Below are 72,089 nucleotides of genomic sequence, written 5' to 3'. Positions count from 1 at the left end.
CTGGAATATGAAATGACCTGCTTCTTTTTCGAGTTGAGGGAACAACTAATTCTGCAAGATTTCCGGGAGGTTTGCGCAATTACAGTTGCAGCTTCGAAGAAAAAAAGACCAAACACTTTATTACCTGAAATGGCACAGGAAACGTTCACCTTAGGTGAATCACGTTCATACTGAATTGTTTCCCGCGGAGTCTCAGTGCCCCATATATGGGCATTGTACCGATTGACTTTCCCTGTCGTGTGAAATGTTGCTTCATGGCTAAACACTAGCTTAGAAGTGAACCGGTCATCTGTTTCCATTTGCTCAAGGACATAATCGCAGAACTCGATTCTTTTCACCTTATCAGCTTCGGAAAGGGCTTGAACGAACTGTAGACGATAAGGTTTCATTACTAACCTTTTCCTTAGGATTCTCCAAACGGTCGGTTGCAGAATTTCCACCTCTCAGCTAGGCCGACGGGTAGATTTTCCTGGACTGCGAGCAAATGCTTCCTGAATGCGGCCAACATTTTCTTCAGGTGTGCCGCAGGGGAGTGTCGTAGGACCGTTGCTATTCACAATATACATAAATGACATTTTGGACGACATCGGAAGTTCACTGAGGCTTTTTGCGGATGATGCTGTGGTATATTGAGAGGTTGTAACAATGGAAAATTGTATTCGAATGCAGGAGGATCTGCAACGAATTGACGCATGGTGCAGAGAATGGCAATTGAATCTCGATCTAGACAAGTGTAATGTGCTGCGAATGCATAGAAAGATAGATGCCTTATCATTTAGCTACAATATAGCAGGTCAGCAACTGGAAGCAGTTAATTCCATAAATTACCTGGGAGTACGCATTAGGAGCGATTTAAAATGGAATGACCATATAAAATTAATCGTTGATAGAAGAGATAGAGAAGATCCAACGGAGAGCAGCGCGCTTCGTTGCAGGATCATTTAGTAATCGCGAAAGCGTTACGGAGATGATAAACTCCAGTGGAAGACTCTGCAGGAGAGACGCTCGGTACGGGCTTTTGTTGAAGTTTCGAGAACATACCTTCACCGAAGAGTCAAGCAGTATATTGCTCCCTCCTACGTATATCTCGCGAAGGGACCATGAGGATAAAATCGAAGAGATTAGAGCCCACACAGAAGCATACCGACAATCCTTCTTTCCACGAACAATACGAGACTGGAATAGAAGGGAGAACCGATAGAGGTACTCAAGGTATCCTCCGCCGCACATCGTCAGGTGGCTTGCGGAGTATGGATGTAGATGTAGATGTAGACTCTTGGCCAACCATCCGGAACTTTTCCCTTTGCACAAACACCCTTTCTTTGTGAACTGTTTATATCCGCGAACGATACTGCACCTATCAGGGGCTTGAACAGCATACTTGGTTCGAAGTGCACTTCTACCGTACTCGATAACACAAAAAGCATTTTGTTGGGCAGTCGCCATCTATACACTGACAACAGAAATGAAGGTTACGTGGCCAACAGCGCTCTTAGCGATCAAATGAGCAGCCGAGTGAAACTTGAGGGCTTCCTTCAATCAAAGACAGAAAGAGCGTAGCTCTCCTTTTATTCTTTGCTAAGTCCTCGGTTTTTAAAGTTGTGGCATTCTTTTTGAATCACCCTGTATATGTCATCTAAATAATAATTTTGTGCACAATATTGTTCCGTTTTGTTTTATTCCTGACAGTCAGTTGTCACAAACAATAGCAAACTCGTATTTATGGCATATCCACTTATAAGTAGAATAATATTATGGAGTCTTATTTTCCAATAACAATAAACAAGGCTCAAGGACAGAGAGAGGGGGAAGAGAGAGAGAGAGAGAGAGAGAGAGAGAGAGAGAGAAGAGAGAGAGAGAGAGAGAGAGGTAGGGAGGAGGAGATTAGGACATATATCCAGTTCTCATACATATTTAGCAATTTCAAAGCATTGTCGGATTCGGTAGTTGTTTATATTTATGGTACATGAAAGACAAAAGTCAAAGATACCTCTCCCAAAGCAAAATTATGGAGAAAATGGACTTCTAAGCTTTCCCACCATGGTTAATATGCTAAAATTTTTAAACAACGGTGCATGTTCTATGGGCATTTATGTCAAGCGTAAAATACAAAAAGAGTTACATGAGAAAAAATTTAATTAGTTGTTTTTAACTATACAATCTTGATTAACAATCTTTTATAAAAGTCAGTAATTAAAAATTTCTGTTTGCAATGAAAAATGGATTGTTGTCTGCCATTATTGTTAGAAATAAGAAGACATGTATTTTTCAAATGGTTCAAATGGCTCTGAGCACTATGGGACTTAACTTCTGAGGTCATCAGTCTCCTAGAACTTAGAACTACTTAAACCTAACTAACCTAAGGACATCACACACATCCATGCCCGAGGCAGGATTCGAACCTGCGACCGTAGCGGTCGCGCGATTCCAGACTGTAGGGCCTAGAACCGCTCGGTCACTTCGGCCGGCTGTATTTTTCATAAAAATGACAATTAAATGTGTTAATTATCATATATTTGACGAATGTTATATTTAAATGAGGTAGGTACTTGACTTGGATGTAAAAAAACGAAAAAAGATAAAGTCACTGTACATTTCCTCTTTTATACTGTAGGTATCACTTCTTTTATGAGCCGCGCGGGGTAGCCGTGCGGTCTGGGGCGTCTTGTCACGGTTCGCGCGGCTCCCCCCGTCGGAGGGTCGAGTCCTCCCTCGGGCATGGGTGTGTGTGTTGTCCTCCGTGTAAGTAAGATTAAGTAGTGCGTAAGCCTAGGAACCGACGACCTCAGCAGTTTGGTCCCACAGTCCTTACCACAAATTTCCATATTTCCTACTTCTTTTATTTTCAACATCTGATGCATTCGCACGACCAATTCGAGAAGTATATCCTTCTCGTACTTCGAAAAATTTGGTGTGCTTCTTTTGTTTTCCATTTCGCCTAACGTAATTCAACGGACCATAGTCCGCGACAGTGTTTGTGGCTTCCGGGTCGAGAATGTGCAGCATACAGCTACGCAACTAGCCAATCAGCGCTCAATCTGAGTTCCGTACTGTGTAAACTTTCATCATTTTTGAGCGTTCTATTGTGTTTTACATGCGCAAAACTACGATTGACAGATTTCTGTGGTATTTTGTGTGTTTTCTCATAATGGCTGGAACACCTAGAAGGCACCAAATGTGTCACAAACAGGCAACGTACGTTATTTTAAAGTGTACTCGTTCTTCAAACGTGATCATCGTTTAGGCGAGACGGTCTGCGAGTTGCTAAGGTGCAGGAACAGTTGCTGTCTATGCATTTTGAGCAGAGTTGGTAATGTACTATTTCTTGTGAACTGCATGTTCAAAATGTTTTCAAATAACTTCCGGGAATTCAGCCAGGCAAATTTGCCTTGAAAATGGCGGGGTGTTCTCCCGCCGAAATTTCGGCGGTCGCTGAAAGTGTTACCTGGCTGAATTCCCGGAAGTTATTTGAAAGTTGTATACGCCAGGAGAAACTCAGGTCTCACATGTTCAAAATGGTTCAAATGGCTCTGAGCACTATGGGACTCAACTTCTGAGGTCATTAGTCCCCTAGAACTTAGAACTAGTTAAACCTAACTAACCTAAGGACATCACAAACATCCATGCCCGAGGCAGGATTCGAACCTGCGACCGTAGCGGTCTTGCGGTTCCAGACTGCAGCGCCTTTAACCGCACGGCCACTTCGGCCGGCGAACTGCATGTCCAGACGCCATTAACGCTGCCGCCGACTATAGTAGCGAGGTACAGGATGACAATTATAGAATTATATGAAATAAAATCGTCATAAATTCTGAACGGTGTGCGTTAGGACGTTCAAACTACACGGTTGGCCGCGAGGCATGATGGGAATTAGGATAACCTCTGCATGGTTTGGTTTAGCGACGAAGCCCACTTTCATTTGGATGGGTTCGTCAGTATGCAAAACTGGCGCATTTGGGGGCTGAGAATCCACATTTCGCGATCGAGAAGTCTGTTCACCCTCAACAGGTGACTGTGTTGTGTGCAATGTCCAGTCACGGAATAATCGTTGCGATATTCCTTGATGGCACGGTGACAGGGCATTTTTCCAGATAGACTGAAATATGCTATTGTTAACACATTGCATAAAAAGGGGATAGATCTGATGCTAACAACTACCGCCTAATCTCACTTCTGACAGCTTTATCCAAAATTCTTGAAAAAGTAATGTATTCAAGAGTAACATCACATATCTGTAAAAAATGAAGTACCAACAAAATGTCAGTTTAGTTTTAAGAAAGGCTTTTCAACGTAAAATGCTATATATGCTTTCACCGATCAAATATTAAATGTATTGAATATCTGAACATCACCCATTGGGATATTTTGTGTTCTCTCAAAGACTTTTGACTGTCTGAATCATGAAATTCTTCTAGGTACGCTTAAGTATTGTGGTATGAGAGGGACAGTGCACAAATGGTTTAATTCATACTTCACTGGAAGAATGCAGAAGGTTGAAATTAACAGTACAGATAGCCTGCAAATTCCAGCAGAGTCCTCTAACTGGGTAGGTATCAAGAATGGTGTCCCACAGGGTTCAGTCTTGGTTCCCTTATTGTTCTTAATATATATTAACGACTTGCCACTCTATATTCATGAAGATGCAAAGCTACTTCTTTTTGCTGATAGTACAAGTATAGTAATCACACCCAAGAAGCAAGAATCAACTGAGGAAATTGGAAATAATGTCTTTCAAACAATTGTTAAGTGTGAGACCTGAGTTTCTCCTGGCGTATACAACTTTCAAATAACTTCCGGGAATTCAGCCAGGCAACACTTTCAGCGACCGCCGATATTTCGGCGGGAGAACACCCCGCCATTTTCAAGGCAAACTGCAACGGACAGGCGACGTACATGCAAATTTAATACCTCGGTTCTCGGACCCAAGCAGGAAAGATAACACACACACACTGAACACTAGTGCCACCAAAGATGGCCAAAGTCAGAGCTATCGATAGTGAGACTATGAATTCGCAGGTGAGGTAGCATTGAGTCTGTCCCTCTGTTTCTTGACAAGGGAGAGAGCCGGATTCCAAACAGAGTTTAAACAGAAACCTCCATCCCTGTTAACAAGGTTGCTCGCTAATTTAATCTCAACTGCCTCCCGAATCACACTGTCCCAATAGCTGGACGTGCACGCCAATATCTCGGTGTTATTATATAACATGGAGTGACCAGTATCCAAGCAATGTTCGGCAATAGCAGATCTATTTGGCTGCTGTAATCGTGTGTGCCGTTTATGCTCAACACATCTGTCCTCCACGGTCCTGATAGTTTGACCAATATATGCCATGCCGCAGCTACAAGGGATACGATATACACCCGCCTTACGCAGTCCAAGATCATCCTTAACGGAACTCAAAAGTGCTCTAATTTTAGATGGTGGTCGGAAAACACATTTCACATCGTATTTCCGTAAAATACGACCGATCTTATTGGACGTGTTTCCTACGTAAGGCAAGAAGGCAGTAGACTTAGGTGTTGACTCAGAACTATCATCAATCACCTGATGTACAGTTGGGCGATAGCGCAACGCACGTTCAATCTGTCTATCACTGTAACCATTTTGACGAAATGTAACTTCAAGATGGGACAGCTCAGCTGGCAAAGTCTCAGCGTCAGAAACGATATGTGCCCTGTGTACCAAGGTACGAAGTACCCCTTCACGCTGAGCCGAATGGTGACAACTATTAGCTTGTAAGTACAAGTCGGTGTGAGTACGTTTCCTGTAGACTGCATGTCCCAATGATCCATCATCCTTCCTCCTAACCAACACGTCGAGAAAGGGAAGGCAACCATCCTTTTCCACCTCCATCGTAAAACGAATGTTCGGGTGGATCGAGTTCAGATGTTCTAGAAAGACATTCAAATTCTCCCTACCGTGAGGCCAAACAACGAAGGTATCGTCAACGTATCTATAGAAACAGGCGGGTTTTAAAGGCGCCGACTCCAATGCACTTTCCTCGAAGTCTTCCATAAACAAATTTGCGATCACAGGAGACAACGGACTACCCATCGCAACTCCATCTGTCTGCTCGTAATACTGGTCATTAAATAAAAAGTAAGTGGATGTCAACACATGCCTAAAGAGATTAGTTAAATCAGCACCAAACCTGGCTTCAATTAACCGCAACGAATCAGACAGAGGAACACGAGTGAAGAGAGAGACCACATCGAAACTCACTAAAATATCAGAGTCATTCAGCCTCAGTCCCTCCAAACGCAGGACACAATCAAGAGGCTTAACACCTATAGTGCGGTTCCCCCTAGGTTATATGGCCTTCCAAAGGTTCATAAGGTAGGGGTTCCTTTCCGGCCTATAGTGAGTAACATCGGCGCCCCGACATATCGTGTATCCAAGCATCTTGCATCTCTGTTGAGTCCACAAGTAGGACGGTGTGAACATCATATCAGGAACTCAGCTGATTTTTTTACGTCGTTTGGAGGGACTGAGGCTGAATGACTCTGATATTTTAGTGAGTTTCGATGTGGTCTCTCTCTTCACTCGTGTTCCTCTGTCCGATTCGTTGCGGTTAATTGAAGCCAGGTTTGGTGCTGATTTAACTAATCTCTTTAGGCATGTGTTGACATCCACTTACTTTTTATTTAATGACCAGTATTACGAGCAGACAGATGGAGTTGCGATGGGTAGTCCGTTGTCTCCTGTGATCGCAAATTTGTTTATGGAAGACTTCGAGGAACGTGCATTGGAGTCGGCGCCTTTAAAACCCGCCTGTTTCTATAGATACGTTGACGATACCTTCGTTGTTTGGCCTCACGGTAGGGAGAATTTGAATGTCTTTCTAGAACATCTGAACTCGATCCACCCGAACATTCGTTTTACGATGGAGGTGGAAAAGGATGGTTGCCTTCCCTTTCTCGACGTGTTGGTTAGGAGGAAGGATGATGGATCATTGGGACATGCAGTCTACAGGAAACGTACTCACACCGACTTGTACTTACAAGCTAATAGTTGTCACCATTCGGCTCAGCGTGAAGGGGTACTTCGTACCTTGGTACACAGGGCACATATCGTTTCTGACGCTGAGACTTTGCCAGCTGAGCTGTCCCATCTTGAAGTTACATTTCGTCAAAATGGTTACAGTGATAGACAGATTGAACGTGCGTTGCGCTATCGCCCAACTGTACATCAGGTGATTGATGATAGTTCTGAGTCAACACCTAAGTCTACTGCCTTCTTGCCTTACGTAGGAAACACGTCCAATAAGATCGGTCGTATTTTACGGAAATACGATGTGAAATGTGTTTTCCGACCACCATCTAAAATTAGAGCACTTTTGAGTTCCGTTAAGGATGATCTTGGACTGCGTAATGCGGGTGTATATCGTATCCCTTGTAGCTGCGGCATGGCATATATTGGTCAAACTATCAGGACCGTGGAGGACAGATGTGTTGAGCATAAACGGCACACACGATTACAGCAGCCAAATAGATCTGCTATTGCCGAACATTGCTTGGATACTGGTCACTCCATGTTATATAGTAACACCGAGATATTGGCGTGCACGTCCAGCTATTGGGACAGTGTGATTCGGGAGGCAGTTGAGATTAAATTAGCGAGCAACCTTGTTAACAGGGATGGAGGTTTCTGTTTAAACTCTGTTTGGAATCCGGCTCTCTCCCTTGTCAAGAAACAGAGGGACAGACTCAATGCTACCTCACCTGCGAATTCATAGTCTCACTATCGATAGCTCTGACTTTGGCCATCTTTGGTGGCAATAGTGTTCAGTGTGTGTGTGTTATCTTTCCTGCTTGGGTCCGAGAACCGAGGTATTAAATTTGCATGTACGTCGCCTGTCCGTTGCAGTTTGCCTTGAAAATGGCGGGGTGTTCTCCCGCCGAAATATCGGCGGTCGCTGAAAGTGTTACCTGGCTGAATTCCCGGAAGTTATTTGAAAATTGTTAAGTGGTTCTCTGCAAATGGACTCTCACTAAATCTTGAGAAAACGCAGTTTATTCAATTCTGTACAGTAAATGGCATAACACCATTGATAAACATAGACTATGAACGGAAGTCTGTTGCTAAGGCAGAATACTCAAAATTTCTAGGTGTGTGCATTGATGAGAAATTGAATTGGAAGAAACACATCGATGATCTGCTGAAACGGTTAGGTTCAGCTACTTATGCTATTAGGATTATTACAAATTTTGGTGATAAACATATCAGTAAATTAGCCTACTATGCCTATTTTCATTCACTGCTTTAATATGGCATCACATTTTGGAGCAATTCGTCATTAAGAGAGAAAGTATTCATTGCACAAAAGTGTGTAATCAGAATAATAGCTGGAGCCCACCCAAGATCACCTTGCAGACATTTATTTAAAGAACTCGGGATACTCACAGAACCTGTACATATATTCACTTATGAAATTTGTCATTAATAACCCATCCCAGTTCAAAAATAACAGCTAACTGCATAGCTACAACACTAGGAGAAAGTATGACATTCTTTATTCTGGATTAAATCTCACTTTGGCACAGAAAGGGGTGAATTATGCTGCCACAAAAATCTTTGGTCATTTGCCAAGTAGTGTTAAAAGTCTGACAGGTAGCAAACCAACATTTAAAAGCAAATTAAAAGAACTTTTGAATGACAACTCCTTCCACTCAATAGATGAATTCTTAGATATGAAGTAGTAACTGTAAAAAAAAATTAATTAACTGTGTAAAGAAAACGTACGCTAAAGTAACACGTTCCACATCATTGTCGTATTCATAATCTATGGAACGAGAAGTCCGCCCGCGGTAGCTGAGTGGTCAGCGCGACAGGATGTCAATCTTACGGGCCCTGTTTCGATTCCCGGGCTAGGTCGAGCAAGTCGCCGAAGTGGCGTCAAATCGAAAGACTTGCACCCGGCGAACGGTCCACCCGACGGGAGACCCTAGTCACACGGCATTTATTTATGGAACAAGAATAAATGTATGTATGTATGTACTACCGAACGATACGTGAATGTTTTGGAAGACGACTTCATCCCTGTTGTGCAAAGTGACCCTGATTTCGACAAGATGTGGTTAATACAAGACGGAGCTCTATCCCATCGAAGCAGGAAAGTGTTTGATGTCCTGGAGGAGCACTTTGGGGACCGCATTATGGCTCTGTGGTGCCCAGAGGTCACTGGCACGGGCCTCGATTGGCCGCAATATTCTCCGGATCTGAACACATGAGACTCCTTTTTGTGAGGCTATATTAAAGAGAAGGTGTACAGCAATAACCCCAAAACCTTTGCTGAGCTGAAAACGGTCAAAAATGGTTCAAATGGATCTGAGCACTATGCGACTTAACTTCTGAGGTCATCAGTCGCCTAGAACTTGGAATTAATTAAACCTAACTAACCTAAGGACATCACACAAATCCATGCCCGAGGCAGGATTCGAACCTGCGACCGTAGCGCTCGCTCGGTTCCAGACTGTAGCGCCTAGAACCACACGGCCACTCCGGCCGGCTGAAAACAGTCATTCAGGAGATCGTCGACAGCGTCAGTGTTCCGACACTTCAGCGGGTCATGCAGAATTTCGCTATTCGTCTGCGCCACATCATCGCCAATGATGGCAGCCATATCTAACATGTCATAACCTAAATCCGAATATCTGTTGTGGCGTTTACATGTTGAATAAAGTGTGTGCACACCGTAGTTTGTAACTAATTTACATTTTCTTCATATAGTTCAATAATTGCCACGCTGTATTTTTCTGCTTGTTGCCAAAAGTGAGAGTTTGCCGCGCGGAGTAGCCGCTCGGTTTGAGGCGCCATTTCACGGATTGCGCGGCCCCTCCCACCGGAGGTTCGAGTCCTCTCTCGGGCATGGGTGTGTGTGTGTTCTTAGCATAAGGTAGTTTAAGTTAGTTTAAGTAGCGTGTAAGTCTAGCGACCGATGACCTCAGTAGTTTGGTCCCTTAGGAATTCACACACAGTTGAACATTTTTGAGAGCTTGTGAAAATGACGCCATTCACCAGCGATTGTCTAGAAACCTTATGTATAGAGGCAGCCATGTGTAAATTCATGTCTCTATTATCACCTTTGCATCACAAGGGCGCTTTCCATTGCAATAGACTGAGGTGACCGTGGTAAAATGCACGGTTGGTTGACGACTGTTTGCTGGCCGGCGATTAAGGCTGGTGCATCACAGAGACATTTCAAACGCGGTTTATGTTTAATTGTGATCACGGGAGCTTGTTTATCTTGCTTTTTGACCGCGCTAAGTGCACTCAGTCATAAGTGTAGTTTTCGTGGGTTTTGGCAAATGCTCCACTTTCCGCCTCAGAAAATACGAAGCACGGACAGCTAAAACACGATCACATACAGAATAAGTCCACATAATTGTCCGACAGATGGCGCACAGGGCTTCCTTTCGTTAAGCCGTCGGCACACAGGACGAGGCAGCTAACTTGACATGTACGCTGACGGGATGTCCAGCGTCACGAGACGCAGAGCAGTCGGCACACCACGGGTCGAACTGATTAAAGTGATTTTGCGCTCTCGGCGCTCTGCAGCGGAGCTGTCGGTTTTATCGGGCTCGCAAACAATACAGGTTGTTCACGAAAATGGACGCGCGTAGAATTCCTACGTTAGCTCTAATACAACGCAAATTTCCTCCCTCGTTCATATGCTAGACGTGTTAATCTGTCTGTGATATACATAAATAAAAACTTCAATATCCGTGAACATGTAAAAGGACAAAGAGGAAAGATACATGTCCCGGTCAGTAAGGACATAAGCTTATGAAACTTCAACAAATCGAACAAAATCTCTCCTGACAGAGAACGCTTTTATATTTACATAACATTAAAATTTACAGAAATTATTTATATTAATGTCGTAAGGAAGTCCCACAACCTTTTGAAAACGCGAAGGTGATGAAAAAAAAAAACAAGTACAACAGGATTCTTTTTTTTCGGAGGGGGGGGGGGGCGGGGAGAGCAGAGTGATCAGGGGTCGTAATACGAGGCCTGGTCACAGTGCCCCCTCGCCTGTCAAGGAAGCAAGGAATCAGGGACGGTAAGGGGAAATCTTTTGTGGGAATTTTTATTTATTTATTTATTTATTTTTATTTACTTTTTTTAATATATTCTTAATTTGGTTTTACTTTATACCACAACAAAAATAAATGTATCTAGCACCGCATCGTGCTCTGAGTAAAGAAAGCAATATCTCGGTACGTTCCTGCACCGAGGTAATGTATATGGGGGAAACGAAAAAAGAGTGCTGCGTACATGATGCAGAAGGGTGTGTCGCTACTCTCCTTACGCTTCATCATCAGGTCCGTCTTAACGTATCTTGTATGTTATTCCACCGAGATTCGAACTTAGTCTTGTCAGCTCACTCAGTGGGTGTCTTCTCCTACCTGTTGATGATCCAGCTGCGTGGAGGGTCGCGTAGGGCACTCCCTAAGTAATTAGAAAAATACTGTCTGTATTTTGGGTTCCGTACGATCTTGCAATGACGTTCTTGTAGGTAGTTCCAAAAGTCGAATACATCTTTAGGTCCATTGTGAAATAAGTAGTGTACCGCATGCGCACGGATCCACGTGACAGCGTTGGTCTTGGTGCGCGGGAAATACTGTCGATCCGGAAATATTAGAAACCGAGGTGTAATGTGTTCCGGACTCACTCGTAGAAAATACGACAAAATTTGTCGCACAAGGCGCCATACGTCTTCTGCCGCGCCACATGTGAGACGGTGTTCGTCCGTGTCTGGCATCCTGCAGTCTACACATATAGGCGATTCCGGATTCGAACCCTATAACGACCTAATCATGGATTTCTTCACTGTAGCATGTGACCTCTACACACTACGCTAGACTGTAGCTTCCTTATAATACACTTTAGATTTTATCTTCTGGTCTTCTGTAGGCTTTTATCGCAGATGTGTTATTATTTTGCATTTAATTATAACAAATCCTAAAAAGAGCGCGACACTTACCCTAATAACACGTGAGTTATAACGCGGTAATAACTAAATATGAAAATCGTTTAACCATCAATATTACATTTCCCGTAGTTTTATTACAACAAATCGAACCAATAACGATTCGTTCTCGACATATTCAATGTGCTGGTACTTACAAATAGCATAAATTTATGGGGTGTAGAATAATAACATAAACTCACATAATACAGGCTTCAGACAAGTACAATATAACGTCTTGCTTTCTGCGGGTTTCAGGTTTTCTGCTTGTGACGTAGGGAGTTTTCTTGCTTCGTATTGGTTCTACTTTACGTGACAAGTCGCCAAAATATCTGAGAACTTATTTTGTGTTTCAAGTGACGAAATGGCTATCCAACGTGAACTAGCAGGAAGTATCCTCACAAAATTCGTAGAGCGCCCCTTCAACGTTAGCTAACTCGTCCCGTGTGCCGGAGGCTGTAGGAAACTGACGACTACAATTACAGGAAGGACATACGGCCGCAAAGTTAAACAAAATAAATTTCCCAAATCCTGAGTATATCGAAGCCAGTACAAGACGGTGTGAGAGCTAAGGAAAAGAAGCAAAGAGGAAGAAGAAGAAGAAGAAGAAGAAGAAGTAGAAACTTCAACTCTACCCGCACAGTTTGTATACCATTCTATACATTAAATTTTCTCCTGCTGCATCTGCAGAGCGTTTCCGAAAGATCCTAGTGCTTATTGTATAGCCACATTGGGATTCTCGGTGCGCAGCCCTATACCTCAGTATGTAACAGACACATCTACATCTATACTCCGTAAGTCACCCTGCAATGTGTGTCTGGGGGTAGTATGTGCACCAGTGTCTCTTAACCTCTTTCCTATGCAGCTGCGAATGGTTCGCGGTAAGAACGATTGCTGGTTAGCCTCTGTGTGGGATCGAATCTCTAATTTTATCTCCATGATCTTTTCGTGAGATATACGTAAGAGAAAGCGAGGTATTTGTTGACTCCTCTAGGAACGTTCGCTCTCGCATCTTTAACAGTAAACCACACCGTTATGCAAAACTCCTCTCTGGTAACGTGTTACCATTAGAGTTGGTTGATCCGTGCTTACTAAATGAACCTGTAACAAAAGGCGCTGCTCTTCTTTGGATTTCCTCTGTTTTCTCCAGCAATCTCATCTGGTACGGATGCCATACTGACGAGCGATATTCAAATATTGGTCGAACGACAGTTTTGTAATATATCTTCCTATTTGACGGACTACGGCTCCTCAGGATTCCTTTGAGGAATCTCTGTCCAGCAGCTGCTTTCCTGCGATTAGTTTTATGTGGTCGTTCCACTTTAAATCGCTCCGTACCCATACTCCTAGATATTTCATCGAATTAATTGCTTCCAGTGATTGCTCTGCAATCGTGCGATCATACAATAACGTGCTTTCCGTCTATGTATGCGCAATACGGTTCAAAATGGCTCTGAGCACTATGGGACTCAACTTCTGAGGTCATTAGTCCCCTAGAACTTAGAACTAGTTAAACCTAACTAACCTAAGGACATCACACACATCCATGCCCGCGGCAGGATTCGAACCTGCGACCGTAGCGGTCTCGCGGTTCCAGACTGCAGCGCCTAAAACCGCACGGCCACTTCGGCCGGCCTGCGCAATACGTTACATTTGTTTACGTTGAGGGTTCAACTGCCACTCCCTGCACCAAGCGTCATTTCTCTGCAAGTTTCCTTGCATTTGCTAAACTTTTCTAGCGTTGCGCCTTCTGTGTATACATTGGTATCATCCACGACAAGCCTTATGAAACTTCCGATTATGTCTACTATGTCATTTATATACAGGGCGATTTTTTCCACCGTTTATAAACTCTAGGGATCGTTCGATGAGGGGATAAGGAACAAAAAAAGTCTAATGAACTTTTGTCCGGAAATGCATGGTTTCCATTCTAGAGAATATTTATTCCGTCATACTTTGTTACAGACACTGCGGTTCAATACGTACTGTACCATACAGCCACAGTTACTGTAGCGTTGGCAGAAGCGCCAACACTGTGTTGCTAGAGGAGGCCGAAATGCACGCGTTTAATTACACGCTGACTGGCGTGAGGTCTGGAACAGGACAATATCTTGAGAATTGCAAATAAAGTACGTAGATGATGTAATACTTAACTTTAGTCCACAATTGTAGAACATCTCTCTTGATGATACATGCTTCACATAATAAATATCAATTGAATACGGCGCCTTGCTAGGTCGTAGCAAATGTAGCTGAAGGCTATGCTAACTATCGTCTCGGCAAATGAGAGCGTATTTGTCAGTGAACCATTGCTATGTACGTCGGCTGTACAACTGGGGCGAGTGCTAGTAAGTCTCTCAAGACCTGCCGTGTGGTGGCGCTCGGTCTGCGATCACTGACAGTGGCGACACGCGGGTCCGACGTATACTAATGGACCGCGACCGATTTAAAGGCTACCACCTAGCAAGTGTGGTGTCTGGCGGTGACACCACAGTTACAGCATGCATGGTTTCTCCTAGAGGGTGGTACTGTTCCTCATACGTCATGCGCAAGCGCCCTCTCCTGCGATAGTAATTGGTAATGTTGTGTCCGATTCACTTCTCTTGCTGACTCACCTTGTAATGGATATAATACATAGCTGTACACAATGGTTCCGTATTCGAATCGAGAGCTTCCCGACATAGTGTTTACTTACGGAAAGGCAAATGGTAATGGGCGGCGGGCAGCAAGATTATATCAGGAGACCTATCCCCGCCGACAACAACCACAGCATTTCTTGCGGGTTACTTTGCCTTCCCTGCTGGAAGCAGTGCCATTGACGATTCTAAGGGTTATGTGGCTGCAACATGATGGTGCTTCAGCCCACTTGGCCGTTAACGTCCGGACGCTTCTCAATTGTGTCTACCCTGGTCGATGGATGGGACGAGGTTGTCCAGTTGCATGGCCTGCTCCTTCACCGGTTCTCAACCAATGCGATTGCTGGTTATGGGGCCATCTCAAAAGTACCTTGCATGCACAGCTCATTCCAGATATGGAGGCACTGGAGCAGCGTATTCATGCTGCCTGTGGCACTGTTCGAATGCAGTCTGGGTAATGTGAACGTGTGAGACAGAACATGCTACAGCGCATACACGCATGCGTTGAGGCACATGGAAACCATTTTCAGCACATACTGTAACTGTGGCTGTAACAATGTTTGATTGAATAAATGGTCTCTAGCATGGAAATCATGAATTTCCGGGCGTAAGTTCATTAGACTTCTTTTGTTTCGTATCCTCTCATCGATCCATCCCTAGAGTTACTACACGGTGGAAAAAAATCACCCTGTATATTGCGAAAATTAATGAACCTGAAGTCACATTTAGATCAATCCACTCACACTGTTGGTCTGATACTGCGTATGCTCATTTTTTAAATTTTTATTTTTACTTATTTATTTATATTATTTGCTAGGCGGCGGTGCAGAAATGTATAGAATGCCTGATAGAAGTCAAGGAACACGGCATCTACCTGGGCACGGGCATCTATCACCTTCTTGGTCTCGTGAACGAACAGAGTGAGCCTAGTTTCACAAGATCGTTTTTTTTTATTCATACATAGGAGAAAAAACTTTCTAAAGCCAAACTCGCATAAATATTTAATTATTTACAAACGACCGGTTTCGACAGACTTTGCTGTCATCTTCAAGTCTTCAGAATTTTATGTTATAAAACGTGTTCATTTTGAGTTGGACCTCATGCCAAGTTGTCATGTAGAGAAAATATAGCACATAATATAAAGGTTGGCCGTAACTAAAACATTTAAAATCAAGAAAAATCTTGTGCACATCATCGTGTTCATATGCGTAGCACTCGCAGCTGATTGTTACGTTATAAACACAGTACACAATAAAATGCACAGTTACACATTTGTTAAAGTAAGCTGGACATGTTCTAATCATTGAAGAGGCACCTCAGACAGCGTATAAGGTACCCTCTGCATGAGGTCATAAATATACTAGGGCGTGCAGAAAAGTAATACCTCCGATTTTTTTAATGTGAAACTCTTAAAGTTTTTTAATAAAATAAACTTTATTAGCATTCTACATGTTTATTCTTCATGTATGCATGTTTACAGCCTCCTGGCACTAGAGGGCTCCGGATTGTAGCGCGTAACATGGAGGTGTGTAACTGTCGCTACGTGAGAAACAGTATGCTGTAATCGAGTTTCAAATTCTAAGGGTTCATCCACTCATGGAGCACCCTCTTCTTCAGCATGAGAATGCAAAACCACACACGAGTTCTAGTCATATGCAACAATCCGACGCCTTGGGTTCAATGTCCTCTATCATCCTCCGCACAGTCCCGACTTGGTCCCATCCTATTTTCATCTGTTTCCATAACTTGAAGAACACCTTCGAGGACTTCACTGTGATAATGACGAAGCGGTGCAAGCAGAGGTGAGGTTGTCGCACCGTTAACGAAGTCGAAGTTTCTACAGTGACGGTATCAACAAACTGGTCTCTCGTTGGGAGAAATGTGTTCTTCACCAGGGTAATTATGTTGAGAAATAAAAATGTAGACATGAAGATCGATGTAGAATGTTAATAATGTCTGTTTCATTTGAAAAGCATTAAGAGTTTTCATATAAAATATGCGGAGGCACTATTTTGCAGCACGTCCTAGTAACTCCTGTGAACTCCCAGCACCAGAAATCTGGTGGTGTAATTAATTTAATATAAACATTTCGTTTCACGGGACCACTTGAGCTAAAACCACGTTGTCATGGAACAAATTACTTCATAGTTCACAGGAAGCAGATACGAAAATTTAAAGTCCGTAAAAGAAGACTTTAAAAATGAAAGAAAACGCAAAACAGAGATTTCTAGTGGTGTGTACAACAAATAATAGCTTACAGTGAAAGACTGCAAGGAACTCCCGTACAGTATAAGAGGATTGTGCCGCAAGGCAGTCTTTCATTATTGAATTGAAAGTCTGTGGTTTATTACTCTTTATTTTTTGCTTTTGCTGGATATGTATTGGAAATTAAACCTTCAGAATAATCCTAACTTATTGTACAATGGTTAAAGAAGTATAATCCAAATGCAAATCGTTTTATTATCAAGTATTCACTGAGTGAGTGTAGCATATTACTAACCACAGTTGCTATGGGAGAGCAGATGTACACTGATGGCAGTGTTAGAATTTCGTACCGCGTGAAAACGGCCTGCTTCTCTAGTCAAGCCTTATTGTCAGAGACTTGAATGGCAGTACTAACCGAATTGTATATTAGATACCGGATGTACTATGATTTATAAAATGTAAAAGTCAGTCAGTTAGTTGGGAAACAATAAGTTGTTTCATGCCAGGAAATGAGTTGCTATATCATTCATTTCCCAACATTAATCTGTAGCAATTACGCTTGTACACCCATAAAGAAAGAAATTTCAGTGCTATCTGCTACAAATCGAAGACGAGTCATTTATGTATACCAGAAAATAAAGTGGGCATAGTACTGCAATCTGAGGAACCCCGTATGTTACAGTAACCCAGTCTGATGTCACCTTATTGACGCATTTACACTTAATCGTCTCAGTCCCTCGTCCTACATGCAGAGAGAATCTCTTGCGGAAACAGGACGAAATCATGGAAAGCATGTCGTTTACAGTTCAACAACTGTCATTCAAATGGTTCAAATGGCTCTAAGCATTATGGGACTTAACATCTGAGGTCATCAGTCCCCTAGACTTAGAACTACTTGAACCTAACTAACCTAAGGACATCACACACATCCAAGCCCGAGGCAGAATTCGAACCTGCGATCGTAGCAACAGCGCGGTTCCGGACTGAAGCGCCTAGAACTGCTCGGCCACAGCGGCCGACAAGAACTGTCGGATAAAGGCCTTTCCAAGACGTTACATTACGGTCTTGAACTGTACACATCTAAGCTACACTATCATGTACCACCCCTCCATTAAGTCGCTATTTGAGTGTTTCCTTATTACTTGGAATATAGAAAAAAATTCCTTGCTCTCTCTGCCATCTACTCACGTGCCTGCATGTCCCGGTCACCTCGTTTTATACTCATTTTGGTCATATTTGCGTCTTCCACTCCAGTCTCTTCCCTTATCCGGTAGTTTTTTTATGCCTCTCCTATTGATTATCAATATGCATCTCTACATTCTTTTGGCACTAAAGGTCTATGTTTCACTGCTATAAGTCAAAAGAGATAATTCACATTCCTTGTAAACTTTCCTTTCAAGCACAGCACAATATAGTTTTCAAAAATCTCACTATTTACCTTTTTAGGGTTCCATACCGCAGTCGGTAAAATCGGAGCCCTTGTGGTATCATTTTGTTGTCCGTCTGTCTGTCTGTTAAAAACTCTTCTCCTCAGAAACGAGCAGATGTATCAAGCTGAAAATTATGTCAGGTACTACAGTTACGGTCCTTTGGTGGCGTTAAAAATTGAAACTTCTAAGGCAATGCAGTCAAAAAATTATTTTTTTTTATTTTTGATACACGTAAACTCACTCATCGAAACCTACAGAATACTTCTTGTTGACCAAGAATCTTGAAATTTGGCAATAAACGTGGTTTCACAATGTAAGCAAAGAAAAAAATTCGATAGTTGTTAGTTTGTAATTATATCACACCAATATGATTGTGTCATTTTGTATCCCACTGTCTCAGCGATCGTCCGTTAAGATCCCGTTTTCTCAGGAACGGGTAGATACACTCCTGGAAATGGAAAAAAGAACACATTGATACCGGTGTGTCAGACCCACCATACTTGCTCCGGACACTGCGAGAGGGCTGTACAAGCAATGATCACACGCACGGCACAGCGGACACACCAGGAACCGCGGTGTTGGCCGTCGAATGGCGCTAGCTGCGCAGCATTTGTGCACCGCCGCCGTCAGTGTCAGCCAGTTTGCCGTGGCATACGGAGCTCCATCGCAGTCTTTAACACTGGTAGCATGCCGCGACAGCGTGGACGTGAACCGTATGTGCAGTTGACGGACTTTGAGCGAGGGCGTATAGTGGGCATGCGGGAGGCCGGGTGGACGTACCGCCGAATTGCTCAACACGTGGGGCGTGAGGTCTCCACAGTACATCGATGTTGTCGCCAGTGGTCGGCGGAAGGTGCACGTGCCCGTCGACCTGGGACCGGACCGCAGCGACGCACGGATGCACGCCAAGACCGTAGGATCCTACGCAGTGCCGTAGGGGACCGCACCGCCACTTCCCAGCAAATTAGGGACACTGTTGCTCCTGGGGTATCGGCGAGGACCATTCGCAACCGTCTCCATGAAGCTGGGCTACGGTCCCGCACACCGTTAGGCCGTCTTCCGCTCACGCCCCAACATCGTGCAGCCCGCCTCCAGTGGTGTCGCGACAGGCGTGAATGGAGGGACGAATGGAGACGTGTCGTCTTCAGCGATGAGAGTCGCTTCTGCCTTGGTGCCAATGATGGTCGTATGCGTGTTTGGCGCCGTGCAGGTGAGCGCCACAATCAGGACTGCATACGACCGAGGCACACAGGGCCAACACCCGGCATCATGGTGTGGGGAGCGATCTCCTACACTGGCCGTACACCACTGGTGATCGTCGAGGGGACACTGAATAGTGCACGGTACATCCAAACCGTCATCGAACCCATCGTTCTACCATTCCTAGACCGGCAAGGGAACTTGCTGTTCCAACAGGACAATGCACGTCCGCATGTATCCCGTGCCACCCAACGTGCTCTAGAAGGTGTAAGTCAACTACCCTGGCCAGCAAGATCTCCGGATCTGTCCCCCATTGAGCATGTTTGGGACTGGATGAAGCGTCGTCTCACGCGGTCTGCACGTCCAGCACGAACGCTGGTCCAACTGAGGCGCCAGGTGGAAATGGCCTGGCAAGCCGTTCCACAGGACTACATCCAGCATCTCTACGATCGTCTCCATGGGAGAATAGCAGCCTGCATTGCTGCGAAAGGTGGATATACACTGTACTAGTGCCGACATTGTGCATGCTCTGTTGCCTGTGTCTATGTGCCTGTGGTTCTGTCAGTGTGATCATGTGATGTATCTGACCCCAGGAATGTGTCAATAAAGTTTCCCCTTCCTGGGACAATGAATTCACGGTGTTCTTATTTCAATTTCCAGGAGTGTATATCAAATTGAAATTATGTCACATTTACGGTGTAATGAATGTATGCTTCTCAGCCAATGCTGTCAAAAGATACTACCATTTGTGTCACGTATTTTGATATTCTCAAACTCACTCATCAGATCCTATAGGAGGGGTGGTCAAATGCGGTACTGGGGACGTGGGGAGTCCGCACCGCTTGCCCGCGAGAGCTTACAACCAATATGTCCCCCTCCGCCACTCTGCTAGCATTGCTCATTTGTTACCGATGCGCGCGCGCCCTGCAAGATTGCCTGTTTACTTCATGTCGTTTGAGTTATCGGTGTCGAAGTCTCTCTGAATTTCGTGATGGGACAAAATTAGTGAGAGGAAAGCGGCGGTGTACGAGTTCATTGCCTCAAAACTAAAGTCGGTCGAATTCCTACGGTCCAACTCACAGTGGGAAGAATATTTCTTTTGTATTGAAAGACAATCCGGCCCTCAGTGTCTGTTTTGGAGTTATTATTTTATCGACTTGAAAAAGTACAATGTAATGTGAAGCGACAGTGTCAATCCCTTCATGAGACGTTGGTGCTAAGGAAAGAAAGACCAAACTTCTCGAGCTAAAACAGGAAAGATATAAAGAAGAAGGTTCATGCAGTTAGATGTCACTTCAGGAAAATATTACTATTACTTATAAGCCATTATGTGTTTGCCCTCGATTTTACCTCTTCCTTGTATTGTGCTTACAGGAAGGGAACCATGCCACTCACAATGATGATGCACTGAAAGTGAGCTACCAAAAGAATGGTACAAATGGCTCTGAGCACTATGGGACTCAACATCTGAGGTCATCAGTCCCCTATAACTTAGAACTACTTAAACCTAACTAACCTAAGGACACCACACACATCCATGCCCGATGCAGGATTCGAACCTGCGACCGTAGCGGTCACGCGGTTCCAAACTGAAGCTCCTAGAACCGCAAGGCCACACCGGCCGGCAAAGTTAGCTACCACATAGTTCTTAAAGAACGCAAAATAACGCGTCCCTTCAGCGATCGAGAATTTGTTAAAGAGTGTTTTGTTGCTGCCGCAACAATCTTGTGTCCCACGGCTCTTCTGGTTTTCGAAATAGATCCTATTTTACGAAGTGCAGTTTGCAGACGGATCGCACAAATGGCAAACGACATGAAACTGAACAAGACTAAGGCTTTGGTTTTTTTTCTCTTTCTCTTTGGATCAAAGAACGGATGTAACCGGTACTGTTCAGCTTGCTGTATTTGTGAGAGATGTTGACAATGAGTCAGTTTGATGATCTCCTAGATACAAGATTTTGGGATTCTGACAGACCTTACAAAGCACCTGAGTTTCTCGACTACAACTTTTCAGGGCACACATAAGCTAATTACCGATGTTATTCTCAGTGGCTTTTAGTTTAAAAAAAAATTGCTGTTGACTATGAAGCAAGCTTCAGGAACGTCATTTGCGCACTTCTCGAATGTTGCACTAGTTATAAATGAAATAAATATTGTAAAGGAAACACTGAGCGAATATTTTGATGAATTTGTTATGGTGCTAAAAGATTTTTTTACAAAACTTCGATGGTAGATCTATTAACTTAAATCGATTTTAACGTGATATTAATATTTTTGCAACTCATTTTGCAGTGGACGTTGAAAGCGTGTTCCCTGAAATTCGGTTGGAGCTAATTGACTTTCGATGTAGTCGCGTGCTCGCGGAGAGGATTTGGATTGCAGAAAACGTTGAAATGTTTTACGAGTTCTTTCCTCGAGAATAGTTGCAGCAGTTGTTTCGAATGACGGCCCGTTTCTGCGCTACGTTCGCGACCACGTATTTTGTGTGAAAGTGTTTTTTCAACACGGAAATTAACGAAATTGAAATTAGGAGCAATGCGTTTGATGACCAGTAATCTCACTCCAAATATCAAGATACTAGTAAAAAAACATTTAGAGACATTTATAGAGTGACGGAAATAGATGTTTCCCTCTTTTTCATAAGTAGTAGGCCAGGTCCGAACTTATTGCGCAGTTAGATTACATGTATTAAGTTAACAGGAATTTTATATAAAAAAAAGAAAGTATGTGTTGTTTGCTTATTACTTAGCTGTTTTGTATTTGTGAGCAGGAAATTAAATCGACAGCAGCGGTACTTTATTCTCTTTTCTTGATCTCTGTACACTCACAGCACCGTTTGCCCCGCCCCCCTCCCTTTCACCAACTCATTCTCTACCGAAAATACACTATGTGATCAAAAGTATCCGGACACCGGTCTGAAAATGACTTCCAAGTTCGTGGCGCCCTCCATCGGTAATGCTGGAATTCAATATGGTGTTGGCCCACACTAAGCCTTGATGACAGCTTCCACTCTCGCAGGCATACGTTCAGTCAGGTGCTGGGAGGTTTCTTGGGGAATGGCAGCCCATTCTTCACGGAGTACTGGACTGAGTAGGAATACCGATGTCTGTTGGTGAGGCCTGGCACGAAGATGGCGTTCCAAACCATCCCAAAGGTGTTCTATAGGATTCAGGTGAGGATTCTGTGCACGCAAGTCCATTTCAGGTATGTTATTGTCGTATAATCACCCCGCCACAGGCAGTGCATTATGAGCAGGTGCTCGATTGAGTTGAAAGATGCAATCACCATCTCCGAATTGCCCTTCAACAGTGGGCAGCAAGAAGGTGCTTAAAACATCAATGTAGGCCTGTACTTTGATAGTGCCACCCAAAACAAGGGGTGCAAGCCCCCTCCATGAAAAACACGACCACACCATAACACCACCGCCTCCGAATTTTACTGTTGACACTACACACTCTGGCAGATGACGTTCACCAGGCATTCGCCATACCCACACCCAGCCATCGGATCGCCACATCGTGTACCGTGATTTGTCACTCTACACAACGTTTTTCCACTGTTCAATCGTCCAATGTTTACTCTTCTTACACCAAGCGAGGCATCGTTTGGCCTTTTACCGGCGTGATGTGTGGCTTATGAGCAGCCACTCGACCACGAAATCCAAGTTTTCTCACGTCCCGCCGAACTGTCATAATATTTGCAGTGGATCCTGATGCAGTTTAGAATTCTTGTGTGATGGTCTGGATAGACACCTGCTTGTTACGAGCTTCTTCAACTGTCGGCGGTCTCTGTCAATCAATAGACGAGGTCGGCCTGTACGCTTTTGTGCTGTACGTGTCCCTTCACGTTTCCACTTCACTATCACATCGGAAACAGTAAACCTAGGGATGTTTAGGAGTGTGGAAATCACGCGTACAGACGTACGACACAAGTGACACCCAATCACCTGACCACGTTCGAGGTCCGTGAGTTCCGCGGAGCGCCCTATTCTGCTCTCTCACGATGTGTAATGACTACTGAGGTCGCTGATATTGAGTACCTGGCAGTAGGTGGCAGCGCAATGCACCTAATATGAAAAACGTATGTTTTTGGTGGTGTCCGGATACTTTTGATCACATAGTGTAACGACAGAATTTGGCACGTCTCACACTGCTTGTGATTGCTTTCTACCTGTGCAGTGTACTACTTTGCGGTGCTGAAGTACTCATTTTGGCACTGGGCAGTGAACAAATTAATTTTTATCCGTTGCTTTGTCACTGCGTTGTGCCTCTATCGAATTGCAGACGGCCAACCGCTTTTCTAACGTCTGCTGGTATCATCTGAACGAGTGTACCTGCTGTTAGATTTTCTAACGAAGCTGAAACGATAAATTTACGCTCAGAAGAAAGAGAAGCATGCAGAGCGAGAAAGTCGGACGGGGATAAATATCAAAAACAAGATTTCATTCACTGACAAACAAAAGAAAACAACACGGCTGTTTTACATCCTAACAATTGACATGCAAAGCCGTATGCGACGACATGGCCCATAACAATATGCACACTAGCATACTCTCATTGGATTTCCAATCGCGACAGAATTTATATAAGCCAACTGTTTTTACTTTTTCATTCGATGCCACTTTTAGGAATACAAGATTGGTCTTTAAGGTTACGTTTTCCCAAATACTATACGGTGATGTCATATTATGTCGTAAGTGTTCATTGCAATGTTGTACTGTAATAATTATCTCAATGGAAAGAATACTAAATGACTACAAACTCGGGCGTCAGCTTTCGATCGTGTACTACCGGCAGTCTTCATTTCTGCCCGCACTGCGATACGTGCCCGCGGGCAGCTCACGCTCCACGTTGGAGTAGAATCGTGAAATTTGACAAGATGGCAATTATATCGTACGAAAAAATATTTATTTTTGTCATCTGCTGTCTGACTGTCTGTCTGTTCGTCTGTTAAGACCCCTTTTTCTCAGGAGCGGGAAGACGTGTCAAGTCAAAATTTGTGTTACATACTAAGGTCTACTGTCCTTAGGCGATGTAAAAAAACCTTAAGCTTCCACGTCAATGCAGTCGAAAGATAAGGCTATTTATGTCACATATTTTGTTGCTCGCAAATCACTCGTGCAAACTTATAGGGTACTTCCCGTTGGTTAAGAATCATAAAAATTGATAAGATGCAGGGTTTCACAGTTCAACTAAAGGAAAAAATTCGATAATTTTTAGTTTGTTATTATACAAAGCAAGAGAGTTTTTTCGTATTTTGTTATGTGACTTGAAACTTAAAATTAAAACATTCTCGAAAGTCTTGGGGTTCTCGGGACCGATATCTTGCCAGCACTAATGTCGATAAAAGGCAAAAATCCTCGAAAATTTCGTTTCCCCCGATGAATGAACCGTCTATAAACATAATTAAGTTTGTATAGAATCTTCAGAGAGCGGTTCCTATTCGCAAGTGGCCAGTTTTTTTCTTCTCATGTCAATGCAGCCAATGCTTTCAGCTGCCCTAAATTGAAAAATCTCTAAACTGGTTCTATGACTTCATTGTTAACTTGAACAGTTTCCTTTTTCGTGTCTTCATTGTTCATTATCTTAATTTTCTTCTAGTTTATTTTCAGGTTGTGTTAATACTCCCATTTGTTGCTCGTTTATCTGCTCGTCTGGCAAACAGTGCAATTTCATCAGCAAAATTCAGTTCAGATATCTTTCGGACCACCCTGATTTAGGTTCTACGCGATTCCCTTAAATCGCTAAAGCCAAAGGCCAGGAGGGTTCCTTTAAAATGGACAAGGTCGAATTTCTTCCCCAATCCGAACACGAGCACCATATGTGATAACCTCGTCGTCGACGGGACGTTATCCAATAACCTTCCTTGCATGAGCCAAACGGAGGTGTTACTGGTATGTTCGATTGGCACTTATTCCTCCTTCGATGCCCCAGTTGAAGGGATTGAAAACTTCCACTAGATTTGCTAGGAATAGTTCTGAGGATGTGGAATCTCTTTTACTTTAGAAATACTGACTATTGCCAATTGAGTTTAGTGGGGAAGCGTAATTTGCGTTCTATAAGGGTGATTTCTTTTTCACTTTAACAGTAGGTTGGAACTGTTATCAGACTAGTGCCTCTCACGTTATTACTTATGACACGAACTACATGTTGCCCACCCTTGGTTCAGAACGGTTGTTATTGCCGACGGAGGTGTGGTCCTTGGAGAAGTGCAAGTGCTAGAAGGGCGCCCCACAGGCCGCCTACTGTCACGTTCGCGTGATGCAGCAAGGTCTGCCGGCGCCAGATGAACGGGACTCGTATTGACCAAACGCTTCGTGCTTCAAGGCGCGCGTCCCGGTTGCCAAGAGTTTACAGAGGTCAAGCCAACTTTAAAGCGCGCACCGCCTTTATTAGTTAAGTTGCTCGATGCCGGAAACATTGCCCTACGGTGACGAGAGGAGAAGCACCCACTAAAAAGTTCGAATTGCCGTCTCTTATCGTCACCGTAGGTATTGTTATTTGCTCACTAGATTGCATAGATTTAAGATGACACATGCAAGAATGCAGTATCGCTTTACAAAGGACTGCATGCGTCTCAGGTCGAAAGAGCAATATTCAGACAGGTGTACGTTCTTAAGAACGCCGAAACATGTACTAATTTTATCAGTCTCTCCACTACTGTCGCGATATATCCTAACTTAAATACGACACTCTGCTTGCTACACGGAACAAAAATGTAGAGACGGTTTTCGTTATCATAATCTCCAGTACTATCGAAGTCAATCATAATGTCAGAATATCTCAACATGACACTTGTCCTGCTGATGTTTTTATAAGTAGACTTCGTACCGTTTTTGTGATTATGATGGTTAGTATGAGGTTAAGTAGAAACTGAAACGTCCCCTTTGAACAATTATACATGACTGTGCTTAACCTGACACACAATATTTTTAGCGCAACGCAATCTGACTTTCAATAACCCTACAAAAGAATGGCCCTGACTAACATTAACCTATGCGTTTCACAAATCGCTTACCTCACAAAAATCTTGGTTACTCGAACTACTGCAATACAGCAGGCGCCACTACTGCCAGCTAAATAAAAGATTCAAACTATGGAAGGCACTAACTACTGATAGGGATAGTTAGCAAATGAAAGATATTAATAGAGAACAAACACTGTATTTACCTTAATAGTCATAATATATATAGCAGTTCATGACAAATTACAAAACTCCGCCATCTCTCTCCCCACATCCACCACTGCTGGCGGCTCACCTCCAACTGCGCAACGCTACGCGCTGTTCACATCCAGCTGCCGCTGCCCAACACTACGATGGCAGACAACAATGCAAACTAGACTGCACACAGCACAGCCAGTGATTTTTATACAGAGGTGGCGTTACCAATAAAAAAACCTAAACAGCCTACTTACAAAACTTTTTGGAGTTCTTGTGTTTTCATGGCTTGTGTTCTTTGCTTGATATCAGGGTCCTTTTAATTTTCAGAAGTATTCTTCGACTTCTGAAGTATTTATGTAATTTCCAGTGTGATTAACCTCTTCAATACATTTTATTTTATGGTACCTGTCATGTGACGTTAAAATATTACACTTGTTAAAAACAATTGTATAATTTTAATTTACATAACAGTGGATTGTTATAGCACCACTTTTTGCGCACTACTGGCCATTAAAATTGCTACATCAAGAAGAAATGCAGAAGATAAACGGGTATGCATTGGACAAATATATTATACTAGAACTGACATGTGATTACATTTGCACACAATTTGGGTGCATAGATCCTGAGAAATCAGTACCCAGAACACCCACCTCTGGCCGTAATAACGGCCTCGATACGCCTGGGCATCGAGTCGAACAGAGCTTGGATGGCGTGTACAGGTACAGCTGCCCATGCAGCTTGAACATGGTACCACAGTTCATCAAGAGTAGTGACTGGCATAATGTGACGAGCCAGTTGCTCGGCCACCATTGTCTAGACGTTCTCAATTGGTGAGAGATCTGGAGAATGTGCTGGCCAGGGTAGCAGTCGAACATTTTCTGTATCCAGAAAGGCCCGTGCAGGACCTGCAACATGCGGTCGTGAATTATCCTGCTGAAATGTTGGGTTTCGCAGGGATCGAATGAAGGGTAGAGCCACGGGTCGTAACACATCTGAAATGTAACGTCTACTGTTCAAAGTGCCGTCAGTGCGAACAAGAGGTGACCTAGACGTGTAACCAATGGCACCCCATACCATCACGCCGGGAGATACGCCAGTATGGCGATGACGAATACACGCTTCCAATGTGCGTTCACCGCGATGTCGCCAAGCACGGATGCGACATTCCTGATGCTGTAAACAGAACCTGGATTCATCCGAAAAAAATGACGTTTTGCCATTCGTGCACCCAGGTTCCTCGTTGAGTACACCATCGCAGGCGCTCCTGTCTGTGATGCAGCGTCAAGGGTAACCGCAGCCATGGTCTCCGAACTGATTGTCCATGCTGCTGCAAACGTCGTCGAACTGCTCGTGCTGATGGTTGTTGTCTTGCAAACGTCCCCATCTGTTGATTCAGGGATCGAGACATGGCTGTACGATCCGTTACAGCCCTGCGGATAAGATGCCTGTCATCTCGACTGCTAGTGATACGAGGCAGTTGGTATCCAGCACGGCGTTCCGTATTACCCTCCTGCACCCACCGATTACATTTTCTGCTAACAGTCATTGGATCTCGACCAACGCGAGCAGCAATGTCGCGATACGATAAACCGCAATTGCGATAGGCTACAATCCGACCTTTATCAAAGTCGGAAACGTGATGGTACGCATTTCTCCTCCTTACACGAGGCATCAAAACAACGTTTCACCATGCAATGCCGGTCAACTGCTGTTTGTGTATGAGAAATCGGTTGTAAACTTTCCTTATGCCAGCACGTTGTAGGTGTCGCCACTGGCGCCAATCTTGTGTGAATGCTGTGAAAATCTAATCATTTCCATATCACAGCATCTTCTTCCTGTCGGTTAAATTTCGCGTCTGTAGCACGTCATCTTCGTGTTGTAGCAATTTTAATGGCCAGTAGTGTATTAAACAACCTGCTATCCAGACTCGCGACAGCAGTTCTTGACGAAAGAACGATACACAATAAATTAAACTATCCAGTCTCTACGTGTACACGATGAGGATTCTACTAGACGTTAGCAGAGCTCGACACATGATGAGGAAGCCACATACCGAAGTGCATCTGTAGAAGCCCCCTTGGCTGAAGGTTGTAAAAATATAATAATTACATTACGTCTCCAGAATCCGCACTCGAATATTTTTCACCTTCTGTGCGCAGCATATAACGAGCTGCGAGATTTCTACTTTTGCAACCATAATATCTGTTTTTCTGTTCTGTTCAATAGTTTACCTTATACAGCGTCCACCAAAAAAAATGTGTAAGCTACATTCTTTGTGAGACTGTATCGGGAGTCGATATTATCAATCGATCTGAATTGCATGGATGTTTTGATATGCTCTTTCGCTCAACAAATGACGGTACTTTCATCCCCATTGTAAGAAAACAAAATGGCTGCAGCACACTTGACGTTCAAGTAGTGAAAGTGGTTTATCAAGTTCAATAATGCCATTGAAGTGCAGCGTCACTGGAGGAGACAGTTTGAAACAGAATCCCTAATCTGCCTAACAATGAAACGCGTTGTTGATAAGTTTGAGGGACACGGAACGATTTGTGATCTTCACAAAGCAAGATCTGGAAGTCGCGTACAGCTACAAGTTCTGCTTCGTCGGCTCTCGTGTTGGAAATGTTTGTTCCTTTTCCACAGACGTCTGCAATGCTATGTGCACGTGGAGCTAGGATTAGAAGTACAAGTATAAGATGAATTCTAACGCTGCTAAGTTGGAAGTTTACATCCTACGTTATTAATGATGACGATCCTGATCGTAGGATACAGCTTTGCGAGTGGTATCAGCAAATGGTGACTCGAGATGACCAATTTGTGACGAAGATAGTGTGGTCTGATGAAGTCCAGTTTAAATTTAATCGAACGGAGAATCGGTATAACTGCGTCTTCTATGCACCAGAGAATGTGAATGTTCACTCGCATAAGGCGGTTGGCTTATCAGCGATTCATGTGTGGTGGGGACCACCATCTAGGGGCTTAGTAGGACCCTTTGTAAGAGGTCCATTATCAAGGAATTTACAGGGTTATTACAAATGATTGAAGCGATTTCACAGCTCTACAATAACTTTATTATTTGAGATATTTTCACAATGCTTTGCACACACATACAAAAACTCAAAAAGTTTTTTTAGGCATTCACAAATGTTCGATATGTGCCCCTTTAGTGATTCGGCAGACATCAAGCCGATAATCAAGTTCCTCCCACACTCGGCGCAGCATGTCTCCATCAATGAGTTCGAAAGCATCGTTGATGCGAGCACGCAGTTCTGGCACGTTTCTTGGTAGAGGAGGTTTAAACATTGAATCTTTCACATAACCCCACTGAAAGAAATCGCATGGGGTTAAGTCGGGAGAGCGTGGAGGCCATGACATGAATTGCTGATCATGATCTCCACCACGACCGATCCATCGGTTGTCCAATCTCCTGTTTAAGAAATGCCGAACATTATGATGGAAGTGCGGTGGAGCACCATCCTGTTGAAAGATGAAGTCGGCGCTGTCGGTCTCCAGTTGTGGCATGAGCCAATTTTCCAGCATGTCCAGATACACGTGTCCTGTAACGTTTTTTTCGCAGAAGAAAAAGGGGCCGTAAACTTTAAACCGTGAGATTGCACAAAACACATTAACTTTTGGTGGATCGCGAATTTGCTGTACGAATGCTTGAGGATTCTCTACCGCCCAGATTCGCACATTGTATCTGTTCACTTCACCATTAAGAAAAAATGTTGCTTCATCACTGAAAACAAGCTTCGCACTGAACGCATCCTCTTCCATGAGCTGTTGCAACCGCGCCGAAAATTCAAAGCGTTTGACTTTGTCATCGGGTGTCAGGGCTTGTAGCAATTGTAAACGGTAAGGCTTCTGATTTAGCCTTTTCCGTAAGATTTTCCAAACCGTCGGCTGTGGTACGTTTAGCTCCCTGCTTGCTTTATTCGTCGACTTCCGCGGGCTACGCGTGAAACTTGCTCGCACGCGTTCAACCGTTTCTTCGGTCACTGCAGGCCGACCCGTTGATTTCCCCTTACAGAGGCATCCAGAAGCTTTAAACTGCGCATACCATCGCCGAATGGAGTTAGCAGTTGGTGGATCTTTGTTGAACTTCGTCCTGAAGTGTCGTTGCACTGTTATGACTGACTGATGTGAGTGCGTTTCAAGCACGACATACGCTTTCTCGGCTCCTGTCGCCATTTTGTCTCACTGCGCTCTCGAGCGCTCTGGCGGCAGAAACCTGAAGTGCGGCTTCAGCCGAACAAAATTTTATAAGATTTTCTACGTATCTGTAGTGTGTCGTGACCATATGTCAATGAATGGAGCTACAGTGAATTTATGAAATCGCTTCAATCATTTGTAATAGCCCTGTATTGCTAGCGCACTCGAGCAGATGTAATTTCGATGGATTGCTCACTAGCTGCCTGCGGTATGTAAGCTATAAGAGAATCTCAGACCAGAGAGCAGTGTTGGCTGCAGTAAGAGCTGTGTCAGTAGTAGGAGTAAGTAGTAGCTAGCAGTCGTGTGTATCGAGTTGGCTGGGCCGGTCGTGGGAAGCGATGGCGGTGCCTGAGCGATGTGGTATAGGATAAAAGCACCCTCGCGCATATGTACTATTGTTATATCAAGTTCCATGTAAATGTTTTAAAAAAATCTCTTAATAATAATCTTTCTTATAAAAATTAACTTTTGACAATCATTCATCTCAATTTAAAGAATTTACTAATTTCTCCAATCCATGGTCATCCCGATTATTGTAAAGAAAAATCAGTTGTTTCTCTTTATACATGACAAACCTATCGGCCAGCATTGCACTGGGCTGTGCCAGAAAAATTTCTTATAGGAGCAGATATATATGCGTTATCCGGCGACCTTATTGAGGTAAGAATTTTCAATTTATTCAGAATGACCTTTCAGGGCCATGACGCAGCACTGCTGACGTCCAAATTTAGCAGTTTAGTTTCACACTCAGTTAATTATTGAAGGGTTGTATGTGAGCCACAGTTTTATTGAGAGATTAGTCACATTTTATTGTTCCAAGGTTACGGAAGTAAACTGATGGTAGGTTACGCTGAATGTGAATACTATATATAATTATGCCTATTTTTACTGTTGGGAGGTTACACCTTTTCTTTGATGATGCCGTCACTGTAAAGAGTACCTGGATGTATTTCGCGAGTCAATTTTACCTTATGTGTGCGCTTTATGGAGATGATGATGTCTTCTACCAACAGGATGGGGCGCCACCTCACTATCAGACGGCCATACGAACTTTCCTGGATGAAAATCTGGAGAGACCTAATATTGAACAAAGAGGGTCCTCTGAGTCCACCATGCCCCCTTCCCGCGGTCGCGAGATCTAACCTCTATCGACTTTTACTTGTGATGAGCAGTGAATGATAAAGTCTATCGACTTACGCAGCGCGCATCTCGATTGAAACATTGTCCGATGTAGCTGAAGTCACCAGTATCAGTCACCCTGTCTTGCTACTGGTTAACTACGTATTTCCTTCTAGTGTCGCGTCGCATGTGTCAGATGTCTCACCTTTAGGTCTCTCACAAACTATGTGGCCAGTTGTTTCAGAAGAAACCTATGTAATTTCTATTTGTCATCCTTTTGTGGTCTTTACGCTGTGTGTTTTGTACTGCCTTATCTAAAAGATTTAGTCCTATGCTACAAAATATGGTGCATAAGTTTGTCTCTTTAGTATAACTTTATTAATTTGTTCACGTCCTTTGGTAGTATATGCAGTGGCATTATTAAACTTTTCACGTGGTATTTGTAGCAGCGCATTATTACCTAGTTAAAATTTTTGTTCGTGACTTGTGCATATAGTTGAATGCGAACATGAGATTTACCAGAAACCAATACTGAATACTTGTGTCGAATTAGAGATATTTCCTCAGATACCCCATCATGGGAGTGCTGTATATATGATCATCCTCGCTTGTACAGGCGAATACCTCGCTAAGTGACTATGTGCTCCAGAAAAATTAAAAAAAGAAAATACGAAAAAACACACAACAGAATTTACTTGATTAACTGATGCTGCGCTCTGCAGTTACTTGAATTAAGGCGGCGCTGTGGCGACAGGCGGAACAATCGGCTGCATTTAGCAGCAAGAACGTGCTCCCAATACATAGAGACAAAACATTCACCAGATGTGGACCCTTCAAGCGACTAAAAGAAAAGTATTTTTCTGTTATTTAGAGTTTACTGTCCTACACTGCAAATGCTCCTTCAAAAATGTGCCCGACAGCATACTAATTGGTCACCCTATCCCACCGTATTTTTATCTCTTGCCTCATGAAATAGTCTTTTAGGTACAACATAACTTGAATGACATTCTGCATGTGGCATACGTACATTGAATTTGACGCTATTAATATACTTAAAATTTTTGCCCTTTAACTTGTCCGAAGATGAATTATTGCGCAAGTTTATCATGCTGTATATAGATTTCATACTTTCTGACCTGTTTGTCTTCCATGAAATAAAAAAAGAAATTTCCAAGACACACACACTCCACCAAATTAAACAAACTGAAACATTCATCCATTTCGTGTATTTGGGGAAATACAAAGAGTACTGACACTGAAGACTGCCGTGGAACGCACCGATTGTTTAATATCGATAAAATATATTGACAGACACAGAAAGCGGGCTCTGATACACCGGGTATCTGGTTTTGAATGTGGCGGTGGTCGAATCAATGAACGAACGGACATACAATGGAAAGGTCGAAAATCTAAGATTTTGCCACGTTTCTATTTAAACTGAATATGAGATAATTATTTAAATAAAAAACATTTTAATTTAACACGTTTCTAGAACGAACTGTAAAGTACAAAATAATTTTGCCTAGCTCCATGCAGATTCCTAATTCCATATAGATAGTACCGAAAATTTATGCTTTTGAATTTTTAACAGTTGTGACAGAACTTTTAAAAGTTAAAACAAGAAGAAAAGAAAAACGCAGGGCGCTTGCAATAGATAACTGATCCATTGGATAGCTCACGGAAGTCACTAATATTATTATTGCACTGCATATGATATGAACTGTGATGTGATTTTACTCAACGACAGTTATTTTCGACGCTTCCTACGATTATCTATTGCATGAGCCCCACGTTTTTCTTTTTAAATTTCACAAGTATTACCAGAGCTATTAAAAATTCACAACCAAAATATTCAGGACTATCTCTTTGAGTTTAGGACTCTGTATGGGGTAGGAAAAATTATTTTATACTTCCTTGTTCATTTTAAAAAGTATTATACTAAAAAGCTTTTAATATAAATAATTACTTTCTTCTTTGTATCGTTGTGTGTGTGTGTGTGTGTGTGTGCGTGTGTGTGAAAGTTTTCAATTGATTTCAAAAAATTCGATGTGATTACAACAAAGATATGTGGTAGATTAGCCGGCCGTGGTGGCCAAGCGGTTAAAGGCGCTACAGTCTGGAACCGCGCGACCGCTACGGTCGCAGGTTCGAATCCTGCCTCGGGCATGGATGTGTGTGATGTCCTTAGGTTAGTTAGGTTTAAGTAGTTCTAAGTTCTAGGGGACTGATGACCTTAGAAGTTAAGTCCCATAGTGCTCAGAGCCATTTGAACCATTTTGTGGTAGATTTCAGGTTTATTTGTTTCCCTTCAACTGAGTCAACCAATATACTGCTTCCTCCTACGTATATCTGGCGAAAAGATTGTGAAAGCAAAAATGAGACAGAATCGAGATCTCACGGAGGTTCAACAGCAATCGTTCTTACTGCGAAACATTCACGACCGTTCAAGTTTCTAGCTCATTGGGAAGTTAGCTTAAAATCAACTGCAAAATTTGTACTGAACAGAGAAACAGACAAGACAGCGGCCTAATAAAAACGTGTTAAAAAACTACAGTTTTGTTCAAAAAGACCGAATGACCGAACGAGAAGCTGTATAGGTAAGGGACTGGATTTTTATTTGAGAGGACCCGGTCCAGTCACCGTCCGACTATTCAGATTTACGTTTTCCCTAAATAGCGTAAGGCAAATGCTGTGATGGTTCCTTCTAAAGAGTACGGGCGACTTCCTTCACCCACTTTGGGCTTGTGTTATGTCTCAACGTCATCTTCGACTGGACTTTAAACCCTAATCTTCTTTCCTTTAAATAGGATTGAAGTCAGATTGCCTGAGCGACCTCATAAGCGATCGCATGTTCCCAACTTTTCTGACTCTATTTGTCGGGTATTGGTGGGGGTGGGGGTGGAGGGGAGCGGTGCGATGGAATGGTACATTGTCTTCCTGGAGGTTCACGTCACCAGTGGAATGCTGTAGGCAAACTGACGTATGCACATGATCGTACATTAGATCCTGTACCGCTCACCACGAAAGAGGATGGCAAACACATCAGGGAGCATATTTAATCTCATGTTACCATTCGCTGTACAAGAATACCTCTACCAAATGCCTGGACGATTCCCTGTTGGCAATTGGGATGTCTGCTCATGTTCTCGTGTACCAGCTTACACCGCTGTCGGTCAGCGAAAGTAGGCCTAGTGGACTGCCGCCCTTTTCAAGACACTTCAGTCACAACCTAAGTACATGATGTCATTTCCCACGCCTCTCTATACCCTGAACGCAAGACGGTCACTTATCCTAGGAGCTGGAAGGTACTGGGCCCGAGTCCCGTTATGCTTAATTTTCTTAAACTCTAAAGAAACAGTCCTAAATCCTGTTAGTGGAAGACATTAATTTTAGTAAAAACATGACGTGTTTCGAACTTAGGACCTTCTACTCCAATTGCACTACCGGACCCCATGACATTAACATAGACGTGTTGCAATAGAGTAATTGCGGTATGACACTGACGTCTCCCAAAGCCGTTAGGAAACAAAATTTAAGAAAACTAAATATGACGGTACCCAAACCCAGAACTTTACACCTCTTAGGATAGATGGCCGCCTTCGTTTGGGAGCGGGTGAGGTGTGGGGGTGTAACTAGGATGTGACAAGCTTCTTGGAATCAGTGGTACCCCACCACTACCATGCCATATGTCACTTGCAATCAAATCCCATAAATTGACACTGCTCCACACACCACAGAAATCAGTTTCGGTAAAATTTATGTAAAGCCTCTCGCATTTTTCACGGTTTGTGTACAGTGTATACACAAAAATATACGTTAACTAATTTCGAATATGTATTTAATATTATACAATATAGATTTCCTGAATTCACATGTCAGCTTTAGTTTACTGAAGAAAATTGCGGAACAGGTGGGAAAAAGCTGTTAAACATAGTGCAAGTGTGGCCCTTAGGCTATACTGTAGGTCACTTTCTTCCCATAACCGTCATTTCGTAATCACATTTGTTGACTTCACACAACTCTCATCATAACCTTTCAGCCTGACGTAGACCTCAGCCTGTATTACGAATCAGTCAGCTAACCAAGATCGAAGAGGAGGAGCAGCGGCATTATCACACTCTGGTCCAGTGTTCCACTATTAAGGAGTCCACTAATGCACTATATAGAGGAACCATTTCAAAAAGCAATGAATTTCTTCAGTCAATTTCTTGATTAAAACGTTAATTAATTCAGAACTATTTATAACAATTTCATAGAAATTAGGGCAAAATAAACTTTATTACATAAATAAAGAACGAGAAAGCCGCTTTCTTTAAAATCAACACAAACCTAAAATGACTTACAACATTAATAACTTCACAACTGTTCGTCTTGCGGACCGGGCGAGGTGACGCAGTGGTTAGCACACTGGATTCGCATTCGGGAGGACGACGGTTCAATCCCGCGCCCGGCCATCCTGATTTAGGTTTTCCGTGGTTTCCCTATATCACTCCAGGCAAATACCGAGATGGCTCCTTTCAAAGGGCACGGCCGACTTCCTTCCCTAATCCGATGAGACCGATGACCACGCTGTCTGGTCTCCTCCGCCAAAACAACCCAATCACCTTGCGAAACTGTACTCTTCGGCACCTTCACGTTATTTATTTTTTATTGATTCAAGAATCATCACTAGAGATATTTATGGTTACATATAGTTTCTTATGGTTATATATAATTATGGTGACACAAAGAAAATCAGTATATCAAAATACATTCATAGAATGCATAGATATGCTTTATGACGATAGGACTACAGGTCACTCGCGACCTTGAAGGAATCATCCAGGCATTTTCCTAAGCGATTTAAGAAAGTCACGGAAATCTAAATCAGGATGACTGGACAGAGCGAACTTCACCTTCCCTAATACTAACAGCAGCAATGTCCCATTCGGTGCGTACCTGTTGTACAAGTCATTTGATTTACCCAAAATGTATTATATAAAACGTAGTTTTGTTCTTCAGTGAAATCCATACCCACATTTCCATGGTCGTTTTCAAGAGGTACCAGGTATTCACGAGCTTCTTGAAACTCTCGTTCCCCCACACCGACGTACCAATGTGCAATAACTCACTTGGCATACACGAAATCAAACTTATGGTCAAGGCGACCCTCGGCCACTGCAGTTGGAGTTGTGTTTGACATCAGGAAAACAGCACGCCCAATCTTTGCAAGATCACCAACTGGTATCACAGTACGTTGGTAGTTTATTCCGATCTACGAGGGGCGTTCAGTAAGTAATGCAATACATTTTTTTTTTGTGAAACCAGTATGATTTTATTCAGGATTCCAATACATCATACTTTTTTAGCTACAAAACCCTATTTCTCAATATAATCTCTTTTCAGAGCTACGGCCTTACGCTGTCTTACTGAAGTGCCTGTATGAGTGCATAGTACCCATCCACTGATCGACGTCTGAGCCAAAGTCTTGGTGCATCAATAACCTCATCATCCACATTGTAGCGGGACAGCCTCTATTAGCATTTCTTTACCTCAACAGTAGTTGACGAAAGCAGTATTATTTTTCGAATTTTGGACATGTCAATATTATCTCAGTTGCTTTTCTGAAAACTTTCGTATAATATTATACACAGTATGTTTTATTTTAAGCTAAAATTTATGAAAAGGAATTACTTTATAAGATATTTTAGTTTCGATGTTATAATCGACAAGCACTAGTTCTGAATGTACAGCTAAAATTAGTTTTTTAGAAACATTTGAAATTACGAATTATTGCTACACTTAAAATTTCTATTGTTAATTACGCAACCCTGTGCTGTTTATTATATATATTTCTCGATTCTTTTATGAAATAATAATCCAAAATAATAACGAAACGGAAACTAGTAGAAATTCATTTGTTAAAAAAAATTGTAGACCCTTGAGATTATTGTTACTTCCGCGGAGTGTGAGAGCAGTAAGCATGCCTCCGATGTGGTCGGACATATTTTTGTATTTTTGTGAGAACAATGTAATTTCGGCTTTGTTAATGTGAAAAATCAAAATACTGTATGATATACTAAAATGTGAGAAAATATATTTACGTTAAATTTCTGCAACAACAATTGTAGGCCGCGCGGGGTAGCCGCACGGTCAGGGGCGCCTGGTCACGGTTCGTGCGGCTACCCCAGTCGGAGGTTCGAGTCCTCCCTCGGGCATGGGTGTGTGTGTTGTCCATAGCGTAAGTTAGTTTAAGATAGATTAAGTAGTGTGTAGGCTTAGGGACCGATGACCTAAGTAGTTCGATCCCATAAGACCTTACCATGAATTTCCAATTTCCAACAATCGTAAAATTTATTTATTTCAAACCAACCGTGATGACCTGATGTGAGATTTTCAGCTTCAAGAATCAGACCCCTAGACAAAAAACACTGGAGACATCTCAGCATGACAAGCTAAGTAAACTTGAAAGTTTATTGTAATCTTCCTCCTCTTAAATCTTCATAAAAGACTTTGCTTATTAATTACTTGGACTGGACATTGTTTAATATGAACAATAGATGGAATCAGGAAGGAGAGAAGATTACAACATACTGCTACCCGCGAAGTGCATCCTTCATTGGGCCAGACCGATGGAATTCGGAAGGTGCGAGATCCGAGCTGTGGGATGAATGAGGAAGAACAGTCCAACGAAGTTTGTGTGCGCAGACTTGTGTGAGACCCTGCGTTGTCATGGAAAAGTAGAAATTCGTTTGCATGTTTGTGGTGACGAACACGCTGAAGCCATTTTTTCAGTTTCCTGAGGATAGCACAATACACTTCAAAGTTGATCGTTGCACCATGAGGGAGGACATCAAACAGAACAACCTCCGAGTCCCAGAAAAACTGTAGCCATGACTTTACAGGCTAAGGGTGCGGCTTTGTACTTTTTCTTCGCAGGAGAGGTGGTGTGGCGCCACTCCATCGATTGCCGTTTTGTTCCCGGTACGAAGTGATGAACCCTTGTTTCATCGCCTGTGATGATGTTTGACAAAAAATTGTCACGATCAGCCGCGTAACGCGCAAGTAGTTACTCACTGATGGTCCTACGTTGTTCTTTATGGTGGTTCTGTTACGCGGCGAGGAACACAGAGGGCACACACCCTTTAAGTACCCCAACAAGTGGAGGAGTGTGTCAGTAGTACCATCGAAGACGTCCAGTTGTGCAGCGAGTTGTTTGCTTATAATCTGTCGATCACCTAGAGTGAAGTGCCCGCACGTTCCAGAACAGCAGGGGTCGCAGCTGCGGACACGCAGGAGGTCGGACAGGTTTGCGCGACATTGCTGCAATGACAGACACCTCGCTCAACGACTCACCGTGCTTATGCTCACTGCCAGGTCTGCGCGACATTGCTGCAATGACAGACACCTCGCTCAACGACTCAACGTGCTTTTGCTCACTGCCAGGTCTGCGCGACATTGCTGCAATGACAGACACCTCGCTCAAAGACTCACCGTGCTTTTGCTCACTGCCAGGTCTGCGCGACATTGCTGCAATGACAGACACCTCGCTCAACGACTCACCGTGCTTTTGCTCACTGCCATGTCTGCGCGACATTGCTGCAATGACAGACGCCTCGCTCAACGACTCACCGTGCTTTTGCTCACTGCCAGGTCTGCGCGACATTGCTGCAATGACAGACACCTCGCTCAACGACTCACCGTGCTTTTGCTCACTGCCAGGTCTGCGCGACATTGCTGCAATCACAGACACCTCGCTCAACGACTCACCGTGCCTTTGCTCACTGCCAGGTCTGCGCGACATTGCTGCAATGACAGACACCTCGCTCAACGACTCACCGTGCCTTTGCTCACTGCCAGGTTTGCGCGACATTGCTGCAATGACAGACACCTCGCTCAACGACTCACCGTGCCTTTGCTCACTGCCAGGTCTGCGCGACTTTGCTGCAATGACAGACACCTCGCTCAACGACTCACCGTGCTTTTGCTCACTGCCAGGTCTCCGTAGAAATTCGGCAACCACCTATGAATAGCTGCAATGCTCTTGTTTTACACCAAAAGGAACTCAATGATAGTTCTCTTCTTAGAAAGCTGCTCCGTCACAGATGCCACTTTGAGGGTTACGTGTAACGCCGCTACCCATCAGAACTTCTTGATAGTATAGGGGCTGAAGCGGGAATATTCCACGATGTACCACAACAAATTCTTCCTTTTTTTGACCAAAACTGGGCGAGGAAAAAAGTGTTACATTACTTACCGAACGCCTCTCGCACAATAAGAAGGCAAGTTTTACTAAACATTCTCAGTATTTCAATTCTGTTCCATAAAATAGATCAATAGTTAAATCTTTAGTGGTAACACAACAATCACTCAGACCTTGGAAACAGTGGGACACGAATCGACAAATTGAATGGTTCGCCTTGTCATAATAATTCACAAAGTAGGCTTCACATCCTTCAGCGCATCTCATCTACATCTACGTGATTACTCTGTTATTCACAATAAAGTGCCTGGCAAAGGGTCCAATGAACCACCTTCATTCTGTCTCTCTACCGTTCCACTCTCGAACGGCACGTGGGAAAAACGCACACTTAAATTTTTCCGTGCGAGCCCTGATTTCTCTTATTTTATCGTCATGATCATTTCTCCCTATGTAGGTGGGTGCCAACTGAATGTTTTCGCAGTCGGAGGAGAAAACTGGAGATTGAAATTTCATGAGAAGATCCCGTCGCAACGAAAAACGCCTTTGTTTTAATGATTGCGACTCCAATTCACGTATCATGTCTGTGACACTATCTCCCCTATTTCGCGATAATACAAAACGAGCTGCCCTTCTTTGTACTTTTTCGATGTCATCCGTCAGTCCCATCTGATGCGGATCCCACACCGCACAGCAGTACTCCAGAATAGGGCGGACAAGCGTAGTGTAAGCAGTCTCTTTGGTAGACCTGTTGCACCTTCTAAGTGTCCTGCCAATGAATCGCAGTCCTTGGTTTGCTCTACCCACAATATTATCTATGTGATCGTTCCAGTTTAGGTTATTTGAAATTGTAATCACTAAGTATTTAGTTGAATTTACAGCCCTCAGATTTGTGTTGCTTATCGCGTAATCGAAATTTAGCTGATTTCTTTTAGTACTCATGTGAGTAACTTCGCACTTTTCTTTATTTCTCTGTACAACATATAACATGCCATGTACTTCCCATGCCCCAGATAACCTTTCACCATTTGGTTGGCAGGTTCGAAGCAGGCGTTCGTTATTTCACAGACAGTTCCTCAAGGTAAGCTTTTTCTGCCGGGATGACAGGGGCATACGTAACAAGAGGGAATTGAATACGAGGAATCAAGTTGGTTTGGAGTTCTGCGGGTCCACCATAAGAGCTCTAAAAAAGCGAAAATATGCAGTGATTGAGGATACACTCTGTCCCGTCGGCCTGTTAAGATTTTTGTTAGCTGGGCGTTTAACGTCCAAGCTACGGTGGCAAATGTCATACGTAGACTCACTGCCACGTATGAAAATACATTAGAATTGCTCCAGCGTGGTGTGCGTTGTTAGGGTGGGGTTCTATTGCTCCACAACTGCTGTTGATACCTGGAAACAAGTTGTGCTTTAGTTGTAGAAACCTGCACACAAAGAGTTCCTTCAAATCTCAAAAGCAAGATTCAGTGTTTGACAAAATCTTCTCACCTGAGGAGTTGGGTAAATAGCAAATTCCAGTTATCTGTTTTTGTAACAATCCACAGATAGCCGTTCCATTCACACTGAAGTAAAGCCTGAACCAGTACCATGCTTGTAACCAACTTCTCTTGGTGGAACAGCTGGCTGTAGGTGCCTGTACGCATCTCATCCACAACGGACAAACAAACAGATTTACCACTGAAATGTTTTTCACTGCATTCACCGCTGATTAAACATCACGTATATTTCCGTACTTGCCAATAACTGTCGGTTCCAGGTCCACAAATACTACAGGTGGTACATGCTTCCGAATACCATTCTCGCTGAAAAACTTATTTAAGCCGTTATCGCGCCTACAAAGATGTTGCCTGATGGCATCTGACAATCGAGTTGGATGCTATGCTCAAGACAATGTGCTTTCCAATAATCACTGGTAACAATTACTTGCATAAAATATCTATCATTGTGGGCATAGAGCAAACGAAGTAGGACGACCACATAAAATTAATCGTAGTTAAGGCAGATGCCAGGCAGATTCATTGGAAGAACTCTCAGAAAACATAGTCCATCAAGAAAGGAGGTAGCTTACAAAGCACTCGTTCACCAATATTTAAATATTGCTCGTCAGCTTTGGATCTACACCGGATAAGTTTGATAGAGGAAATTGCGCTGAAACGCCAAAGAAATAGGTATAGGCATGCGTATTCAAATACAGAGATACACTCCTGGAAATTGAAATAAGAACACCGTGAATTCATTGTCCCAGGAAGGGGAAACTTTATTGACACATTCCTGGCATCAGATACATCACATGATCACACTGACAGAACCACAGGCACATAGACACAGGCAACAGAGCATGCACAATGTCGGCACTAGTACAGTGTATATCCACCTTTCGCAGCAATGCAGGCTGCTATTCTCCCATGGAGACGATCGTAGAGATGCTGGATGTAGTCCTGTGCAACGGCTTGCCGTGCCATTTCCACCTGGCGCCTCAGTTGGACCAGCGTTCGTGCTGGACGTGCAGACCACGTGAGACGACGCTTCATCCAGTCCCAAACATGCTCAATGGGGGACAGATCCGGAGATCTTGCTGGCCAGGGTAGTTGACTTACACCTTCTAGAGCACGTTGGGTGGCACGGGATACATGCGGACGTGCATTGTCCTGTTGGAACAGCAAGTTCCCTTGCCGGTCTAGGAATGGTAGAACGATGGGTTCGATGACGGTTTGGATGTACCGTGCACTATTCAGTGTCCCCTCGACGATCACCAGTGGTGTACGGCCAGTGTAAGAGATCGTTCCCCACACCATGATGCCGGGTGTTGGCCCTGTGTGCCTCGGTCGTATGCAGTCCTGATTGTGGCGCTCACCTGCACGGCGCCAAACACGCATACGACCATCATTGGCACCAAGGCAGAAGCGACTCTCATCGCTGAAGACGACACGTCTCCATTCGTCCCTCCATTCACGCCTGTCGCGACACCACTGGAGGCGGGCTGCACGATGTTGGGGCGTGAGCGGAAGACGGCCTAACGGTGTGCGGGACCGTAGCCCAGCTTCATGGAGACGGTTGCGAATGGTCCTCGCCGATACCCCAGGAGCAACAGTGTCCCTAATTTGCTGGGAAGTGGCGGTGCGGTCCCCTACGGCACTGCGTAGGATCCTACAGTCTTGGCGTGCATCCGTGCGTCGCTGCGGTCCGGTCCCAGGTCGACGGGCACGTGCACCTTCCGCCGACCACTGGCGACAACATCGATGTACTGTGGAGACCTCACGCCCCACGTGTTGAGCAATTCGGCGGTACGTCCACCCGGCCTCCCGCATGCCCACTATACGCCCTCGCTCAAAGTCCGTCAACTGCACATACGGTTCACGTCCACGCTGTCGCGGCATGCTACCAGTGTTAAAGACTGCATGGAGCTCCGTATGCCACGGCAAACTGGCTGACACTGACGGCGGCGGTGCACAAATGCTGCGCAGCTAGCGCCATTCGACGGCCAACACCGCGGTTCCTGGTGTGTCCGCTGTGCTGTGCGTGTGATCATTGCTTGTACAGCCGTCTCGCAGTGTCCAGAGCAAGTATGGTGGGTCTGACACACCGGTGTCAATGTGTTCTTTTTTCCATTTCCAGGAGTGTATATAAACAGGGAGAATATGGCGCTGCGGTCGGCAACGCGTATGTAACACAACAAGTGTCTGGCGCTGTTGTTAGATCGGTTACTGCAGTGGCAGGTTATCAAACTTTAAATGAGTTTGAACGAGGTGTTGTAATCGGAGCACAAGCGATGGGACACAGCGTCTCCGAGGTAACTATGAAGTGGGGATTTTCCCGTACGACCATTTCACGAGTGTACCGTAAATATCAGGAATCCGGTGAAACATCAAATCTCCGACATCGCTGCGGCCAGATAAAGATCCTGCAAGAACGGGACCAACGATAACTGAAGAGAATCGTTCAACGTGACAGAAGTGCAATTCTTCCGCAAATTGCTGCAGATTTCGTTGCTGGGCCATCAACAAGCGTCAGCGTGCAAACCATTTAGCGAAACATCATCGATATGGGCTTTCGGAGACGAAGGTACGCTCGTGTAGCATTGGTGACTGCACGACACAAAGCTTTACGCCTCGCCTGGGCCCGTCAACACAGATATTGGACTATTTATGACTGGAAACATATTGCCTGGGCGTAATAGTCTCGTTTCAAAATGTATCGAGCGAATGGATGTGAACGGCTATGGAGACAACCTCGTGAATCCATGGGCCCCGCACGTCAGCAGGGGACTGTTGAAGGTGGTGGAGGCTCTGTAATGGTGTGGGTCGTATGCAGTTGGAGTGATATGGGTTCCCTGATATGTCTAGATACGACTCTGATAGGTGACACGTACATAAGCATCCTGCCTGATCACCTGTTCATTGTCATTGCGATGGACTTTTGCAACGCCAGCAGGACAATGCGACACCTCAAACGTCCAGAACTGCTACAGGGTGGCTCCAGAAACACTCTTCTGGGATTAAACACATTCGCTGGTCACAAAACTCCCCAGACATGAACATTATTGAGCTTATCTCGGATGCCTTGCAACGTGCTGTTCAGAAGAGATTTCCAACCCCTCGTACTCTTATGGATTTATGGACAGCCCTGTAGGATTCATGGTGTCAGTTCCTTCCAGCACTACTGCAGATATTAGTCGAGTCCATGCCACGTCGCAATGCGGCACTTCTGTGTGCTCGCAGGGGCTCTATACGATATTAGGCAGGTCTACCAGTTTTTTGGCTCTTCAGTGTAATATACAGCGAACTGTCCTTGTCGTAATTATTAAGTCCCGTAGTGGGTGATGCATACTGTAGTAACTGAGTCACATGTTGAAGTAAAGAACACTTAATTCACGGCACAATTTCACAATTAAGATTACATCTAATGACAACTGAAACTTTGTTCATGATTACTTGAGCATTACAGAAACGAAGTTCCATGGTGGAATACCAATTCCGAGGCAAGCCTCAACCCGAGTGGCTGCAGGAGCGGCGTCCGTGGCGCCACACCGTACGGAGTACCCTGTGTACTGCGGAGACGGCGCGGAGTAAAGCGGGGCGTCTGGGCCGCTCTCGGCGAGTTCCGATCGATGAGCTACGACTGAGGCCAGCTCCGGGCCCGGAACTGAGTGAGCAGTTGATTGCTGCTGCTCGAGGATGTGCTTACCCTGGAGTATCCAGCAGGCGGAAGTATGTCCGCGATCACGTGACGTGCGAACGATACTCGTTTCACCGACAGCAGCGCCGTCGATTCCTGATGCGCGCCCTACTCGGAAGCGTGCCTGTCGCCCTCCGGTGGCGCCTGTAACAGACAGTGTATCAACAGACTGTTTGTATATTGTATTTTGCCCATAAAATGCGACGTTTGTGTGATATTAGTAAATAGGCTCCAGAGGAGATACGCCTGCGGGCTGTGAGTAAGCAACACGCCGGGCGAAGACGTTGTGTTGGAAGCGTAAAATTGACAAAAAAAAAAAAAAAAAATGACGCACCATGTAGGAATTACGAGGGTTGTCCAGAAAGCAAGTTCCGATCGGTCGCGAAATGGAAACCGTAGTGAAACGTTTTATTTGCGACAGTTAGGTACACCTTGTAAATAGCCTTTCGCTCCCTGTATTTTACCCCTGCCACCTTTAGAATTTGAAAGAGAGTATTCCAGTGAACATTGTCAAAACCTTTCTCTAAGTCTACAAATGCTAGAAACATAGGTTTGCCTTTTCTTAATCTTTCTTCTAAGATAAGGCGTAAGGTCAGCATTACCTCACGTGTTCCAACATTTCTACGGAATCCAAACTGATCTTCCCCGAGGTCAGCTTCTACCAGTTTTTCGATTCGTCTGTAAAGAATTAGCGTTAGTATTTTGCAGCTGTGACTTATTAAACTGATAGTTCGGTAATTTTCACATCTGTCAACACCTGCTTTCTTTGGGATTGGAATTATTATATTCTTCTTGAAGTCTGTGATGTGTCGACAGAAGTGCCGACACAGTGTTATTTTGAGGGGGCCGATATTCACGCTATAAGCTCACGCAGAATATCGGGAAGTCTGAAGCAGGACGCTCAATGAATGCTATAAAGAAAAGTACGTTGCTTTTGGAATACTTAACTTTAATCCATCCTTGTTGTATACATCGTTCTTGTTTAGACATGCTTTAGACGAGAATTATCAATTGCTATGTAAGGCTAATGGCGCCTTGCTAGGTCGTAGCCATGAACTTAGCTGAAGGCTATTCTAACTATCTGCTCGGCTAATGAGCGATGCTTCGTCAGTGTAGTCGCTAGCAATGTCGTCCGTACAACTGGGGCGAGTGCTAGTCCGTATCTCGAGACCTGCCTTGTGGTGGCGCTCGGTCTGCGATCACACAGTGGCGACACGGGGGTCCGACATGTACTAATGGACCGCGGCCGATTTAAAGCTACCACCTAGCAAGTGTGGTGTCTGGCGGTGACACCACAGTCTGAAGGTATTTCGCCTGTCTCATACATCTTGCTCACTAGATGGTAGAGTTTTGTCATGACTGGCTCTCCCAAGGCCGTCAGTAGTTCTAATGGAATGTTGTCTACTCCCGGGGCCTTGTTTCGACTCAGGTCTTTCAGCGCTCTGTCAAACTCTTCACGCAGTATCGTACGTCCCATTTCATCTACATCCTCTTCCATTTCCATAATATTGTCCTCGAGTACATCGCCCTTGTATAGACCCTCTATATAATCCTTCCATCTTGCAGTAAGTACTGAGAGATGAAGAAGCTTGCACAGGATAGAGTAGTATGGAGAGCTGCATCAAACCAGTCTCAGGACTGAAGACCACAACAACAACAACAGGTACACCTTCCACCTACATCTCTACAGAGTCGCCGCTCCATCTTCGAGTGTTATCGTAGTGTTGTATCAATTTTCCAATATCCTCGGCATACAAAGCAGCCGCCTGTGCTTTCGTCCAGTTATCTGCGCTGGTCTGCAGCTCGTTGACTGTGGAAAATTTTTGTATTCATAGCCAGCGGTTCTTGTGAGAAGAGAAGAGACTCAGGGGTGCCAATTACGGACTGTATTGTGGGTGATCAAACACTTCTCATCGGAAACGATGCAGGAGCGTCTTCATTGCCCCTGCAGTGTGCGCCAGAGAATTGGCATGAAGAAGGAACTGCTCGACAGTTGTGTTATGTAGGCTGCATGACACAGGCGAAATCTCTAACCAGGCCCCCATAGTTGACGGGAGACGCTATTCCCTACGCATATTTAAATGCACACTGTTCACTCAAAACTGAAAAGAGCGACGCGACACGATCGACGGTCATACTAGAGACACTGCCCAACACATCTGTGCAAAACTTTACCGGATTTTCCCAGTGGTTTCCATTTCGAGACCGATCGAAACTTACTTTCTGAACAACCCTCGTAACGGAAATCGGTAGATGTGATATACATGTACAGAGAAACATATGACTACAATTTCACAAAAATTGTTTGATTTATTAGTGAAAAAGTGCTTCACAATCTGAGCAAGTCAGAAACGTGTTGGTGCACTTCTAAACCCTATGCGAGCAGTTATTCGGCCTAGCATTGACTGTAGAGTTCTTGAATGTCCTCCTGAAGGATATCGTGACAAATTATATCCAACTGGCGCTTTATATCGTCAAAATCAAGAGTTGGTTGGAAGGCACCGCCCATAGTGCTCCGGAAGTTCGCAATTGGAGAGTTACCTGGTTCAAATGGCTCTAAGAACAATGGGATTTAACATCTGAGGTCATCAGTCCTGTAGACTTAGAACTACTTAAACCTAACTACCCTAAGGACATCACACACATCCATTCCTGAGGCAAGTTTCGAACCTGCGACCGTAGCAGCAGCGTGGTTCTTGACAGAAGCTCCTAGAACCGCTCGGTCACAACGGCCGGCTGAGAGGTACCTGGCGCCCTTGCTAGCCAAGGTAGTATTTGGCAAGCACAAAGACAAGCAGTAGAAACGAGTGCAGGCGGGCATTATCTTTACAAAATGTAAGCTCATGAAGGGCAACAAATAGGGGCGTAGAATATCGTCCACGTATCGGTATGTTGTAAGGGCACCGCAGATGACAACCGAAGGGGTCCTACTATGAAAAGAAATTGCAACCGAGACCATACTCCCGGTCCGTTTTGTTTATTAAGAGTATACTACAGAAATAGAGAAAATCCAAAGAAGAGCAGCACATTTCTTTGCAGGTTCATTTTGTATTCGCGAAAGCATGACGGAGGTGTTCAGTCAGCTCCAGTGACAGACAATTCAACAAAGCTGTTTTTCATCACGATGTGGTCTACTGTTATAATTCCGAGAATGTACGTTCCTGGAAGAGTCAACCAACATATTGCTTCCACCTACGCATATCTCGCGAAAAGAACCATAACGATAAAATTAGAGACTCGAGCCCACACAGAGACTTACCAGCAATCGTTCTCCTGTCAACCATACGGATCTGGAACGGGAAAAGGGAGGAAGTGACCGTGCTGCACATAGTACCCTTCGCCATACACAGAAATGTGGCTTGGTGAGTATAGAGATAGGTTTAGAATTCTTTTTTAAAGACTGCACACCGAGATCCGTCTGCAGATCTCTGAAGGCTTGCAGTGAGAATACATCATTGCAGTGTGATGCTACTATTCACGACAGCTAGCCAGTGATAGTATCTTATGGGCTAACATCTAGCAAGTGAACCACATTGTATAAAGGACATTTCATACACTTTTGGCCATTAAAATAGCTACACCAAGAAGAAATGCAGATAATAAACGCGTATTCACTGGACAAATATATTAGACTAGAACTGACATGTCATTACATTTTCACGCAATTTGGGTGCATACATCCTGAGAAATCAGTACCCAGAACAACCACCTCTGGCCGTAATAACGGCCTTGATACGCCTGGGCATTGAGTCAAACAGAGCTTGGATGGCGTGTACAGGTACAGCTGCCCATGCAACTTCAACACGATACCACAGTTTATCAAGAGTACTGACTGGCATATTGTGACGAGCCAGTTGCTAAGCCACCATTGACCAGACGTTTTCAATTGGTGAGAGATCTGGAGAATGTGCTGGCCAGGATAGCAGTTGAACATTTTCTGTATCCAGAAAGGCCCGTACAGGGCCTGCAAAATGCGGTCGTGCATTATCCTGCTGAAATGTAGGGTTTCGCAGGGATTGAATGAAGGGTAGAGCCACGGGTCGTAATACATCTGAAATGTAACGTCCACTGTTCAAAGTGCCGTCAATGCGAACAGAAACCACCACGCCGGGTGCTACGCCAGTATGGCGATGACGAATATACGCTTCAAATGTGCGTTCACCGCGATGTCGCGAAACACGGGTGCGACCATCATGATGCTGTAAACAGAACCTGGATTCATCCGAAAAAATGAAGTTTTGCCATTCGTGCACCCAGGTTCGTCGTTGAGTACACCATCGCAGGCGCTCCTGTCTGTGATGCAGCGTCAAGGGTAACCACAGCCATGGTCTCCGAGCTGCAAACGTCGTCGAACTCTTCGTGCAGATGGTTGTTGCTTTGAAACGTCCCCATCTGTAGACTCAGGGATCGAGACGTAGCTGCACGATCCGTTACAGCCATGCGGATAAGATGCCTGTCATCTCGACTGCTAGTGATACGAGGCCGTTGGGATCCAGCACAGCGTTCCGTATTACCCTCCTGAACCCACCGATTCCATATTCTGCTAACAGTCATTGGATCTCGACCAACGCGAGCAGCAATGTCGCGATACGATAAACCGCAATCGCGATAGGGTACAATCCGACCTTTATCAAAGTCGGAAACGTGATGGTACGCATTTCTCCTCCTTACACGAGGCATCACAACAACGTTTCACCAGGCAACGCCGGTCAACTGCTGTTTGTGTATGAGAAATCGGTTGGAAACTGTCCTCATGTCAGCACGTTGTAGGTGTCGCCACCGGCGCCAACGTCGTGTGAATGCTCTGAAAAGCTACTTATTTGCATGTCACAGCATCTTCTTCCGGTCGGTTAAATTTCGCGTCTGTAGCACGTCATGTTCGTGGTGTAGCAATTTTAATGGCCAGTAGTGTAAATTGATCAATCGCAGCACCACTGAAGGCCTCGCAGCATTACCAAAGTTGTGTATTTCTCATGTTTCAACTTGTGCATACTGTAAATAATGTGATAATCATTTATTCATTTCATAGGTTCAAATTGCTCAAATGGCTCTGAGCACTATGAGACTTAACATCTGAGGTCATCAGTTCCCTAGAACTTAGAACTACGTAAACCTAAGTAACCTAAGGACATCACACACATCCATGCCCGAGGCAGTATTCGAACCTGCGACCGTAGCGGTCGCGCGGTTCCAGACTGAAGCGCCTAGAACCGCTCGGCCAACCCGGCTGCCCATTTCATAGGTATCTGATGTGTTAAGCTACCACATAAAGTATGGACACAACAGACTGACGTGTAGTGTAGCCTGATGGTCACATTTCCACCATGTTTACCACATTTTTGCTATTTGTTACGCTATTTTCTTCAATAACATGGTGTGATTGTCCGCACTTTGTATCTGCACAGCTAGTGGACTAATGCGTGCAAACTTAGCTTACCACTTAGCGCGCAAATGGACAAAACATCTTAACTGCCTTCTCAATCCTCGGGTGTTAAACAGGCATTATACACTCCTGGAAATTGAAATAAGAACACCGTGAATTCATTGTCCGAGGAAGGGGAAACTTTATTGACACATTCCTGGGGTCAGATACATCACATGATCACACTGACAGAACCACAGGCACATAGACACAGGCAACAGAGCATGCACAATGTCGGCACTAGTACAGTGTATATCCACCTTTCGCAGCAATGCAGGCTGCTATTCTCCCATGGAGACGATCGTAGAGATGCTGGATGTAGTCCTGTGGAACGGCTTGCCATGCCATTTCCACCTGGCGCCTCAGTTGGACCAGCGTTCGCGCTGGACGTGCAGACCGCGTGAGACGACGCTTCAACCAGTCCCAAACATGCTCAATGGGGGACAGATCCGGAGATCTTGCTGGCCAGGGTAGTTGACTTACACCTTCTAGAGCACGTTGGGTGGCACGGGATACATGCGGACGTGCATTGTCCTGTTGGAACAGCAAGTTCCCTTGCCGGTCTAGGAATGGTAGAACGATGGGTTCGATGACGGTTTGGATGTACCGTGCACTATTCAGTGTCCCCTCGACGATCACCAGTGGTGTACGGCCAGTGTAGGAGATCGCTCCCCACACCATGATGCCGGGTGTTGGCCCTGTGTGCCTTGGTCGTATGCAGTCCTGATTGTGGCGCTCACCTGCACGGCGCCAAACACGCATACGACCATCATTGGCACCAAGGCAGAAGCGACTCTCATCGCTGAAGACGACACGTCTCCATTCGTCCCTCCATTCACGCCTGTCGCGACACCACTGGAGGCGGGCTGCACGATGTTGGGGCGTGAGCGGAAGACGGCCTAACGGTGTGCGGGACCGTAGCCCAGATTCATGGAGACGGTTGCGAATGGTGCTCGCCGATACCCCAGGAGCAACAGTGTCCCTAATTTGCTGGGAAGTGGCGGTGCGGTCCCCTACGGCACTGCGTAGGATCCTACGGTCTTGGCGTGCATCCGTGCCTCGCTGCGGTCCGGTCCCAGGTCGACGGGCACGTGCACCTTCCGCCGACCACTGGCGACAACATCGATGTACTGTGGAGACCTCACGCCCCACGTGTTGAGCAATTCGGCGGTACGTCCACCCGGCCTCCCGCATGCCCACTATACGCCCTCGCTCAAAGTCCGTCAACTGCACATACGGTTCACGTCCACGCTGTCGCGGCATGCTACCAGTGTTAAAGACTGCGATGGAGCTCCGTATGCCACGGCAAACTGGCTGACACTGACGGCGGCGGTGCACAAATGCTGCGCAGCTAGCGCCATTCGACGGCCAACACCGCGGTTCCTGGTGTGTCCGCTGTGCCGTGCGTGTGATCATTGCTTGCACAGCCCTCTCGCAGTGTCCGGAGCAAGTATGGTGGGTCTGACACACCGGTGTCAATGTGTTCTTTTTTCCATTTCCAGGAGTGTATTTTGCTGTATATTTTGAGTGTATACTGTGCACAAACCACGAAAAATAGGAGAGGGATCCTTTATATAACATTTACCGAATATTGATTTCTGTGGTGCGTGCACTGTTATCTGTAGAAATGTGTACTGTCAGCACTTGGAGTCTGGTTACAAGAAACGCATGGCATAGTAGTAGTAGGGTACTGGCGTTTCCATGACACTTGTCACACACTAATTATGTCACCACTCCTCACCCACATCCAATCCAATATGGTCACGTGTTCTAGGAGGTGGAAAATTCCAGATCCGAGTTCCGTTATGTTTTTATTAAATTCATCTCTTTCCCACTAACATGAGAATTTGGGATGGTCGGATAGTCTTGATCTCTCTATGTCTATTTTTCTCTATGCAGATACACGTGTGCGTCAGGCAGATCATCCCTAATACTGAAATTCTTGGAAAACGGTTGACATTTAAGAAAATTAAACATGATGGGGTTCAAACCCACAACCTTTCAGCACTTAGGACCAGTGGCTGTCTTGGATTGTGGGTAGAGGGGAGGGGTAGGACTGTAATTATAGTGTGTCTGAAGCATCTTAGAAATGGTGGTAGCCCACTATTTGCACAGGTAGTGGTAAAAGCTAGTACTCCAAAACATGAGGAGATATCCCAGTTGCTAACAAGAAACCCTTAAGGTATTCGGAGGAGGTATCGTTGTGTGAAAGATTGGTTACACGAGATAAAATGGAATCTATGGTGTGTTTGCCATTCCCTGACAGGTGTACATTACAGCAACCTATTGTTCGAGCATGTGTGCATACATTTGTTTGCCTAAAGTATTCCACAGGGGACTTGAACCACCAGGAAAATGCTGCACCACTCTATGCCGCCACCGTCTACACTCAAACCATGAAAAATGCGAGATGGGGTCTTTATATAACTTTTATCAAACATTTATTTCACTGGTGTTGGGACTGTTATCTAAGAAACATGTAGCGTCAATTGAGTTTGACTAAAAATAATACACGGAAGCAAATTTAGTTTTAAATCTTCATAAGACATGGCTGCCTACAGTTTGTGAAATATTCATTTCGTACTTGTAAATCTGAGGTTATATAGGTAGTTTTACAACCGATGTGCAGAGAAGTGAAAACCGTAGTATCTCGAAGCTTATTTGACGTGAAAGTCATAGTCTGCACAAGCAGCTTAAGAAACTACTCCAGGTAGTGTATGAATAAATTCAAATGAAAAAGAAAACTTATGTTGAAATTGAGGTAAGGTCCTAACATAAGGTATGAATTTGGCTTCGCAAAGAGTGACTTGGAGAATCAGTCTGCTAAATTGTAGTCGTGGCATGTACTTAAACAAAGGGAATGTGTATAAGAACCAAAATCTTAAATTGGTATGCTGTCATTCACCTGAAGCTTCGTTAGGTGTGTACAGTGTTCTTAAAAGCAACCCAAAAAGCTAACTGGTTGGCTCTGAGCACTATGGGACTTAACATCTATGGTCATCAGTCCCCTCAAAAAGCTAACTAACTCATGTTTTTCCGCTTATGTGGTATTTACAGTTCTGAAAGTTCGTCAGTGTTTGTAAAGTTATTGTATTATGTAGAAATATATTTGAAGTACTTTGGCGCCCCCACAGATTCGGCAGCATTTAAGAGACAAGCATTTTGGTGAAATCTAACATGACAATGAGAAGACAAGCAGTTTGATTAATGTTACATAAAGATGAGAAGACGGGCTATCGGAGTTTTAAAAATGTTTATTTCTATTTCTTAGGAAACAAACTAACACAAAATGACAAGGGGAACTTCTATTATGAAAAGATAGAATACACTTCCTTCATGCACACTTCGACTTGTTCCCCGTAAATGACGTGGCAGTTTCTGAGGTACATGCCGAGCGACTTCATCAGAATATTGCTGTCCTGGAAAAGAAGTATACAGGGAAGTTGACTCCCACTATTTTGGAACACTTAATTCTACCAGGGAATTGTGTTGCAGTTTGAATACTAACTCGTCATTTTCAGTATGTTCCCGGGTTCGATTCCCGGCGGGGTCAGGGATTTCCTCTGCCTCGTGATGACTGGGAGTTGTGTGATGTCCTTAGGTTAGTTAGGTTTAAGTAGTTCTAAGTTCTAGGGGACTGATGACCATAGATGTTAAGTCCCATAGTGCTCTGAGCCATTTGGACCATTTTCAGTATATAACCTATTTCGAGAGTGACATGCAAATACACCACTCGACGAAAAGGCGAAGCACCAAGATGAGGACTTCGAATCTAAATGAAACTTCACGGGATTTGTGGTGTTATTTAAATGGTTTCAAAATCGAGTCAGATTCACAAACAACTTGCAGTCTGAGTCCACTTACCAGTATGACGTTGTACTTAGTCTGGCACAGGAGCATACGCGGATTCGGATCGGAAGGAGGTCATAGTCATATTTTTTCCTGAGGCAAGGTCACTCACAACTGTTGTATGTGGTCCTCGATACCTCTGGTATTGGCTCTGGGACGCATTTGACGTCCCATCTGGTCCAACATACGTTCTACCGGAGACAATTCTGAGTATCCTGCTGGCCACTGGAGTACCTCAATATGACGCAGACAGTTCATAGATACACGTGTCATGTGTGAACGAGCATTGTTCTGCTGAAAAATGGCACCACGATACTATCGCATGAGAGGTGACATATGAGGATGCATGATGTCTGTGACGCACCGTTAGCAGTTCAGAGTTCCTTCAGTCAATACCGGCCTTTACATTAAGTCAAACCACATGGTTTCAGGCAAGCCGCCAGGACTAACACCACTGTGTCTCTACAACACATAAGTGTCCGCTAACATACAGTGGGGAAATCAGTGGAATATCAAAACGCTGTACATCAAAAATATTGAAAGAATGGCACCTCTTCCCACGCGGCCGCCATACTCGCCTACGATGGTCATTCGCGGTATGTAGAACCTCGAGTCATCGCTGGACACAATTTCTTGCCATTCGTCAGAGGTCCGTGCTTCCCGGCCACAGCACCGTTACAAAATGGTTCAAATGGCTCTAAGCACTATGGGACTTAACATCTGAGGTCATCAGTCCCCTAGACTTAGAACTAATTAAACCTAACTAACCTAAGGACATCACACACACCCATTCCCGAGGCAGGATTCGAATCTGCGACCGTAGCAGCAGCGCGGTTCCGGACTGAAGCTCCTAGAACCGCTCGGCCACAGCGGCCGGCAGTGCCATTACGAACGCAGCCGTTTATGTTGCGGAGTTGCCCGCCTCTCGTGGTCGTGCGGTAGCGTTATCGCTTCCCACGCCCGGGTTCCCGGGTTCGATTCCCGGCGGGGTCAGGGATTTTCTCTGCCTCGTGATGGCTGGGTGTTGTGTGCTGTCCTTAGGTTAGTTAGGTTTAAGTAGTTCTAAGTTCTAGGGGACTGATGACCATAGATGTTAAGTCCCATAGTGCTCAGAGCCATTTGAACCATTTTGTTGCGGAGTTAAGGTAGCCCTACGCATGGGGTGTATTTCCTAGTCTGGCTGCTAATACTCTCGGAGCTATGGCGAAGGATGACACAGAATGTTGCGGGTGTCTGGCGTAGATGAGCAGGTGTGATGATGTGCTTAGTGCACAACGCTATGTTCCTCCCATGTGGTGTTCAGATGTGGTCCACTGGATCCTTGACAACGAGTGTGCCTGCCTTCAAGTTCCCGCGCATTCCATTACTGGGCCACTGTCGCATCCGAATGCCCCACAAATCTGGATATTGTACGGTTCGACAAGCTAGCCACGATGAGGTCCACTCCCAAACTGTGCCAAGTGCTGATAACGCCGTTTCACACGATTACGCTGCATCTCCGTGTCCTTCACAGTGATCATTCACCATCTGCAACTGTTCACGCCTCTTATATAACCTACCAGGCCTGGTAGCAACATTCCACACGAACAACAATAATCTCTGTGGTGGCCATTCCACCTTACACAGAAAATTGCGATTCTACTTATTAAAAAAAAAAATGATTTAAATGGCTCTAAGTACTATGGGACTTAACATCTGAGGTCATCAGTCCCCTGGACTTAGAACTACTTAAACCTAACTAACCTAAGGACATCACACACATCCATGCCCGAGGCAGGATTCAAACCTGCGACCGTAGCAGTCGCGCGGTTCCGGACTGATGCGCATAGAACCGCTCGGCCACAGAGGCCGACTAATTATTTAAATACACGCAATGGTGTGTACGTGTACGAAGTTGCACTGGCACCCAACCATGTTTGCTGGTTGCTTCATGTTTTTGTTAGGCAGTTTTCACGTCTCACGCACCACATTCTCAGCTTTATTTCCACCAGTATCTCCTCTCCTACCTCCTAACCATCACAGAAGTTCTTCTGCTGACCTTACAGGGCTACCAGATGTAGAAGAAAGGATGTTGTGGAGACATAGCTTACAGCCTAGAGTTATACTGAAGTGCCAGAGAGACTGGAACACCGCCCTAACATCGTGTAGGGCCCCCACGAGTACGCAGAAGTGCAACAACACGACGCGGCATGGACACGACTAATGACTGAAGTAGTGCTGGAGGAAACTGACGCCATGAATCCTGCAGGGCTGTCCATAAATCAGCAAGAATACGAGGGCGTGGAAATCTCTTCTGAACAGCACGTTGCCAGTCATCCCAGATATGCTCAATAGTGTCTATGTCTGGGGAGATTGGTGGCCAGCGCAAGAGTGCTCCTGGAGCCACTCTGTAAGCAAATCTGGGCCTGTGGGTTGTCACATTATCCTGCTGGAATTGCCCAAGTCGGTCGGAATGCACAATGGGCATGAATGGATGCAGGTGATCAGACAGGATGCTTACTTTCATGTCACCTGTCAGAAACGTATCTAGACGTATCAGGGGTCCCATATCACTCGAACAGCACACGCCCGATACCATTACAGAGCCTCCACCACCTTCAACAGTCCTCTGCTGACATGAGGTTGTCTCCATACCCGTACACGTCCATCCGCTCGATAAAATTTGAAATGAGACTCGTCCGACCAGGCAACATGTTACCAGTTATCAACAGTCCAATGTCGGTGTTGACGGGCCCAGGCAAGGCGTAAAGCTTTGTGTCGTGCAGTAATCAAGGGTACACGAGTGGGCCTTCGGCTCCGAAAGCCCATATCGATGTGTTTCGTTGATTGGGTAGCACGCTGACATTGTTGATGGTCCATCATTGAAATCTGCAGCAGTTTGCGGAAGGATTGCACTTCTGGCACGTAGAACGATTCTCTTCAGTCGTCGTTGGTACCGTTCTTGTAGGATCTTTTTTCGGCCATAGCGATGTCGGTGATTTGATGTTTTATCGGATCCCTGGTATTCACGGTACACTCGTGAAATGTTCATACGGGAAAATCCCCACTTCGTCGCTGCCTCGGAGATACTGTGTCCCATCGCTGGTGTGCCGACTATAACACCCCGTTCAAACTCTCTCAATCTTAATAACTTGTCATTGTAGCAGCAGTAAGCAATCTAAAATCTGTACCAGACACTTGTTGTCTTATAGAGATGTTGACGACCGCAGCGCCGTATTCTGCCTTTTTACATATCTCTGTATTTGAATAGGCATGTCTATACCAGTTTCTTTGGTGCTTCAGTATATTTCCAGAATGAATTTTCCCCTCTCAGCGACGTGTGCGTTGATTTGAAACTTCCTGGCAGATTTAAATTGTGTGCCAGACGGGTAGCGAACTCGGAATCTTTGTCTTTCGCAGGTAAATGCTCTACCGACTGAACTATCCGGGCACGATTCGAAGGTTTCTCTCACAGAATTACTTCTGCCAGTACCTCTCCTACCCTCCATGTATGGTTGTGATATACAATGCTTTTGCTGAGGTACGTGATATGTGAATCAATGAACTGTCTTTGCGTAGAAGTGAAAAAAAAATTAACTTCAGATGTAAGATTAGATGACGCACAGAAAAACAGCTAGACAGGATTAGACCACGAGTGTAAATTGGTAGAAATGATATGAGATATCAGGTAGAGCATTTATGGAATGTACGTAATATACGGGAAATAGTACGGAGAATTCTCAGTCCCAAGGCGCTGACCAATAAGGAAGCATGCTGCAGCCTTCCCTGCGAGCTCTCTTGTGATAGCCGAGACGACAGAAGGGCCGCCAAATATGGGGAAGTAGTGGCGCTCTGAACTCATATCGTGCCGGCCTTGCCTTCCATTTTCGAGCTTCCCGTCTCAATTTAGCTTTCCCCCAGCTTCCCTTAATAACCCTTGGGCAGTGTTCCTTCCAGATACACGCGACGGGTGCATCTCAGAAGCAAGTGGACAAAACTTAGGCCGTCTATCATTGCTTCCTTGCCGACTAGATTTCACCAGTGTGAATAAGTCACTAGCATACAGTCACTAAAACTAAGTATTCGAAGAAGGGAGCCACAAAGATGTTGCATGCAGTCTCTTTTGTAGACTAACTGCATTATCCTGGTCTCCTGCCAATCAGCCGAAACCTTCCAACTGCTTTACTTACGACTGATCCCATGTGATCATTCCATTTCAAATCCCTACAAAATGTTACACCTGGATATTTTTATGAAATGTAACAGTTGTGTTACTAAATGTGACACTTCTGTCACTCAATGTAACTGGGTTTTCTCTTTTGATGCTGTCAATTGTCAGGATGAGCATTCTAAAGCATTCTGTCAGGGTGAAAATATTAAATAAATTAACTTTTCTCTCTTAACAACATGTGGGCAGGGTGGGTTCTTCCTTGGCTCGGGTATGAGGTCGAATGAAACATCATTTTTACATAAGATAACTTTTATTGAAGATTTGCACAACTGTATCTTACGGGATGTTCTGGTTCGGAGAGCGGCAGCTGTGTCGTTTGTGAAGTCTTCTGCTGCGGCAGCGGCGGAGGCGGCGGCGGCAGCGGCGTCTGATTACGCGTAGCGGTGTGTATCTCGTGTCGCCGTCTCGCCCAGTTGACTGGAGACGCGCAGCGCGAGGTGGCCCGTTTAGTTATTGCGAGCGAAATCGTGCATCGGATGATACCTTGGGTGCGGCGTCCCAGTGTTTCTCTTCTCTAAACGGCCGCGTGTGTTGTGCGTCGACCAGCGGAGCGGCGCGGCGGGGCAAGGCCAGTGTCCCGAACTCGAACCACGGACTCCCCCTTGCCAGTCTTCGGCTGTCAGGTCTTCATCCCAGCTCACAGGTGACTGCTGAGGTGAGGCCGTCTCCTTCCCGTCCTCACGAGTCACCCGGGTACGTAAAAATCAGACTTCAAATACCTTTTAACTTCTGTCTTCTGGCGCCGCGGCTGCTGCTTGCTATTCCATTACAGCGGCGGACTTGGTGCGTCTGTACATGATGCAGTCTCTTCTTGCATGACGGTCTTCAGCACCGAAACTGACTGAAAACTACTGCTACTCTTCTTTTCTTCCTTCGTCTCTCGTCTTCGTCTCCGTCCCCGTCTCCGTCTTCGTCTTCGTCCCCGTCTTCATCTGTCGGGCCCACCGCGTCTCGCGTATTTATTCACTTCAGTTCACTGGAGGTGAACGACTTCACGGCCATTGCCTCTTCTGTCACGTTGAAAAGCTTCTCGAAGAATCTTCTTGACGTCGGTCATTGGCTCTTGGAATGTAGGCGAGGGCCTTTGCTCACATGCGACAACTGAGAAACACGTGAGCCGGTCGGGCGATGCCCTGACGGCTGAATCGACAGCGCCCGCTTATGTGGAACTTGCTGACTTCACGGTCATTGTCTCTTCTGTTCTGCTGTTCTGCCCACTGAATGCGAGTATGTAACTCTCTAAACTAAACCAAGTTTTCCATTTATATTCTAATTTCTAGTTCACTTTGATTTCACTAATTTATTTACTTAAGTACCACTCAACATTCCTCCACCCTTCGGAGAAATTCGCCCTCGAATTTACCACTCAACATTCCTCCACTCTTCACACGGAAAAAGCACAAGCACTGAAAACTCTCGACTTAGAAGATTACACACGCTTCACATTAAGTATGTGGAAAATACTTTATCACTTTACAAAAGCACTGTACGGTCATGAATCACGTAGTTCTTACATAAATGGTTGTAATAAGTGTAACAAATCTTGATGACAATGAATAAACAAAAAATAGATTTTGCACTTAGAAAATTACATAGCAACAGCTGTCTAATCTACCCTATACTAATGCAAGAAAATCTATTCTACAGTATTGTTTATTTTAACAAGAGACTGTTTAATAAAGAATGAAGTACAATAAACAAAATTAATACACTAATGCTCAAAAGTAACTGCTGAAGTACACCAGTTAAGAGTGTGGTATCCAGTTAACAGGGATTTGATGAAGTCGTATATTATTATTTGTCTTATTTTTTCGTCTTAAATAAAAGAAAACTGTACAAAGCAGAAACACCAACACAAAGGTTCCAGATATACCCGTTTCTAGCATTATAATTTTAGTTTTGTTCACCTTTTAATTGTAAGACATGTTGCATCATAACATTAGTATCAATTTTGCCTTCCTGCGAGTTTATGAACATATCTAATGACTTCAGAAGGGAACTGTCAAGGGAGTAATTGAGGTAGGATAGGTTTTATGTAGGAAATGCTTGCATGGCGTTTTCTGAAAAAAGCAAACAACATGGTTATGAACCTACCAACCTAGTAAAAACAAAGAAAAGAAGGAATACATTGTTAACTACAAGATCTACCTGTTTCTACGTTCAACTTTTCTTTCTTAAAAAATAAACCATTATAATTTATTAATTATTTACATTTGTAAACTGTCCACAGCCTACTAAGATTCAACTAGGACATTCGCACCCTTGAACGAAGATTGTATGGTGCCATGTCTGTATGTTGTGCTGGCGTGGCCACTCTTTTGCCTTTACGGGAACTTCCTCCACCCTTCGGAAAAGCAGACACTATTGTTGAAGGAACTACATCTAGAGCGCCCTTAAAAGGTTTTAAACGACTTGTATGGACAATGGTAGTTCGGGTGGGCAGCTGCAATTTAACGTTGACTGGTGACGTGATCTCAATAATTTGATAAGGACCTCTGTAGTATGTTACAAATTTCTTCGTTTTTCCTTTCGCTATGTAAGGAGTTGAAAGCATAACCCACTGACCGATTTTGTAATTTGGATATTTAGCTTGGGTATTACCTAATCTTTCCTGTCGTTCCAAAGCCTTTGTATTAGATTTTTGAACCTTTTTCCATACATCCTTCATCATTCGACTGAAATCTCTTACTGTTTCTCCGACTTTTCCGTTTTTCTGCCTGATTACATCAAAAGGGGACGGCATTTTTTTCCCATAGACCACTTCATAAGGTGACATGCCAGTTGCTTCATGCGTTTTGGCGTTGTATACCGACACGATTATTGGTAAATACGTATCCCAATTAGAATGTTGTTCGTTAATATAATAACTAAGCATCTTGCCAATTGTCCGACGAACTCTTTCTGTGCGCCCGTTGCACTGAGGGTGTAACGGAGTTGTGCGTAATTTGCGTATTTTTAATAAGTGGCATAGCTGTTTCATTAATTCAGACATAAAATTAGATCCCTGATCTGTGATAATAGCTTCAGGTACGCCAAATTTAAGTATCCAGTTGTTAACTAAAGCTTGGGCAACTGTATTTTCTTGCTGATCTGGGAGACTCACCATAGCTAGATAGCGTGAAAAGTGATCGATAATTGTAAGAACATACTTATTACCAGCAGGTGTTTTATGAAATGGCCCGTAGAGATCCAGTCCACAGATTTGAAATGGACATGAAGCCTCGGGGAGCCTCTGTAAGGGTATTTTTGAACGAGAAAGTTCAGCTCGTTGTGCGCACGCAATGCAATTACGAACGTACTGCGCAACATCCTGCTTTCTGGTTTGCCACCAAAATCGCTCTGCTACTCGTCTTTCGGTTGTCCACTGTCCACCGTGTCCTGCAAGGATATGATCGTGGGCCTCTGCCATTATTTCTTGTCTAAGGTGTTGGGGAACAACAATTCGTGGTCCAAGTTTTGTTTTACGGCATAATACACCATCTTCAAAGCAAAATTGTTTTTGAGTTGCGTATTTTTTACATTCTGTATCCTCATCTTGTGCCTTTCTCCAGTCCTCAGTATCTCGGCCTGTTGCTTCCAAAAGTGCTATTTTCCGACTTAGGCAATCTGCATTCGTGTGTTTTTTGCCTGGTTTATGGATAACTTCGAAATCCATTTCGGAAAGACATAGGGCCCAACGGGTAAGACGACTAGATGGATCCTTTAATCCAAGCAACCATTTTAAAGCTGCGTGGTCTGTAATAACCTTGAATTTCCTACCATACAAGTAGCATTTAAAGTATTTGATACCATAAATAACACTTAACAATTCTTTCTCCGTTGTGGAATAATTTCTTTTTGCCGTTGTTAGTTGTCTCGAAGCATAGGCTATGGGGTGTTCCGCGCCATTAATATTCTGACTCAAAACAACTCCTACTGAATGACCACTTGCGTCACAGGATAAAATAAATTCTTTGTTATAATCTGGGTAGGCTAATACTGGGCTGTGTGTTAACTTATCTTTAAGGGTTTGAAATGCTGATTCACAATCTTCAGACCAATGAAATTTTGCACCCTTTTTCAATAATTGGGTTAAGGGTCGGGCAATTTCAGCAAAATTTTGAACATATTTTCGGTAATACGATGCGAGACCAATGAAACTTTGTACTTCCTTAACGCGTTGTGATGTTGGGAAGTCCTTAACTGCCGAAATTAATCGAGGATCTGTTTTAATTCCCTTTTCACTAATGACATGCCCTAGGTATGTAACCTCTGTCAATGCAAAACTACATTTTTCCATATTTAATGTTAATTTAGCTTTTCTAAGTCTCTGAAAAACATTACGCAGACGCACAGCATGTTCATTAATGTCTTTGGAGAATACAATAATATCGTCTAGATATACACAACATTGCTGAGTTTTGAGTCCTCGCAATAGTCCATCGAGTAGTCTTTGAAAAGTTGCTGGTGCATTTTTCAAACCGAAAGGCATTCTTTTAAATTGCCAATGGCCTCCAGGGGTAGAAAATGCTGTTTTATGCCTATCTTCAGGTGCAACTTCCAATTGATGATATGCGCTACGTAGATCGATTGTTGAAAAGTATTTACTGTTACCTAAACTGTCAATGATATCTGTAATGTTGGGAAGAGGATAAACATCTGAGATAGTTTGTTTGTTAAGGTGCCTGTAGTCACAACAAAATCTATATCGTTTCGTACCGTCGGGAGACTTCTTTGGAATAATTACAATATTTGAATTATAAGGCGAATCAGAATATTCTATAATTCCATCTTTTAGATGCTGTTCTAAAAATTCATCCAGTACTGGCTGTAAGTGATGCGGAACTCTATAAGGCTTCCTATAAACTGGGGGGCTATTTCCTGTTGGGATCCTATGCTGTGTGATGTCTGTTGCTGGCAATGGACCTTCTGCATTAAATAAATCTTGGAACGCAACTAAAACTGCTTCTATCGTGTCTCTATCCTTTCCTTTCAAATGCTCAATCTTCTGGCGCAATGCGGTTTTATAGGCGTCTGGTTTCTGACCATCAGTAATATCTGACCAAATGAAATCTTCTTCTTCAAAAGTACTGACTGTAGCCACTAATATTCCCTTATGCAACTCTTTGTCCTCCACTCCGAAATTGTCAATATGTACTGGTACTTTTCTTTCTCCCTCAACGTCTTGAACCCGTACAACACTCCTACGTACAAAACAATGTGATACATCTAATTCCTCATTTTCCTCTAAAGGCTCTATTAGACACACTGTATCTGTAGGTACTTCGGGGTCAACGGTCATCCAGAAAAGTTTTCCTGAGCCAGATGGTATCTGATCCCGCGAATCAACCTTCAAGGACGTTGCACGCAGTATAGTTGATTTCGCCTTCCGGTTAGGGAAATCTTGCGGCAGAGGGCCCTTTGCAGCGGTGTCACCTAGCTGAAACACTATTCCGCTAAGTTCTACAGTTTGCTGTCTGAGGTCGATTTTAGCGTGCTGTTTATTCAGGAAATCCAACCCTAGGATCGCGTCGTACCCGTCAGTTACCTTTGTTACCACTTCTACATCTTCCTGAAATTGTACACCGTGAATATAGAAAATCAATGATGTACATCCTAATGACTTAACTGTACCTCCTCCTACTCCACTCAATCTATACCTTGGAGGGTCATATTTCTTTTCTCCAATACATTCATTACTTACTATTGATACGTTTGCGCCTGTATCCACCAGTATCCTTGCCTCTTTATCCTGTATGGTAGCAGATAACCAGCATTCCGCCTTCACATTCGCCTTAATGGCATGAAATTTTATTGGGAACGCCTGGCGGCGGCTCCGACATTCCCGTTTGAGTTTAACTGATTTCTGTTTCCAAAAACTTTCTTAGACCTGCATTCCTTGAATGTGTGACCTATTCTTTGACAATTAGTGCATTGAGGTTGTCTGCAGTTTTTTGCTATGTCCGTGTCGATCGCACCTAAAACATCGTACTCCTGCTGAAAATATGTTTCGCTTCTCCTTGTATCTGGTGGCAATGTCAATTTCTTCAAAAGCTGTCGACACAGATACAGCTTCTGCTAAATTTTTAGGAAACTCTGCCCTGACACGACGGGACGTTTCAGGAGGTAACCCACGTAAAAATGTATCCAGAGCTCTATCTTCTGCCTCTTGTAAAATAACTTTATTTGCTTCATCACTAGTTGTCAACTGATAGGTGTTAATATTAACTTTTCTAATCCTATCTACAAAGCTTTCTAACGACTCGTTTTGCCTCTGAGTGATAGTGTTTAATTTTTCCCTATAAAATCTACAGCTGTTCTGTTTTTGAAAACGTTTAAGCAATCCTTTCTTCAATTCCTCAAATGTTGGAGCATTCCGTAATTCTTCATGGTATAAGACGTGTGCTTTAGCCTCTCCTGTCAATCTTAACTTTGTCAATTGTAAGAGCTGTTCATCTGACCATGATCCTAACTTTGCAGCTGCTACTAAATCATCAAAAAAGGCTGTTATGTCCTCGCCAGGTTTACCTGAAAAAGGAGTTACTAAGGCTGCTGCTGAGGAATCTAGGGTGGGAGGGATTGAACTGGTTTGCCTAACCTCACACAACTGCTTAAATAATGCATTATTATCATTTTTAAGCTGTGCTAATCGATTAACTAAGCTCTGAATAGCTTCATCAGTAGAAACCGCTTGTGGTGCTGACTCTGACTTTGTACGATTTCGTGTCTTCATTTTACAAACTGTTAGTTACACAATCTTCCTATACTGAATTTAAAAGATGTTTAAATATTTCCGACAAACTCTTAAAATCATGAGAGAAAATACACTTCTAAATAAAGAAAATATTACGACTGCTATGCAAACCTCTATCCCTTCACACATTAAAAAATACTAACTGTGGACCTTTAGTGACTGTCATTCACACCTCATATTGAGCCAAGGGTTTCTTCTCTGACACCAAATGTAACAACTAAAACAGCTTCTGACACCCAAATGTAACAATTGTGTTACTAAATGTGACACTTCTGTCACTCAATGTAACTGGGTTTTCTCTTTTGATGCTGTCAATTGTCAGGATGAGCATTCTAAAGCATTCTGTCAGGGTGAAAATATTAAATAAATTAACTTTTCTCTCTTAACAACATGTGGGCAGGGTGGGTTCTTCCTTGGCTCGGGTATGAGGTCGAATGAAACATCATTTTTACATAAGATAACTTTTATTGAAGATTTGCACAACTGTATCTTACGGGATGTTCTGGTTCGGAGAGCGGCAGCTGTGTCGTTTGTGAAGTCTTCTGCTGCGGCAGCGGCGGAGGCGGCGGCGGCAGCGGCGTCTGATTACGCGTAGCGGTGTGTATCTCGTGTCGCCGTCTAGCCCAGTTGACTGGAGACGCGCAGCGCGAGGTGGCCCGTTTAGTTATTGCGAGCGAAATCGTGCATCGGATGATACCTTGGGTGCGGCGTCCCAGTGTTTCTCTTCTCTAAACGGCCGCGTGTGTTGTGCGTCGACCAGCGGAGCGGCGCGGCGGGGCAAGGCCAGTGTCCCGAACTCGAACCACGGACTCCCCCTTGCCAGTCTTCGGCTGTCAGGTCTTCATCCCAGCTCACAGGTGACTGCTGAGGTGAGGCCGTCTCCTTCCCGTCCTCACGAGTCACCCGGGTACGTAAAAATCAGACTTCAAATACCTTTTAACTTCTGTCTTCTGGCGCCGCGGCTGCTGCTTGCTATTCCATTACAGCGGCGGACTTGGTGCGTCTGTACATGATGCAGTCTCTTCTTGCATGACGGTCTTCAGCACCGAAACTGACTGAAAACTACTGCTACTCTTCTTTTCTTCCTTCGTCTCTCGTCTTCGTCTCCGTCCCCGTCTCCGTCTTCGTCTTCGTCCCCGTCTTCATCTGTCGGGCCCACCGCGTCTCGCGTATTTATTCACTTCAGTTCACTGGAGGTGAACGACTTCACGGCCATTGCCTCTTCTGTCACGTTGAAAAGCTTCTCGAAGAATCTTCTTAACGTCGGTCATTGGCTCTTGGAATGTAGGCGGGGGCCTCTGATCGCATGTGAGGACTGAGAAACACGTGAGCCGGTCATTGCCTCTTCCGTCACGTTGAAAAGCTTCTCGAAGAATCTTCTTGACGTCGGTCATTGGCTCTTGGAATGTAGGCGAGGGCCTTTGCTCACATGCGACAACTGAGAAACACGTGAGCCGGTCGGGCGATGCCCTGACGGCTGAATCGACAGCGCCCGCTTATGTGGAACTTGCTGACTTCACGGTCATTGTCTCTTCTGTTCTGCTGTTCTGCCCACTGAATGCGAGTATATAACTCTCTAAACTAAACCAAGTTTTCCATTTATATTCTAATTTCTAGTTCACTTTGATTTCACTAATTTATTTACTTAAGTACCACTCAACAGAAATGACTGATTCCAGTTGCGACTCACTGTGAGTGTTGTTAAGGGCAGAATTTTACAGATTTGTACATTTAAAGCAGTCTTTGCACCACTTTGCAATCTTATCAACAACTGACTGGATATTTGTGCAGCTTGTACTTCATAATAGATAACTGCATCATCCGTAAAAAGTCTGAAGTTACTACTAATATCACTTACCAGATCAGAAATAAACGAACAGCAACACGGCCTTTAACAGTAATGATGGGACCGGCAGAATACCAGGATCCAGACCCTTTTTAATAAATCATTCCCGAGTAACCATTCCCCAGTATCAGTTGCAAAGCGATTTAGAAGAGATTGCTGTATGGTGTGGCAGGTGGCAGTTGACGCTAAATAACTAAAAGTGTGAGGTGATCCACATGAGTTCCAAAAGAAATCCGTTGGAATTCGATTACTCGATAAATAGTACAATTCTCAAGGCTGTCAATTCAACTAAGTACCTGGGTGTCAAAATCACGAACAACTTCAGTTGGAAAGACCACATAGCTAATATTGTGGGGAAGGCGAGCCAAAGGTTGCGTTTCATTGGCAGGACACTTAGAAGATGCAACAAGTCCACTAAAGAGACAGATTACACTACACTCGTTCGTCCTCTGTTAGAATATTGTTGCGCGGTGTGGGATCCTTACCAGGTGGGATTGACGGAGGACATCGAAAGGGTGCAAAAAAGGGCAGCTCGTTTTGTATTATCACGTAATAGGGGAGAGAGTGCGGCAGATATGATACGCGAGTTGGGATGGAAGTCATTAAAGCAAAGACGTTTTTCGTCGCGGCGAGATCTATTTACGAAATTTCAGTCACCAACTTTCTTCTCCGAATGCGAAAATATTTTTTTGAGCCGAACCTACTTAGGTAGGAATGATCATCAAAATAAAATAAGAGAAATCAGAGCTCGAACAGAAAGGTTTAGGTGTTCGTTTTTCCCGCGCGCTGTTCGGGAGTGGAATGATAGAGAGATAGTATGATTGTAGTTCGATGAACCCTCTGCCAAGCACTTAAATGTGAATTGCAGTGTAGTCATGTAGATGTAGATGTAGATGTACATGTAAGAACAGACGTTCACATTATTTTGCCTATCCCGTATAGGAACCTTTTTTCTCTCAGAAATAAGTGTGAAATACACGACCTGACAAAAAAGTGAAGCAACCACAAGACACGATCGGATGTCAATGTAACTACGTTCACAATGATTGGGTATGTAAATCATTATAGCTGCAGTTCACTATGATATATAGTATGGGTACCGCGTGTTTAGTATTGTTCGTGCTCAGTGTTATTACTGGCTATGGTAGAGTATATAGGTTGAACGATCACTCAGGAGGAGACGTAGATCTCGTGCACTCGTATGAGACAGCGTTATCAGCACTGACAGAGTTTGAAAGGGGCCTCATTGGGGGCTTCCGTTTGACCAGATGATCAAATCGTGCAATATCCGGATTCGTGTGACATTCGGACGTGATTGTGGTGCGATGTTGCGCTTCATGGAAACGTTAGGACAATAAAGTTTCCAGTCGACCACGTCCGACCATCACAAGTGCATTGTGCATCAAGCACATCGTAACCTCTTTACATCTGCCCCTGCCATCCGACAACAATGAGTGGACTCCCTGCACCATTCTGTCACCTCACACCATTCATATCGGAGACAAACAGCAGCCGGGCTAAGGAATTACTGTCCGATGAGTACGCTGCCGTTAACACCTCAAGACAAACGACTGCGTTTGGAGTGGTGCCGTGCCGGGGAGATGGACCGCTGATGAATGGCGTTGCATAGTTTTCAGCGTTGAATAGTGATGCAGCACTACTCAGGATTACCATAGTCGGTTGCAATGGCGGCGACCTGGAGAGGTCGCATTCTTTCAATGTTTCTGAAGTACAGCGATTTGATGTTCAATAGATTTCGCCACTATATGTGGGCGGACACCTCTGTGGTTATCGCGTTCTGAAACACTGCTACACAAAATCGTTAGTACAATGTAACTGAACACATCTACATCACATTCCGAAAACTACGTAATGCTGTTTGGCGGAGAGCATTTCTGCTACCACAAACTGAGCCCTTCTACCATGTTTCATTCGCGAAGGGCAGGTGGGAAGAATGATTGTCAGCTAACCTCTATATTGGCTCTAATTTTCGAATTTTCTCTTTCTGGTCATTACTGTGGGTCTAAGGCTTCCATTTGTTCTCTTGTAGACCAGTCTGGTGTGGCATTTGAAGATAGCAAAACGAAAGCCGAAGTTTGAAATTTGACGTTGAAGTAATCGTTCACACCGGAGAGTCGCACAAACATGCCGTCATTTGAACATCGGGCGGACTCCCGTATGGACGACATTGTAATAAGCACCCCAGGCGTAGAGGAGCAACTGAATGATTTGAAAGCAAATAAATCGCCAAGTCTGGATGGAACCCCAATTCGATTTTACACATATCAAAAAATGTTTTGCATCACTCTGATTCCCAGAACTCCTGAAGATAGACGTTGACTGTGAATATTGTATCACACACACAGTACCTTTGAGTGTTCAGAGATTTCACTAAACCCGCCCAAAGATGTAAACAACCACGCATGAGCAGCGCCTATTAGACGTAGGGGGTCCGACAGCCGATCAGTTCCAGTCATTCCACCAGGAAGGAGGTACACGGCTCGTGTAGTCTGTAGGTCAATCATGCCTAGAAGGTCAATACTGCGGTTATATCGCGTCCGCATTGTTACTTTGTGCCACGAAGGGATCTCAAAAAGAGAAGTGTCCAGGCGCCTCGAAGTAAACCAGAGCGATGTTGTTCGGACATTGAGGAGATACAGAGAGACAGGAACTGTCGATGACATGCCTCGCAACGGCCGCCCAAGGGCTACTATTGCAGTTGATGACCGCTACCTACGGATTATGGCTCGGAGGAACCCTGACAGTAACACCACCATATTGAATAATGCTTTTCGTGCAGCCACCGGACGTCGTGTTACGACTCAAACTGTTCGCAGTAGGCAGCATGATGCGTAACTTCACTCCCGACGTCCATGGCGAAGTCCATCTTTGCAACCACGACATCATGCAGCGCGGTACAGATGGGCCCAACAACATGTCGAATGGGCCGCTCAGGATTGGCATCACGTTCTCTTCACCGATGGATGTCGCATATGCCTTCAACCAGACAATCGTCGGAGACGTGTTTGGAGGCAACCCGGTCAGGATGAACGCGTTAGACACACTGCCCAGCGAGTGCAACAAGGTGGAGGTTTCCTGCTGTTTTGGGGTGGCATTATGTGGGGCCGACGTACACTGCTGGTGGTCATGGAAGGCGTAGTAACGGCTGTACGATACGTGTATGCCATCCTCCGACCGACAGTGCAACCATATCGACAGCATATTGGCGAGGCATTCGTCTTCATGGACGACAATTCGCGCCCCCATCGTGCACACTTTGTGAATGACTTCCTTCAGGATAACGACATCACTCGACTAGAGTGGCCAGCAAGTTCTCAAGACATGAATCCTTTCGAACATGCCTGAAATAGATTGAAAATGGCTGTTGTGGACGATGTGACCCATCAACCACTCTGAGGGATCTACGCCGAATCGCCGTTGAGTACTGGGACAATCTAGGCCAACAGTGCCTTGATGAAATTGTGGATAATATGCCACGACGAGTACAGGCATCCATCAACGCAAGAGGATGTGCTACTGAGTATTATAGGCACCGGTGTGTACAACAACCTGGACCACCACCTCTGAATGTGTGGCTGTATGGTGGTACAACATGCAATGTGTGGTTTTCATGAGCAATAAAAAGCGCGGAAATGATGTTTATGTTTACTCTGTTCCAGTTGTCTCTACAGGTTCCGGAACTCTCGGATCCGAGGTGATGCAAAACTTTTTATTATGAGTGTACAAAGAGCACTCTACGGAATTGGCCCCTAACCTAGCCTGCGTTTATCGCTAATCTCTCGCCCAGCACGAAGTCCCAAGCGACTGGAAAAACGCGCAGGTGACTCTAGTACATAATTAGGATAAAAGAACTGACCCGCAAAATTACAGATCAATTTCCCTAACTTCGGTTTGCTACAGAATTCTTGAACATATACTCAGTTCGAATATATTAAACTTTCTTGGGACTGAGAAGCTTATGTCCACGAATCAGCATGGTTTTAGAAAGCATCGCTCTTGCGAAACTCAGCTTACCCTTTTCTCACATGGTATACTGCGAACTATGGATGAAGGGCAACAGGCAGATTCCATATTTCTAGATTTCCGTAAAGCGTTTGACACGATGCGTCATTGCAGGCTGGTAACGAAGAAACGAGCATAAGGAATAAGTTCAGAGATATGTGAGTGGTTCGAAGATTTCTTAAGTAATAGAACTCACTATGTAGTCCTCGACGGCGAGTGTTCATCAGAGACAAGGGTATCGTCAGGAGTGCCCGAAAGAAGTGTGACAGGAGCGCCGCTGTTCTCTATATACGAGGACTGTCCAGAAAGTAAGTTCTGATCGGTCGCGAAACGAAACCACTGGGAACATCCGATAAAGCTTTGCACAGATGTGTTTTGCAGTATCTCTAGTATGGCCGTCGATCGTGTCGCGCCGCTCTTTTCAGTTTTGAGTGAACAGTGAGCACGTAAATATGCGTAGGGAATAGCGTCTTCCGCCAAGTATGAGGGCCTGGTTAGATATTTCGCCTGTGTCACGCAGCCCTCATAACACAACTGTCAAGCAGTTCATTCTTCATGCCAATTCTCTGCCGCACACTGCAGGGGCAATGAACACGCTCCTGCAGCGTTTCCGATGAGAAGTGTTTGATCACCCACAATACAGTCCGTAATTGGCTCCCCCTGAGTCTCATCTCTGCTCACTAGAACCGCTGGCTATGAAGACAAAATTTTT

At 44.4% G+C, this 72,089-nt stretch overlaps 1 pseudogene; it reads right to left on the bottom strand.

The window, feature by feature from the left end:
* Nucleotides 1-28,622: 28,622 nt before the first annotated feature.
* Nucleotides 28,623-58,406, bottom strand: LOC124556364 (annotated as a pseudogene).
* Between the last annotated feature and the right edge of the window lie 13,683 nt (nt 58,407-72,089).

The sequence above is a fragment of the Schistocerca americana genome, chromosome X, assembly GCF_021461395.2.
Source record: "Schistocerca americana isolate TAMUIC-IGC-003095 chromosome X, iqSchAmer2.1, whole genome shotgun sequence".
Lineage (NCBI taxonomy): Eukaryota > Metazoa > Arthropoda > Insecta > Orthoptera > Acrididae > Schistocerca > Schistocerca americana.
This window is presented reverse-complemented; position numbering and strand designations above follow the sequence as displayed.